Raw genomic sequence first — 72089 nt, 5'->3', positions numbered from 1 at the left:
CAGAAAAGCAGCATCACCATTCCTGGAAGATCCCTTGAAACTTTCAACTTTAGACCCTCCTACTGTACTACATGGACAGTGGGAGGGGCTAAAATCCTTCAATAGCATTTTTTCATAGACATTTTTCAGTTTGCAGCCTATGTTTAAATTCTGTTGTTATATTAAGTTTTATTTTCTCTTACACTAATAAACAGCAGAAAGTTTGTAGCTGACAGAATAAAAGCTGAAACTGTCTTTCAAACATTAATTAAATAAAATACTTGATTAATGATCCATCAGATTCTCCTGTGTAATGATAGGCCGTGATGTCAGTCAGGATTTTTGCTGTCTTTCTTGCTTGTCTTCAAATGGGCTAGACTTTATTGATATAGATTTCATCCAGTCTTATTGAACAAAGCATCTGTAGTGCTTGCACATTCATATAGTGCTTTTACTACTAAGCTACCCTACAGCAATTTTCCACTCACACACACACACACACACACACACACACACACACACATGACACTGATTTTTCTGCAGCAGCTGTTACCTTCAGTCTGTATTATGCATTTAAACCCTTCATATTTTTCTAATATTACAGTTTTATCTTCCTTTTTAAAACCTGCATTGCCAGTATAGTTTATCCACATCCATTAGGATTGAAAGCCCTGGTTAACTTGATAACCAGGGCTTTGAATTGATAAGCAGCTTCCTGTGAGTACTTATCCTGATTCCCACTGTTGGGATTAGATAAAGGAAATATATTATACATTTGTTGAACTCACTTCACAGCACAGAGCTCAGGTCAAGAAGAAACTTTAAGAAAAAAACTTCAAAGTAAGAAACTTTGAGCCACAGGAATATCAAAGTATCATTTGAATCTAAAACTGAAGTTAGCACGACGTGTCAGTATCTGTCAGAACACATGAACCTGAAGCTGAAAAATCCACAACTCGCCTTTTAGGAGGTTCATCACAGTCAGGTAGTTTTTTAGGTTGGACATCAGAGCTGCTAGTAGCTGCAGCAGCATGATGTCATGAACTCTGCCTGTGCTGGTGTCTGTATAGATCTCAGCATCTGCTGTTATCTGCACTTCTTGTTCCGGACCCCCTTGATGCACACTTAGATTTGCAAACATGGTCCTGCATATGCACAGCAAACATAAAACATGATTACTGATGGTCACCATATTCTATTTCTCATCTTGTCTGAATGTATTTTACTTTTTACTGAATAGCAAAAACATGGCTACTAGACATTCCTTGGGTTCACAAGTTTTAGTTGCTGCTCTGAGCTCCTCACCCTCCTGGCTTCAGACAGTGAGCTGCAGTCAGAATCCAGCGGTCGCTGATCAAAGAGCCTCCACACAAGCTGGAAGGTCCATGTGGATAAACTGCTCTGAGCTGTACATGATACTGTCGCTCACATTCATCACCGCCAATGATTCTCTTTTGCAGAGCGACCTCTGTGTTCGCCGTCACACCTGAAAGAGGAATCCCCCACCCCACCAGCTCACTGCCAGTTTATCTTTGTACCTGTAAAATATCTGCTCTCAGAAGTAAGGCAGAACCATGCAGTGAGCACCAGAGCCATTAAATATAGATACTGTAGCTGAACACTCGCTGATACACAGAGAAAAGAGAAGAGGCACCACACATAGTGTTGCTGCCATTCACCCTCTAATGACTGCATTTCAGTTTGAATATTGGACACTGCATAGTCACATAGTGTCATTATGAAGCTTTATCAACTGCAAAGCTGCAAAGCTCCACACATTTATGCAAAGTTACTTATCGTCTCTTTTTGCTTTTGGCTTTCATAAAGTGACAGAAGGGAAATGAAGGTAAAATGTTTCTACAGAGAAAGTGCTTCACAATAATAATCAACAAAAAGTAAATACAAACATTAAAAGACAATAACAATATCCACTACCTAAAATCAAGCCTGTACAAATAAGTAGAGCTGCTCTTTCAAATGTTCAGACCGCAGAGATCAAATGTAATATTAGTGCATTCCATAGATTATCAGCCAACAGCCTTGAAGACACACTTAGTCTCTTTTAGTTTTCAGCCTAGAACGAGGAACCACCAGCAGGTTTCTGTCAGAAGACCTCAGTGACCTGCACCTTATAGATGGAAGCAAATGAAGTTTGATCTCAGCTTCATGCTCTTGTTCTGCTCGTGCACTCACTGATTTGAATTACATGTTCTACACGCTTCACTGTATCTCACTGTCAGTTTGTCAATTTGTGACATTAATTCAGAGGAATATGGTGTAAACCAATGATTTATAAACCTAAAACAGGCCATGATCACTAACCAATGCTAACTTTGAGAAGCAATGCAGAACATATTGTGCCCTCTGTGTGGCTAATGGAGCTCTTAAGAGTTGAAGAGCAAAACAAAAGAAAAAAAAAACTTCACTCATGAGTCTCCGACTGAGTGCTGACAGAGAGCGAGTGGGTTACCTCTGTGTGACTTCAAGCTGCAGAGGGTAAGGCTCTGACTGTGGTCGGCGTATATGTGCCGAGCAGCAATTCAGAATACCCACCGTGCACAGTTTCTGTGAGGTTTGGCATAACTCGATGCATTGAATCATTTTTATATTATACAGACAGAATTATGCAGTAAGAACCAGCAGTTAAATATAGAAACTGTTGTTGAATACTCACTGATACACAGAGGCAAGAGAAGAGGCACCAGACACAGTGTTCCTGCCATTCACCCTCTAACAACTGCCTTTCTGTCTGAATGGTGACCATTGTATAGTCACCAGTGTCATTATGAAGCCTTATCATGCTGCATGAAAAGCTGCAATACTCCACACATTTATGCAAAGTTACTCATCAGCAGTTTTTGCTTTTGCCTTTCATAAAGTGCTGGGAGGGAAATTAAGCTGAGAAATGAAACTTTGAGTATTGTGTAAACTGTCGATTTATTATAGAAGATATACAGTATGAACTGACCATAAATGTACTTTGGTCAAGACCTGAATTAAGTTTCATCCAAAGGCTTGTGGCTCAAATTTGAGCAGAGCCTGACAGCTTCAGTAGAAAGACGCTGAGGGTCCTGTCACTGTTGTTGATGTCTCTGTCCTGAAAGATCACAGACTGCCCTGTGATTTGTGGTGTTTCTTGTGGACTCGTAAAAGGATTTATTTATATGATATAGTCTTCACAGATGTCAGATCTCAGGCCAGCGTGAAAGAATTGTGTTTCATCATATAATTACAGTTCCTGATAGTTGGACCAATCACAGCCAAATGAACTGAAGCTGTCCTGGTGATGGCCCAACACCATCATCTGTACTTCAGCAAACTGTCTCTGTTCTCTGCACATAAACTAAAAATATGACTATATTGTCATGAAAATGTACTAAAGGAATTAATAGTGCCCTATGTCTCCATGTGACTATTATGTTATTATACTATATTATTATATTATTTCAATTTCATTTTTATTTATACAGAAAACAAATCACAACAACAGTCGTCTCAAGGCGCTTTGTATTGTAAGGTAGACCCTGCAATAATACATACAGAGAAAAACCCAATAACCATATGACCCCCTATGAGCAAGCACTTTGGTGACAGTGGGAAGGAAAAACTCCCTTTAAACAGGAAGAAACCTCCAGCAGAACCAGGCTCAGGGAGGGGCGGGGCCATCTGCTGCGACCTGTTGGGGTGAGAGAAGGAAGACAGGATAAAAGACATGCTGTGGAAGAGAGACAGAGATTAATAACAAGTATGATTCAGTGCAGAGAGGTCTATTAACACATAGTGAGTGAGAAAGGTGACTGAAGAAGAAATACTCAGTGCATCATGGGAATCTCCCAGCAGCCCACCCCATTGAAGCATAACTAAGGGAGGATTCAGGGTCACCTGATCCAGCCCTAATTATATGCTAAGGAAAGTTTTAAGCCTAATCTTAAAAGTAGAGATAGTGTCTGTCCCCGAATCCAAACTGGAAGCTGGTTCCACAGAAGAGGGGCCTGAAAATTGAAGGCCGTCCCTCGTATTCTACTTCTAAATACTATAGGAACAACAAGTAAGCCTGCAGTGTGAGAGCAAAGTGCTCTAATAGGGTGATATGGTACTACAAGGTCATTAAGATAAGATGGGGCCTGATTGTTCAAGACCTTATATGTGAGGAGCAGGATTTTGAATTTGATTCTAAGCCAATGAAGGGAAGCCAAAACAGGAGAAATATGCTCTCTCATTCTTGTCCCTGTCAGGACTCTTGCTGCAGCATTTTGGATTAATTAAAGGCTTTTCAGGGAGTTTTTAGGACATCCTGATAATAATGAATTACAGTAGTCCAGCCTGGAAGTAATAAATGCAGCGTCACTCTGAGATGTGATATTTCTAATTTTAGAGATGTTGCTCAAATGGAAGAAAGCAGTCTTACATAGTTGTTTAATATGTGCATTGAAGGACATGTCCTGGTCAAAAATGACTCCAAGGTTCCTCACAGTGTTACTGGAGGCCAAGGTAATGCCATCCACTGTAAGAATCTGGTTAGATACCATATTTCTAAGATTTTCAGGGCCGAGTACAATAACCTCAGTTTTATCTGACTTTAAAAGCAGAAATTAGAGGTCATCCAGGTCTTTATGGCTTTAAGACATTCATGTAGTTTAACTACTTGGTGTGTGTTATTTGGCTTAGCTAAGCTAAGGTAGCGAATTTCTAAAAATACAGTGAGTGAATACAAAGAGAGTGTGCTTCGGATGAAGCAAGTGAAGATTAAAACTATGAAATAAGAAGTTATCTATAAGTTTTTAATTATTTTGGCTATCCAGATAAGCTACACAAAAACACAAGCATGTGTTGGAACAGGAAGTGATAGGAGGTGAGAAAAAAGACCTTAGGACAGGTAAGATTGGTCAATGGTAGAGCTATTTTTCTGAAATGACGCACGTTACGGTTGCCAACGTGCATGTGCGTGCACGTGATAGATCTATATGAATGGAGGCCAGTGCAGCTTAATTTACAGTTAATTTGTGGTCATTTATAGTTACTGCCTTTGTCAGGTATATGTTAGCAATGACAACTTTTAGCAAATGTTTTTTAAAGGCTATCCGTGCTAATTAACCTTAGGATTGGTTGAGGTCTTGTTTCCAGCTCTAGTGGTCATAAGTGAGCTTAGGTCTGTGCAAGCCTTTGGCACAAAAATCAGTTTGTAAAGTTCACTATTTTCCAGGTGAGCCTATAACACATTTGTTAACTGTCAGTCCTGACTGTACAGCTTCTAATCAGAAATAATTAAAGTTTGTTTGTTTTTTTGCTTGTTAATCTTTTTCTGTAACCAGGATACCTGGAAAGGTTTTAAATCCTGTTAAAATGTTGTAGGGCTGTAGAGTGGGGTGATGTTAACAATCCATTAAAACTTGTGGTCTTCAAGGTCAACTTTATGATTTATTGGTTGAAAATTGACAAAAAGCTTTAGAACCTAGAAATTATCATTTCCACAACTGTGCTGTGTATATGTCATAACATATAGCAGGAACCTATAAAGGTAATTGAACTTTGACCTCTCCTTCAAGAAAGTACATGTAATGTCTACAGTGATTAGACATACTTAATAAAACAGTGTGGGGCAGAGTATTGTTGTGCATCAGTGTGGAACATGTCAGTAACACTGAGGGTTACACACACTTTGCCAGGTACACCTGTTCACCTGCTCGTTAAACACAAATATCTAGTGAACCAATCAGACCTCAGGTGATCCAGGTGATTGATATATGTATTTTTTGTTGGTTTGTTTTACTGGTTTTTGTTTTTTGCCCTTCATCACCGTTCCTCTTCCCCGCTGTTTTTCTTTCTCTCTTTCTTTCTCCCCTTTCTTTTCCCCTGTCAAGTCTGTCCTGTATTTAGCAAGTGAAAATAAAATAAAATAAACAATAAAAGGTGAATCAAATAGACCAATACGGCAAGGCTGGGATGATCAATTTGGTAAAGTAAATCCGTTGGGCATCTTTCTTCGCCTTTAGACAATCATTCTGATGGCAAAAGAACCAAATTGTTAGGATGCCTGGGTCGTTGACCCAGGGTTTTTGAGTTTATTATATTATTTATAATTTCTAGTCTTTGGTTTCTTTGAGTTCTGTTTTATGGTTTATGTCTCTGTCTTCTCTAGTTGCTCTGTCTCCCCTGTCAGCTGTATTCCCTTGTCTAGTTCGCGTCTTTGTGTATCCTTAGTTGCTATATCCCCGTGTCCAGTCAGTGTCTGTGTCTGCCCTGGTCCCACGTCTCTGTTCCCTCTGTTGCAGTGCGTGCGAGTCTGTGTCTTTAGTTCAGTCTGTGTCATGTTTCCTGTTTTACTTTGAAAGTCCATGTCTGATGTTAATGTGTCTGGTTTTGCTTCCCCTTGTCTCGTTAGGCCTGATTTGCCCCAGCTGTGTTTCCCTCCTGTTACCCATTCCCTGATTGCTCCCTCTGTGTATTTAAGCCCTGTGTTTCTCTGTGTCTGTGTTGCGATCTACAGTTTACCTAGCTGTGTGTTCTGTCAGTCCTCCGGTGTAAGTTTATTTTGATTTTTTTCCAGTTATGTTATATTTGAGTTTAACATTAAAGCTGTTTTGAGTTCACATCTGTCTCCGGAGTCTGCACCTTGGGTCCTATTCCTGTCTGCACACAGCCGCTCATAACACAAATGGGACAGGCAAAAAAATAATAATAATAATTTACAATCAACAATAATTATTTGTTACTTTCTTTTGTTTTGTTTAAACATCATAAACTCCAGTTTACTTGTGCTGCAGATCAAGTACCATAAGTACACATCTCTAATCCTCACTACATAAATAAAGCCACAGGTCAGAAAAATTACATGACGAATAACACCATACTCATGACAAAACACAAAAACCTCACAGCTGGAAACATAAACAGAGCTGAAGTTTAATCTGACAAATCAGGTGTGTACAGCCTAAATATCAGAAAACCGCTTCTCACCTGTGACGCTTTACAGATGGAGCCATTCTGATTTTCTGTCACCTAAAAAATTAAATTACATCATTAAAAGCAGTGGTGGATAAATATTTGAAAACTTTATTGGTTCACTAAGACCACAGTGGAATAATATAACAAGCTTTTCTGCCTATTTATATCACTGAAAAACTTTCAGCCAATCAAATAGAGTTACCTTTCTGTTGTTTGCATCTATGTGGCTTTGCGTCTCCAATAGAAACACAATCACATACAAAAACAAACACACAAACAAACAAAAATAACAAGCAAACACTAAAATGTAAACTATCAAGACAACTGAGCTTAAAGTTGGGAACTGCAAATGGTCAACAGAACAACAAAGTAAAATAAATCCCAAATCAAGTCCCAAAATAATAATTACATAGGCTGCAACAACGGAACCCATATTCCCATAAAACGTCCCTCCACCCCAGATGTTGAGGAACAGGAAATAGCAAGAACTGGTTTTCCAGTAATTTCCAAGATCTATACATGGTCCTGGATTTTTTTAAACTCATCACTGTCTGCTCAGTTTGAGAGAGGAAATCATAATAGATTATTGCTTGGTGACAGTGGGTATCCTGTAAGGATTTTTTTGTTTACACCATACTTCCACCTAATTACACCTGTGTGCACTTTGGGTCTGGTGGAGCGCATGTTTGCGGCAGAGATAAAACTGGACGCACCCGCAAGTGCCAGCAGCCGGTGCGGAAACCTGTGGCGAGGGGAAGTCGCAGGCTGACTGACGATGTGGACGCTTCTTACTATGAAGACAGAAATAACAGAGGGTGCACTAAACTAAACGGTCATGTTTTACTAGCTTTACATGGGTTTTCTTTCATATTAGAGCCAGTTTTTATTAAATCTTTTCTGCACAGTATTTTAAAAATATGCATGTATATATCACAAGTAAGTCTATATAAAATATATTTTAAAACATTTTAGTAAAATCTAAATTTAATAAATCTGAATCTTTTTTTACATTTTTTGTTTGCCACCTGTACACATGATTTCTGTTGTGCATATTGTGAAATGTCAAATGAACAATAAGACCCAAAGTGTAGCTTCTGTTTTCTTGTTCAATCTCGCATGCGACCACGCTGAGTGTTTACAAAAGTAAAGAAAAAAACTCTAGCTCTGGATATTCATAGAAGACATGTATCCAACAGTTTTTACATGAGCAGCCAACACGAATTTGAAATAAAGGCATAATTAAATAAAACCCTTGCTCACTACTGTTTAACAAACAAGTAAAAGTTGCTGGTTACCACAGCCGAAGAATCATAGCTTTTGCTGCTTTGACCGATATAACGATATATTTTGCACAGTTATGCTCGAGAATGTGACGCAGAAGCTTTTTAGCTGGCTGCCATGAGCTTATTTTACATTTATTTTGGTTTGCCAGAAGGAAATCCAAAAGGGGGAAACAATATGAAGATATTGGACAAAATTACCAATTGTTTTTTTTAACATACCATAAAGAATCACAACCAAAGTCCCGCGTGTGCACTGCTCAGAAAAGACAACTTTAGTTCAGGTAAGTCCTGCTCTGTTTCATCAACATCATCAACAAGAGGGCTCAGCTCTCACCATGTGTCTCCCACTTTTCTTACAAATGTTAACATTTGTAAAAGTTAAAAATATGCATTTGACCTCAATTGATATTCGCCACAAAGTGTTTGCAAAGTTATAGAGGACACGAGCATCATTATTGTTGTTACAAATAGGTAATAGAAATCTGAAAGCAAAAATTTTGTGATCAAAATAATTATTTACTCAAGTTTATTAAATAAATAAAAGACAATAGTTACCACAACAGTAGAACTGTGGGCTTGGCAGTCATCTTGGAAAATGATACCTAAGCCTGCTGTACAGCTTTTATTCACTGCAGCCACTCCCAGTTAGACAACCTTCGTCAATATTTGTATATACAGAGCCAGTATAATAAATAAATATGTAGCACAATCAGTATAAAATCCTGAAAGCTACAAAACATGGGATGGTTCATTTACAAACACAAGTTTCACTCTTTTTTGTTGAAAAAATGAAATTGTTACACACTTAAATTTACAAAAAACCCCCAAAATGTTAGAAATCTGTACTGTCATGAACAAAAATGTAAACCTGATTGAGGTCCAAAATATAACTGACTGTTTTGGACTACTTTTTGATTTTACATTTGTATTTCACCTTCAAATAGTTTTATTTTAATATTTTCAGCTTGCCTTGCTTGGTATCATTCTTTTCAGCTCAACCTCATTACATAAAAACATAAAATCCTAGTAGTAGGGAAAATTTGTTACTGTAAAAACCACAGACATGTTTAGTAAATTATACTCAAAATGTAAATTGTAAATTCTGAAAACGTATGCACAAATTTTGTAAACAGATTTATATACAACTATTTATCTAAAAATGCAGCCAATGTATCTGCCTTTGTTTGTTTGTTTGTTTGTTTGTACACCCATTTAAAAATACTATGATAACTAAAATGAGAGAACAATCTGCTGTCAAAAGGGAGAAAGGTTGGGTGAGCCCAGGCCTCAGGAGGGTAGGCAAGCTAGTGTTCAAGAAAGTGAGAAGGACAACCCAACCATCGGAGTGATCTGGAGGTGAGTGACGGGCAGGAGGACAGGTAGATGTGGGCTCCGTGAATGTTTCCAGAGAAGATAGCCATCGTAGCCTTTTCAGGTGAGCAGTCTGGAAAAACCATGGTTGAAGTGACGGCAGGTGAAATGAGTAATGGTCCTGAATTAGGTAGTGGAGAGCACTAGAGAAAAATTCAAGTGTGCACCAAGTTTGGACTGGGCCTCAAATCAATGATTTAATGTATGTATAAAAGAAAATACCGAATGTCTCATTGTTATTGTTGGATTCTGTTGGATTCTGGATTGTTAAGACCAGTGTAAGCTATTCACCCAACTTAAACATACTTAAGTAAATGTTGGCCTATTCTTTGATTTAAAAAAAAGACAGAAAGAACAGACTGCTGGGTGAGTTAAACTTGCTCACATCAGCAGAGAGAGAACAGCCTTGCACCGTAAAAACATCTTGATAAAAAAAAATAAAACAGCTCTAACTCCTGTCTCTTCTCTTTATTTTTACTATTTTCAACAGAAAACGTAATTTGCTGTATTAAGCGACTCCACTTTTACTCTAACCTGTGATTTTGTGCTGGTATTTTGTCCTTCCAGAAACTGATAAGAAACCTTGCAGAGCCAGAATAAAAATTCAAGAAAACCTGCATCCATTAATTACAGGTGACATATTTGCTAACAATTCTCACAGCAAATTAGAGTAGATGGAGATGGTTGTTGGATTCTCTCCAAAACCTTGATGCAATTCCAGCACAAATGCTTCAAATGTTTAAGAGTTTTGCGTAGCCTTGTTTTGGCCATCACAACCTTCAGGGAACTTTGAAGGAATGTCCTTTCATGGTTCCCTGAAGGTTACAGATTGTTGGGTTATGTGAATAAAACAGAGAACTTAGATGTATTAGGAGCAGCTGGTTGTTAGGGAGCCTCTGCTCATGTTAGGCAGACAGAGTGCTGAAGTGTTGCTGCCCTCTGCTGGACTGTGTGTTGTATTCAAAAGTCTAAAATTAAGATACCCATGTAATCCCTACGTGCTATTAAAGTGCGTCAAGATTAAAAAATGCTTGTCATGATGCTGAAACAGTTTCCTCCTGTGAAAAGAACAACTCAGTCTCCAGATGAGAATACGTTTGACTCTCTCTGATCATGCCCACTCTCACTTTTCATCAGGGTCTCCATCAGTCACCTCGATCACTAACCCACAACCACCAAGTATCCACCTGGTTATAAAAAAAACCTATTTTGATTGTGGAGGGAAAGTTTATTATTCATGGCTTTCATGGATGAAAGGTTTTCTGTTTCCTTTGTTTCCCACATATTTCTTGCACAATTCCTCAGTGGTTATGACCGATGTATATTCTGTTCTTTCCTCAAGAGCGACTCTTTTTGCCAACTGATCTTCATCCGCACTGCCATGAACAAAAACATGCAAACATTGGAAGCCAAACAAAAACCACCTTTATGAATAAACTGACCAAAACTATTTATCAAAATGAGGTCTGACATGAATGTAACTTCCTTTATTGTTGTCATTACTGTTGCTGAGTCACTGCATGTGTCCAAGTAGTCATGCTTATTGTTCTCCACCTAACACATCTCTGCTGTAAATACTGATATATTGTCAGAAATTCAGCATGCCTTTTTAATTCATAAATAATTACCCCAAATTCCACGTTTCCATAAATCTATCAGTGCTTCTCATTGTGATTGATTTCCATCTGTTAAAATAATTCAAAATGTGTATCGCTACTGGCTTCTGGATCTGAGGGTAGCTGTTCAACAGACAGGAAGAGATTACAGTGCATTACAGTGAATAACAGTCATTTCATTTAGTTCGTTTAGTTTGGTTGTTGTGGTTCTCAAGTGTTTCCAGCACTGATCTTGCACAAAGTTAGCTCGAAATATTTTACTTTGACCTTTTTATTTCATGCACCATTTCAAACCAAGCTTATAACATTAAAGAATCAAAAACAGAGTAACAAAGTAAAACTAAGCCCCTCTACTCTTGAACAATATCGTTTTTCCCCTCCCAAGTAGTGAGTGAGTTGCTGATCTGTATAAAGCCATACATCCACTGTTGGTAATATTTTAGGTCTTTGCTTGTTATATCATCATGATTCACTCGGTTTACCCTGAATGCAACATCTGCCTCACACCAAACAACACTTTTTCTTCTAGTTTGCACTTCTTGATGTTCTTTTTTCTAAACATATTCTGACATTTTCAAGATTTCTGTAAGGGAACATATGAAACGGTTAAAAACTATGCTGGTCTTTCAACTACAAGGTTTCTTACAACAACATCAGTCAAGACAGGAGTGTTGCAAGGATCTTAAAACATTGAGGGTTTAGCCCAGCCCCGAATTCTTTTGGATTTTCACTTTATTATTTTTACAGAGAAAATAATCTAAAATGTCATACATTATGCCTTACCTCAAGGTTGAAGTCAGAAAATGATACTAAAAGAAACAATCAGTGCAATTTGATTAGCTCTTGTTGGTTCCTATTTTTTATTTTAAACAGAAGGAGTCAAATGAAGACTTCCCTTTGTGCAAGTGAGCTTTGACATTTGTAACTTTGAATCTAAACACTATATAGTACTGATAGACTACTACTCAAAATTTATTTACATGGATGAACTGCATGTAAATACCACCGCAGTCGTAGTGTCATTGAACGACTGAAAGCCCAGTTTAGTAGACATGGCATCCCGTGGGCAGATGGTCCACAGTACACTGCAGAAGAGTTCAAAAGCTTTTGTGAGAAATATGGTATCTCACATCAAACTTCATCACCTCGCACGACTCACGCTAATGGAGAAGCTCAGACGGTGAAGAAACTGTGGAACAAAACAGTAGACAATCATTTAGCGTTGCTGGATTACCGTACCACCCCCCCTCAAATCAGTTGCTTTGTCACCTGCTCATCCACTGATGGGTAGGATACCAAGAAACAAGTTGCCTGCAGCTAAAAAGCTTCTTGTTCCAAAAGCATACTGACAAGGTCAACCAGCTGCTACTACTAAAAGTTAGCATACTGTGGGTGCATGAATCAAAGCTCTGTTTCTGCTAGGGCTACACCTCCCTTTATTTAGCTACATTTGCACCAATCCAGAGTCCAGTGGCTGACACTACAACAGATACATGTATACTTTGGAAGCGTCTCTCAATCTGTGCGATCACAGCATATTTAATAGCCCAACATCCAGACTGTAACTGGCAGAGAAAAACACAACATGTTTGTAGTTCCAATGTTGATAAAACCTAAACGTGTCAAACTTAAAATGTGCAATCCTGCTTAGTGGGTTTAAAATGTACTTGTATGGTTTGGAGGTGATTTACTACAGGGATGTTCAGCCTGCAGCTGACCAGCCGTGATCGTATAAATACAGCAGACAAAGTGGAACAAGTATCCATGAGGGTGAAATGGTGGTTTTCCTGTCTGAAATCTAAAAAAGTATGACCATAACATTTTCAAAAGGAAGGTACTATCATCAGAATAATGATGAGAGTTTAAATCATTATTCAATTACACACGTTTCATAAGGAGTTGGAGCAGGTGGACAATCAGTCAATCAGTGCCACCTAAAGGCATGAACTGACAAGTAATTCACCACAGTATTTACATGATCATATCTTACCACAAGAGGTCAGTAAAGGGATTTTAAAAAAAACAACAGTCAAATTAGTTCCCAGAACTTAAAAATGTTTTTGGAAACTTGTTGCCTCAAAAAACAAACAAACAAAAAAACAATACTGAGTACTCACTCCTTTGGCTATGTTATGTCTTTGTTGGAAATCTTCTGTTTAATCACATTTGTTTAAATTCAGTCTCTTTTACTGTTACATGTCATCCATACTCTAATGGATTTTGCACCCTTTCAACAACTTTGTGGATAAAAATGTACAGGCATAAAGTCTGGTCAAAGTGTTCGTGCTTAACACGGTGCTGATCTCAGCTACCAGAAAGTCTTATCTGAAGCTGCTGTTTCGTCATTACGAAATCTCAGGGTCACCCTGTGTTTTTCCCCAAGCTGTTAAATAAAGAATCAAAGAAATCCTGACTGTGTGTCCTTTCCTTTGTGTTTGCTCATACTCATATTCAGATTCAGTTTTTGTCAAAAAGCTAAATGCTTGTGCTCCTGCAGTATAACAATATATTTACTGGAGCACTTTTTGATCCAGTAAATATATTGTTATACTGCAGGAGCATCACAACCATTTAACAATGAAACATTCCCAGCTTGGTTTGTAGTGCCACCTTTTGTGTAGGAACACATGATGTAAAAATGTCCTTGTTCCAGCGTTGATGAATCATATCAAGAAGTCAAAGCCTTTATGCCTTAGACTTTATGGAAGCAGCTTTTTTTTTATCGTAATTTCTGAACTCTTGTGCTGCTTTTCCCTAACTCAGTAAGCCGTTGTGGAAATAACAAAATAAAGTAAATAGTGCACAGCGTGCGGTGCCTTTTTGTTACCCACCGGTTACAAGTTGACTTCTTAAATTAACCTGTTTTTATTAATATAAAAGGTATTTCAAACGTCATGTATCTGCTTTTGTCTCATCTCTCGTGCAGATTTCAGACAGGAGAATCACCATTTCACCCTCATTCTTGCTCCACTTCATCTGCTTTAAAAGCTTCGCCTCAATGCCGTGACCCGGATTCAAACCGGGGTTGCTGCGGCCATAACGCAGAGTACTAACCACTATACGATCACGGCCGGTCAGCTACAGGCTGAACGTCCATGTAGTCGATCACCTCCAATCCACAGGAGTCAATTTTAAACCCACGAAACAGGACTGTACATTTTAAGATTCACACGTTTAGGTTGTATCAAAAATGGAACTACAAACATGTTGTGCTTTTCACTGCCAGTTACAGTCTGGATGTTGCGTTTTTTTCTTATTCCACCATAAAAGCCTGGAATCTGCGTGTAACAGCTGACCTGTACGATGTGCAGAAGAACACCAAAATGTATTTACGGTCAGACCACGAGACGTCCTAGTGTTAATGCAGATACTGTTACTGTGCCACGTGAGTAAATGAGTGCATCATTGACACAGATTTGAGGATCTATATGAAGAAGAAAAAGCACAATACAGACTGTAAGTGCAACGAAAAGTCCAGGTCCCTGTGTTCTGCAGTGCAGTTTCTGCTCTCTGTTCAGCAGCTTCTTCTTTGTGCAGATACTCCGGTCTGGAAAGTTGAGGAGATCTTTTGGAGAGAATCCTGCTGACAGAAGGGATTAGTGTACTCACCAGTGTCACCTGATCTCTGACATCACCACAAGGAGACCCCTGCATTGAGCATTTACATTGATGTATGATAAATAAAGATGTGGACTTTTACACCAGAGTTGTGTCTTTCAGTCCACCTGCTCCCACTGCTTATGAAACATATGTGTAATTTAAAAATGATTGAAACTGTAATCATTATTCTGATAGTACAAAGACAACAGACAGGGCTGGACTGGCCATCGGGTATCATTTGCCTGGTGGGCCGCTCGTGATTTCTCGTTTTTATGGGCTGATGGGGGTTTGTTTCTTTTCTTTTTTTGACGGTATAAATGAACGGTGGTGGATTGGCCAGTTGGTCATGAATGACTCTGGGCTGGACCAATTACAGCCGAGGAGGTTGGACTTTAAAGTTGAGGTGAAAAGGAACGTGATTTGTCCCGTACTACTTCACGTACTACTGCTAGAAAGTTGCTAATTCAATCATGAAACTGATCAATGATCAGCTGATCGGCTTTTCTCTCTGCGCCAGAAAGAGGAAACCGGCGGATGTCGCGCTAAACAACAGCAGCATGTTTAAGGTGGATCAGCTGTTGTTAGGATTTATTTAATATTACTTTCTAGGATCAGCTGATGTTTGCTGGAGCCACAGCTGTAAAAGCTGCTGGTCATGATATCGGTTTGGATATGTGGTGAGAGGGAAACATGAAGATGAAACCAGGAGATGTCCTTACTGAATCATCAGATCTGAGCAGGTGATGGAGAAACAGGTTTACCTTTTAGGTGACATGAATGAGTTGAAGGGGAGTTATGAACTGTTTCTGAGAGACAAATAACACTAGCATCCTTTTCTATGTAGCTGACAGCTGGTAACTGTGCAGGGGCGGGTCTAGCAAAGTTTTGCCAGGGGGGCAGGTAGGGCATTAACAGGGAAAGGGGGGCACAAAGAAATACTTTTATTTCTTATTCTCATTTAAAAATGTCTAGCTTTTAATAAATAATTATCTGAATCTTACAACCAAAGTTTTCATCTGATGTAAAATGTATAGAAATCCATTATTGTATTCAGTAAATATTAAGTCTAGTATATACCCTAGTAAGTTATAGTACTCTTTCCTTTGGGAAGGTACCATCTGTGCAGTCTGCAATTCTGTTGAAGAAAGATGTTGAATCTATTTAATTACTTGAGAAAAATAATTGATTTCTGTGCATTTGTTTTATACGTGCATTAAATTAAAATCGGTTTTGTCAGTTAAGCATCTTGAGGTAGAGGGTACGGGAGTGGTTCCCTATTTTTCTTCTTTTCTTTTTTTGCTGGGAGTTGGCAACCCTATTAGTTAGGTATATGTAAGTATAAATTAGGTTGTTTTATATTTTTGCTAAGTACTGTTTAGAATACCAGAATAGGGAGGATGGTGTAGGTTTAAGTTTATTATAAAGGCTTTATGGCTTTTCCTTTAATACCATGGTGGGCCAGTCACTAGTCAAAATGCCCGGGCTGATTTTTTGTCCCACTCCAGCCCTGGTTGGTAGTTATATACAGTCTGTATAAGTGTGGTTAATATAATAAACATTTGTAAGGAGATGGCAGTTACTGTGAATTTACAGCAGTTACACAGTGATTAGTAATAAACAGAGCCAGTGAGAGTGAGTGCATTTAAGAAAGTGAGTGATTCAGGTGTGTCAGTTGGTTTGTCATCTGTTTTTGAGTGTGGGGGAGAGTTAGAATTTCTTGGTTTTAAAGCTAAGTTAGGAATATTTATAATGTAATTTCCAAAACTTGCATATGATCTGCAATTTGTAGCAGATCTACTGACTGTCACATAGCAGCTGGAGCAGTCTCAAATGGAGGTCAGTCCACTACTGCCACCTGTGGCCAAGTGCCATAGCCTACTACTAGATTAACTTGTGACACATCTGCAGTAGAGGCTGAGTGGCTGCACTTACATCTGGATCATTCAAATCGACCCACAAACATGTTGAAAGATACGATGCCAGCAAAGTGGATTGTCAGGACTAAAACCAATCATTAAGCAAAGACAACAGGGATCATTTGTTTCTGTTTATTTAGCATGCACAACATTTGTAGTCGCCTTCCGTACAGGGGAAGTCCACGCACACTGTGTGGTACCACCTTCCGCAGAATGTGCATTCAATCTGTAAGAAAAATTAGATTGTCACAGTCATGCATCTAAAGTCAGGCTGTTGAGTGAAGCAACTAAACATGTTTAAATGTGCAGATACTGCAGATTTTTGTGCAAAAGTCTATGGATCACTCAATGTTTCCATGCGTCCCTTAGTTGCTTCAGTTTCTTTAAAGTGCAGAGGCACACAGGTTACCTCAACTATAATTTTTCTGTTGGTGCATCACACTGACATGTCACCCAGCAATATTGAAGTAACCCATTCAGAGTGCTTCAGGCTCTGGTATTGATTTGGTTATTTTACACACTCATCGGTTTCTGCACCTGAACTTCTCTCACCACAGGCATGGCATAGCTGGGAAAGGTCTTTGAAAACATATGCCAGAATGAGGATATACATATAAATGCTGACTATGCTGACAGAATGTGTTGTGAGAACACTGATCAAATATTAATGTATCATATATTTGTGAAATAGGTATTTATTTTCTTTTTGCTGTGAAATGATATACACAAAAGGAGTGGGGATTTGTAAAACTTCAAGTGTATGATAAGGTGAAAATACACAATTGCATGTCATGTAGTTGAAGGTTGTTTTGTTTTTTTTGAAAGAACGGAAAACACTGAAAGTTCCAGATGTATTGTGCATGAAATGAATTCAAACGTGGCAATAGAGCCAGGTGCAGATGTGTGTCAAAAGTTAATCTGGCTGTAGGCTAGGCGGAGGGGGTCCAGGATGGAGGGACAGAAACTAAAAAAAAGCAAGGAGCAAGAGAGTCCAGATATACATGAATAATCAAAACAAAACTACACAGGGTCAACCATGAGTCCACAAATCAAAAGGATCAGGGAGCCGACTACTCAACAATCCAAAGACCCAGTTCTGGGCCGGTTGCCTGAAGGCAGCAGCGGCGCGGACACAGTTCAGGTGGCCGACCGTGCAGACAGCAACGGGGGTGGCGACGCAGGTGAGGTGAATCAGGAGGCCGGCCACGCGGAAGGCAGTGGCGACGACAGAGCAGGTCCGGAGGTCAGCCACAAAGCCAGCGGCGGTGGGGAATCCTTTCAGGAGGCCGCCCCCAACGGCCATGATGCCAAACCAGAGGCCTGGAAAGCAACTGGTGAGGGCGAGGTGGAACAGGTCAAGCTGGAACTGCCAGCAGTATAGCAAACGCAGGACCAGACGAGGCAGGACCAGACGAGGATGAATACACAGAGGCTGGACCAGACGAAGATGAAGACACGGAGGCTGGACCAGACGAGGATGAAGACACGGAGGCTGGACCAGACGAGGATGAAGACACGGAGGCTGGACCAGACGAGGATGAAGACACGGAGGCTGGACCAGGCGTGGATGAAGACACAGAGGCTGGACCTGATGGCAGCGGGACCTGATGGCAGCGGGACGGCTGCGGAACCTGATGGCAGCGGGACGGCTGCGGAACCTGACGGCAGCGGGACGGCTGCGATGCTGCAGGCGGTGATGCTGCAGGCGGTGATGCTGCAGGCGGTGTGGAAGCCGTAGCTGGTGGAGCAGATGGTGGCTGGACGGACTTCCCCGGAGCGTCAGCAGACATGAGAATGTGCTGGCTGGGTCCTCCAGGACCCCCAGCAGACAAGACTTGAGGCTGGACGGGCTCCTCGGGCCCTCCAGCTGACGAGACATGAGGCTGGACGGGCTTCTCGGGCCCTCCAGCTAACGTAGCAAGATGCTGGCTGGGTTCTCCTGAACCCCCAGCTAACTGGACACAATGCTGGCTGGGTTCTCCTGAACCCCCAGCTAACTGGACACAATGTTGGCTGGGTTCTCCTGAATGGAACAGAAGTTGTAGTGGTGGTTGTAATGATGGTTGTTGAACTCATGACTGAGCAGACAACCGACTTTCAGCAGCTCTCCTCCGGGGAACAGGAACAGGTGCGGGTACTAGGCCCGGCCGAGCGCCAGCCATCCCCACCTGAAGAACAGATACAGGTGCGGGGACAACCTGTGTTCTGGCCGCCTTTACCCTGGGAGCCGGTGTGGGTGAAGGAGCTAGCTGGACCTCCGCCGCTCCCACCCGAGGAACTGGAACAAGCACAGGCAACGACTGGGCGCCCGCCATCCCCACCCGAGAAATGGGTACGGAAGCAGGGATGAACGGAGCCTCAGTTTGCCTGGGAACTGAAGCAGGGTCCAGCTGGACCTCAGCCACCCCCACCCAAGGGACTGGTATGGGTGCAAGGGAAAGCTGGGCCCGAGCTGTCCTGGGAACTAGAACTGGAGACGGAGAACTGAGTAGTGGAGCAGTAACCATCACAGGGAAAAACAGGTTTATGGTACCAGACATGGTCCTAGAAAACACAGACTTGTGGCAGGCTGAACTTGGTAGAACTGCTACTCTTAAATCGTCCACGTTGACGTTAACAGCCTTAGAAAAAGTGAGTTCAGGAGCAGTCACAGGTGCTGGAGCCTTCATGCAAGCAGTGTTTGAATAAACTGGGTGTGAAGCAACATTAAACACAGCCTTACAAAACGCAGCCTGGGAAGTTGCACACAAAGCTTCCAGGACTACCGACTGAAAAGCGTGGTGCACAGAGTTATGCAAACAAGATCGGGGAACTAAGACTTTAGAGCAACCAACTCTGCAGTATTTAAACCAAGTTCTTTTTGCCAGCTTGTTTATAGCAGACGACACCTTGGTGCTCTTAGCCTGGACAGTCACAGAATGCACAGTGTCAAAGGGTTCACAGTGAGTTACACAAACAGACTCTGAATTGGCATTCTCTGGGCTAGTGATTTTTAACTCAGGAGAGGTTATAGGAACATGAAGTTTGTCACAGGTAGTCACAGAATGAACTGGCTGGGAAGTCAAAGGCTGGGAATGAACTGGCTGGGAAGTTGCTTCACCCAGCACGTGGGTGAAGCAACATCAACAACAGTTTCAAGAGGTGTAGCCTGAACAGTGTTGAAAGGATTTAGCTGGAAAATTAAGAGGTCCATGTTTAGTTCAGTGGTTGGAAAGATTGTCTTTTGTGTGGAGCAGCAGACAGTCTTCTGGACAAGACTTTTAATATCCTGAGTGAGATTATTATTGTCAAGGTCACAAATTTCCATAACCGATCCACACATGACATCTGAAAGCTCAGTATTAACTAGGGCTCCCGAAGCCATCCTTGTACTATTAACTGATCCAAAAACAGGTGGCTCAGGATCAACATAACTTGGCTGAGAAGTAAAAACAGAAACTCCAGTCTTTTCAGAATGAAACACAGACACACCATTCTCAGTTACTGAATACAAAGCTTCGTTCGACTCTAGAGAAATAAGGTCATCTGACACCTGAACTTTCTCAAACTTGGAAGAAACAAAAGGAAAATCATTAGAATGTTCAGAGTCCTGAAAGGCGTCCTCAGAGTCAGCCATCTTAGGACCATCAGTTTCTAATTCTACAGACTCAGAGTAAACAGCCACGGAGTTAACAAACTCATGTTTTACTGGCTCTGGGCATAAAATTCCCAGCGTGGAAGAAGCTGGGTGAAAATTGTTCTGTTCACTCACCACATCCAGCTGTTCAAAGCAGGAACTGGACTCCGGTCGCGGTGAGGGATGGCGACGACGAGAACGCCGCTTTCTCTTGGAAACGGGAGAGACAGAAAAAACGGAGGGTGTCGGAGCAACAGTGACTGGCCCCTCATCCTCCGACCACATTCCTGCCAGGCATGAGGCAGGTGAGGGGTGGTCGGAACCAGACGTGAGGGAGGAAGGAGTCCGATGCTGCGACTGTAGCTGCTGCAGCAGGGCTGTAGACAGCTCCGTCCGCTGCGGCGGCATGAGAGGGCTTGCTCGCTGTGACTGAGGCAGTGTGGATGAGGAGATGAGGGTGAATTGGGCCAGCTCCCGGGCTTTGACTGCCTCCTTAGCCTGGGTCAGCGAACGGCTGAACTCCGAGGCAATAGAAAGCTGGCGCAGTTGAGGATTTCTGTCGAATATGGCTTGTATGGCATTCAACCCGACTGAGAATGTCTGCAAATCCGAGGCGTGGCTTATGCGAGTCATCAGTCCGAGGATGCGAGCAAGGTCTACCTCTCTCTCGAGGTGAGCAGAGTCCGCTGGATCCATGTTATGGTCGTGTCGTTCTGTCAGGGCTCTGTGTGCGGCAGGCGGAGGTGAGGATCCAAACACAGGACTCGTAAAACCAAATTTCAACAGAAAACCACAGCTTTATTGCTGGAAAAGCACAAAATATGAACAATTCAATTCAATTCAATTCAATTTTATTTATATAGCGCCAAATCACAACAAAAGTCGCCTCAAGGCGCTTCATAGATAGAGAGAAAAACCCAACAATCATATGACCCCCTATGAGCAAGCACTTTGGCGACAGTGGGAAGGAAAAACTCCCTTTTAACAGGAAGAAACCTCCGGCAGAACCAGGCTCAGGGAGGGGCGGCCATCTGCTGCGACCGGTTGGGGTGAGAGAAGGAAGACAGGATAAAAGACATGCTGTGGAAGAGAGACAGAGGTTAATAACAGATATGATTCAATGCAGAGAGGTCTATTAATACATAGTGAGTGAGAAAGGTGACTGGAAAGGAAAAACTCAATGCATCATGGGAATCCCCCGGCAGCCTACGTCTATTGCAGCATAACTAAGGGAGGATTCAGGGTCACCTGGTCCAGCCCTAACTATATGCTTTAGCAAAAAGGAAAGTTTGAAGCCTAATCTTAAAAGTAGAGATAGTTTCTGTCTCCCGAATCCAAACTGGAAGCTGGTTCCACAGAAGAGGGGCCTGAAAACTGAAGGCTCTCCCTCCCATTCTACTTTTAAATACTCTAGGAACAACAAGTAGGCCTGCAGAGCGAGAGCGAAGTGCTCTAATAGGGTGATATGGTACTACAAGGTCATTAAGATAAGATGGGGCCTGATTATTTAAGACCTTGTATGTGAGGAGCAGGATTTTGAATTCAATTCTGGATTTAACAGGAAGCCAATGAAGGGAAGCCAAAACAGGAGAAATATGCTCTCTCCTTCTAGTCCCTGTCAGTACTCTTGCTGCAGCATTTTGGATTAGCTGAAGGCTTTTCAGTGAGTTTTTTGGACATCCTAATAATAATGAATTACAGTAGCCCAGCCTGGAAGTAATAAATGCATGAACTAGTTTTTCAGCGTCACTCTGAGACAGGATATTTCTAATTTTAGAGATGTTGCGCAAATGGAAGAAAGCAGTCTTACATATTTGTTTAATATGTGCGTTGAAGGACATGTCCTGGTCAAAAATGACTCCAACGTTCCTCACAGCGTTACTGGAGGCCAAGGTAATGCCATCCAGAGTATGAATCTGGTTAGATACCATATTTCTAAGATTTTCAGGGCCGAGTACAATAACCTCAGTTTTATCTGAATTAAGAAGCAGAAAGTTAGCGGCCATCCAGGTCTTTATGTCTTTAAGACATTCCTGCAGTTTAACTAATTGGTGTGTGTTATCTGGCTTCATGGACAGATAGAGCTGGGTGTCATCTGCATAGCAGTGAAAATGTATGCTATGTCTTCTAATGATGCTGCCTAAGGGAAGCATGTATAATGTAAACAGAATTGGTCCTAGCACTGAACCCTGTGGAACTCCATAATTAACCTCAGTGGGTGAAGAGGACTCTCCATTTACATGCACAAATTGGAGTCTATTAGATAGATATGATACAAACCACTGCAGTGCAGTACCTGTAATACCTACAGCATGTTCTAATCGCTCTAATAGGATATTATGGTCGACAGTATCGAACGCTGCACTGAGGTCTAGCAGGACAAGCACAGAGATGAGTCCACTGTCAGAGGCCATAAGAAGATCATTTGTAACCTTCACTAAAGCTGTTTCTGTGCTGTGATGAGCTCTGAAACCTGACTGAAACTCTTCAAATAAACCATTCCTCTGCAGATGATCTGTTAGCTGTTTGACAACTACTCTTTCAAGGATTTTTGATATGAAAGGAAGGTTGGAGATTGGCCTATAATTAGCTAAGACTGCTGGGTCTAGAGATGGCTTTTTGAGTAAAGGTTTAACCACAGCCAGCTTGAAGGCCTGTGGTACATAGCCGACCATTAGAGATAGGTTGATCATATTTAAGATCGAAGAATTAATCAATGGCAGGACTTCTTTGAGCAGTTTTGTAGGAATGGGGTCTAAAAGACACGTTGATGGTTTGGAGGAAGTAATTATTGAAGTTAACTCAGAAAGATCAATTGGAGAAAAAGAGTCTAACTTAACATCAATGGTACTAAGAGTAGCTGTAGATAATATTACATCTGTGGGATGATTACTGGTAATTTTTTCTCTAATGATAAAAATTTTATTTGTGAAGAAGTTCATGAAGTCATTACTAGTTAACGTTAAAGGGATGGTTGGCTCAACAGAGCTCTGACTCTTTGTCAGCCTGGCTACAGTGCTGAAGAGAAACCTGGGGTTGTTCTTATTTTCTTCAATCAGTGATGAATAGTAAGATGTTCTGGCTTTGCGGAGGGCTTTCTTATAAAGCAGCAAACTATTTCTCCAGGCTAAATGATGATCCTCTAAATTTGTGACACGCCATTTCCTCTCCAGATTACGAGTCATCTGCTTTAGGGTACGTGTTTGAGAATTATACCACGGAGTCAGGTACTTCTGATTAGAGACCTTAGTTTTCACTGGAGCTACAGTATCCAGAGTCGTACGTAGTGAGGAGGTGAAATTATTAACAAGATAATCGACCTCTGTTGGGGTAGCGTTCAGATAGCTGCTCTGCTCTGTGTTGGTACAGGGCATTGAAGATGATAACAGTGGGTGGATTATATTCTTAAACTTAGTTACAGCGCTTTCAGAAAGACATCTACTGTGATAAAATCTACTCTCCACCGCTGTGTAATCAATTATTGTAAATGTAAATGTTATCAGGAAATGATCAGACAGGAGAGGGTTTTCAGGAAACACTGTTAAATGTTCAGTTTCTATGCCATATGTTAAAACAAGATCTAGAGTGTGATTAAAGTGGTGGGTGGGTTCTTTTACATTTTGAGAGAAGCCAATTGAGTCTAATAACAGACTAAATGCCATGTTGAGGCTGTCATTTTTAGCATCTACATGGATGTTAAAATCACCCACAATAATTATTTTATTTGAGCTCAGAACTAAATTAGATATAAAGTCTGAGAAATCAGACAGAAACTCTGTGTAACGCCCAGGTGGACGATAGATGATAACAAGTAAGACTGGTTTCTGAGTTTCACAGCTGGGGTGGACAATGTTAAGCATCAGGCTTTCAAATGAATTAAAAGTCTGTCTTGGTCTTTCATTAATTAATAGGCTGGTGTGAAAAATTGCTGCCACACCGCCCCCTCGGCCTGTGCTTCGAGGTTTCTGGTAGTTAGAATGACTCGGGGGTGTTGATTCATTTAAACTAACATAATCATCCTGCTGCAACCAGGTTTCTGTAAGGCAGAGTAAATCAATTTGTTGATCAATTATTAAGTCATGTACTAACAGAGACTTGGAGGAGAGAGACCTAATATTTAATAACCCACATTTCACTGTTTTACTCTTTGGTTCAGATGTGGATACTGTACTGTTCTTTCTTTGTAATTGTTTATGTTTAAGTTGTTTGTTGCTGGTTTTTAGTTTGTTTTTTTTCTTTTTGGAAGCTGACACAGTCTCTATGGAGATGGGTTTTTGGGGGGGTAGCAGGAGGAGAGAAGCTGCAGAGAGGCGTGTAAGACTGCAACTCTGCTTCCTGGTCCCAACTCTGGATAGTCATATTTTGGGGGGTTTAATAAATTTGTCCATATTTCTAGAAATGAGAGCTGCTCCATCCAAAGTGGGATGGATGCCGTCTCTCCTAACAAGACCAGGTTTCCTCCAGAAGGTTTGCCAATTATCTATGAAGCCCACATCGTTTCTGGGACACCACTCAGACAGCCAGCAATTTAAGGAGAACATGCGGCTAAACATGTCACTCCTGGTCTGATTGGGGAGGGGACCAGAGAAAACTACAGAGTCCGACATTGTTTTAGCAAAGTTGCACATCGATTCAATATTGATTTTAGTGACCTCCGATTGGCGTAACCGGGTGTCATTACTGCCGACGTGAATTATGATTTTACTGAATTTACGTTTACCCTTAGCCAGCAGTTTTAAATTTCCTTCAATGTCGCCTGCTCTGGCCCCTGGAAGACAATTGACTATGGTTGCCGGTGTCTCTAGCTTCACATGTCTGAGAACAGAATCACCAATTACCAGAGTTTGACCCCCGGCGGGTGTGTCACCGAGTGGGGAAAAACGGTTAGACACATGAACGGGTTGGTGGTGTACCTGGGGCTTCTGTTTAGGACTATGCTTCCTCCTCACCGTGACCCAGCCGCCCTCTTTCCCCAGCTGCTTGGGGTCTGCCGGGGAACAGCTAGCGGGGCCTACGCTATCTTCGGCTGCACCAGCTACAGGGGCCTGGCTAGCTACGGGTGAATGAAGGGTGCGAAGCCGAGTCTCCAATTCAGTAATCCTGGCCTCCAGAGCTGCAAATACGCTACATTTGTTACAGATATCATTACTGCTAAAGGAGGCCGAGGAGTAACTAAACATCTGACACAATGAGCAAGAAAGTGCAGGAGGGACAGGTGAAGTAGCCATGGTGCTAACGAGTCGGCTACGAGCTAAGCTAAGCTAGCGAAACAGTACAGAGACAGTGAGTGAATACTTTGGCTATAAATTAAGTAGTGAGTACACAGAAAGTGTGCTTCGGATGAAGCATGTGAAGATTATACTATGAAAGAAGAATGTATTTAAAAGTTGTTAATTACATTGCTAAGCAAATAAGCTACTCAGAAACACCACTGTGTTTGAGCAGGAACAGGAAGTGATACTCTACCGCAGAGTGAGCGAACACCAAGTGACAGCGCCACCAAGAGGCGAGAGGTACTTGCCTCGGCAAAGACAGAAATTTAAAAGAGCAGATATAAGGAATGGATAAGAAGGAAGAGCAAAACAAAGGAATGATCAAGAGATGAAGAGACTAAGTCATCAGAATAGCTTTGTTAGATCCAGTATTGTTACTGATCTGGGCCTGACAGTTTCCCTTTTTAGCCTTAACATTGTTCAGAATGTATTTAGATTTTTTGTAGCACAGTGTTTATCTCTAGGTGAAAACCTTAAATTAACTTTAGTGCAATGGCAAATTTATTTTAAAAATATTAAAGAGCTGTAATTAAACCATTTTAATTTTGCCAATCTTTATGAGTATTAATATAATTTCTACTAGTTTATTTTGCCTACTGCATTTTTAGGTACATATAGCTGCTATGTGGGTTATGGTTTCTGTTGCTGTTTCTCACTGCTGATGTTCCTCAGGGAAAGATTCTGGTTATAGCAATGTATTAAGTTATAGTTAAGATATAGTAAAGCATAAACAACTAAACCTTTAGACTAAGCTTAGGAAAATACCGGATTTATGATTTGAACATGTTTTTAAGATCTTAATGTAACATAGCACACTTTAGCAATCTTAAAATCACAAAACCCACGCTGTTTGAAACAACATAGCAGGGGTGAGTCAATTCAACAATCCAAACTGACCAACAATCCAAGCTCAGGAGCTCACTCTGAACAAAATAAAGTTTACTACCGTGTACGTGAAAAGTGTTTTTTCCTAACATAATATATAAAGTTGGTAATAGTACATTTTTAGAGACTTATGGAGGTGATGTTGGTTTGCATTTTTCACAAAAATATGGGAAATGTATAAGTATGTGTTAGCTAACATTAGATGTGCCATGTGGGAATGGGGAATAGCAACTTAATAGTTGAATTCAGACTCCAAAAGTGGTGCTTTCATCAGTTCAGAGTTGTATAAGTTTCACCATTACTGTGTGTCATAAACACAGTGACATGTACATACAAAAAACATGAATTTTACAGTGTTTATTTATCGGACAAAATATGTTAAATGTCACTGTTATTAATGTCCGGCCTAAAGCCAGGTAGGCAGCCTGGCTTTAGGCTGTGAAATTGGACGGACAGACTTATGTCACAAGCCCTCGGTGGAGTTAAACTCATCTGCTCCTTGCTATCTAAAATAGCAAGGAGCAGGCATAAATTCTCGACCATCGCACACTTCTATTTAATCAGTTTTCTGTTTAGCGTTTTTTAATCTGTGTGAAAACCCCAGAGGAACCCTCCCGAGGGATTAATAAAGTTTTATTTAATCTGAGCTAATCTAATAACTTTAATCTCAGCCAAACCGATTTACTCAGGAACAAATAAAACACTGAAGAAAAAAAACAAACAGTAACATTTTTAAGTTATCTAAGTGACATATATATCATGTTTAACCTGAGTAGCGAAAGACTGCGGGGATTTGAAAACGATGTGCCGTTAGTCTGCTGATGTTGCCGGCTCTAGTGAGCCGGCTAGCTATCGAGCTGGTGGGTAACAGACGTCTCCGAAAACCTCGGAGCACTTTTGCAAATATGTGATGTCTTGATAAATTGAGCAGATATTTGAAGTTTACACAGCTACATTCTCATTAAAGGTTATTGTCAGGGTCCTGGGTCTCCTGACCCAGCATGTTTAGTTCTTTGTGATTTTTGTATTATTGTACTTGTGTGAATTATTCTATGGTTTCTAGTTTCGATCCCTTGCCCTTCATGTTTCTCTGTGTCCCGTCTGTTCTGTGTAAGTCTGTGTCTGCATGTTTGAGTTTCCCTCTGTGTCTTTCGGTTCTTAGAGTCCTCTGCCTTATGGTTTATGTCTCTGTGTTTCTTAGTTGCTGTCTCCACCGTGTCAAGTTCGCGTCTCTGTGTGATACTTCCTGTTTTACTTTGAAGGTCCGTGTCTTATGTGAATGCGTCCTGCTTTCCAGTTTAGTTTAGTTTAGTTTGCTTTTGTATGACTTTCTCCTGCCAGCAAATAAAGCTGAGTTCTTTGTGTTTAAACCTCGTGCCTGAGTGCCTGCATTTTGGGTCCAACTCCTTCCTGCCGCACAGTGACTCATGACAGTTATTTTGTGACCCAGAAATAGTAATAAGAGTAATATTTAAACTAAGTAGCTGCCGCCATTGTTGGGAACTGGAATTGGCTGGGCCACGGTATGAATTCTGGGATATGCTTTAGCAATTTTGTTATCTGGGTAGAAATCGGGAGAAATTCAGGAGAATGGTGGCTTCGGGAGATTTTCGGGAGGGGGACTGAAATTCTGGATTCTCCCAGAAAAATCGGGGCGGTTGGCACGTATGTTTAACCATTCTACACACAAACTTAAAAGATACTACTTTAAAAAATGGTGTAAATTAAATGGCCAATCTGCATTACAACTTAAACAGTAACCAATAATATTTATAACCAGATTTTCCCACACTTAACCATATGCAAGCATTGACAGTCTTCCATACACAGACCAATAGTAAACAATGGTGCCGCTTGTAAACAGGCACAATACTAAAAATGCTAAGCTAGCGGCAGCTGCAATTCTGTAGCAACTTGTTTTAACCAGTCTTTCAGCTTAGACAGCAACCATTTCCCTACCGGCTGCCTCCCTGGATTTTATAGACACATCAGTTCCATACAATGTCCCTGCTGGTGACCACTTATTGAAGGAATTATACTGGGTTTTTCCCGTAAGTGACAACTTCCTGTTGTTCCCCATTTTCCTTCTTTCATTTTTCCGGACAGAAAGCAGTCACAAGATTAGTTCTGCCCGCCTTGCCCTTCAGTCTGACAGTCCACCTGATAAACTCGGTTTGACTTGACAATGTATATACAGTTTGGGATATTGCACAGTGGTGGTTTATAGAGGGAAATTTTTGGAATTGGGGGGGTGAAACTGTGTTTATCACTGCAAGTATGAGTTCGGGGTGATTATGGATTTTGGGAAGAAACTGTTCTTGAGTCTGTGGGTCTTTGTGCTGATGCACCTGTAGCACTTCCCTGAGGGAAGCAAGTTGAACAAGTTAAAACCAGGGTGGGAGCTGTCCTTGATGATATTTGTTGCTCTGTTGAGGCAGCAGGAGGAATAAATGTCCATCAGGGAGGGGAGAGGGCAGCAAATGATCTTCTGTGCTGCCTTTACTACACTCTGAAACCTTGCTCTATCCGCCTCAGCGCAGCTGTTGTACCATACTGTGATGCAGTATGTCAGCAGGCTCTCAATGGACGAGTGGTAGAAGGTCAACAGCAGGTTTGAGTTCAGTTTGTAGCTGCTGTTGGACCTTCTTGCCAACCGCTGTAATGTTGTCTGTCCAGGAGATGTGTGGACCCTCTTCACACATTCCCTGTTGATGTATGGGGGGGCTAAGTCAGTGCTGTGCTTCCTGAAGTCGACAATGACCTCTGTGGTTTTCTTGATGTTCAGTGCCAGGTTGTTCCCTTAACACTATGCTGCCAACTTCAGGACTTCCTCTCTGTAATCTGCCTCGTCTCCCTTTGAGAAGAGTCCGACTGCCGTGGTACCATCATCACCGCCGGACTAGTCGCTCGAAGTCTCTCGAAGCATTTCATGATTAGCAGCGTTAAGGCCACAGGGCGGTAATTATTCAGGCTAGTGATGGGAGACTTCTTCAGCATTGGGATAACTGTGGCTGATTTTTGTGGCAGCCACAATGGGATGTGGCAGGATGGGATGGCTGCCTGATCTAGTAAGAGGTTGAAGATTCTAGTGAAGATGAGGGTGAGCTGGTGGGCACATGCTCTTAGCACCTTGCCAGGTACTCCATCTGGACTGGCAGCCTTTCTGGGGTTCAGTGCTAACACGTGTCTGACATCGTGTTCCATTACAGTGAGGATGAGGATGGGAGCAGTTTATTTCCTCTGCCAGCTGCACACTGAGGTTTTCTGTTTTCACAGTGCAGCCTCTGTGGTTCATGGTGTTTTGTATGCCCTGCCACACTTCCCGTGTGTTGTTGCTGGACAGGTGGGACTCGATCCTTCTTTCGTGGTCTGTCTTGACTTTTTTGATTCCCCTTTTCAGATCAGCTCAAGCAGCCCTTTACAGAGCTCTGTCACCTGACCTGAAGACGGGCTTTGAGGAATGTGCCCCAGTCTGTCTGTGTGAAGCAGTCGTGCAGTTTGGAGAGTGCATTTTCAGGCCAGGTTGTAACAGTCTTTGTGGTGGACCTTGCACTGCGTCTGAGGGGGGTATAGGCTGGGGAGAGCAGGAGGGAGAGGTGGTTGGACTGGCCGAGGTGGGGAAAGGGTATGGCTCAATATGCATGCTTAATGTTGTAGTAAACATGATCTGGAGTGTTCTCTCCCCTGGTCAAGGTCAAGGTCCAATTTATTTATATAGCACATTTCCAGACAGACGATGCTGCACAAAGTACAGTAAAGAAACAATGTAAAACAATAATAAACAATAATAACAATATAATACGATGATAGGACAATAAAATAATTAAAACAATAACTAAGACTATTAAATGAGACCAAAATGCTTGGCTCATAATGTGATAAAAGCCAGGGCATAAAAATGTGTTTTTAGTAGTGATTTGAATTGATCGAGTGTTTGTGCAGATCTAATATTTAGGGGAAGACTATTCCAAGGTCTGGGACCTGCCACAGAGAAGGCTCTTTCACCACAAGATTTGAGATTAGTCCGTGTGGATAGCATTAATTTTGAGCTAGACCTCATGGTTTTTCCTGGAGCATAAACTGAAAGGAGCTCAGACAGGTAAGAAGGGGCGTTAAGTGACTTAAAAACAAAAAGTAAAAGTTTAAATTGGATCCTGTAGGAGACAGTGTAGAGAAGCTAAAACTGGGGTTACATGCTCTCTCCGCTTGGTACCAGTTAGCAGGCGAGCAGCTGCATTTTGGACCATCTGAAGACGATGAATGGAGGCCTGGTCGAGACCAAAATACAATGAATTGCAGTAGTCCAGTCTGCAAGTAAGGAAAAGGTGAATGACGTGTTCGAAGACATTAGCCAGGAGGTATGGCTTTACATTGGCTAGCTGTCTTAACTGAAAGAAGCAGGACTGGACTACTGCACTCCCCTGCTTATTCAATTTAAAAGAACCATCAAGGTAGGTATTTTACATGTGTTTTACAATAGGAGGAAAGGCGGCCCAGAGTGCTGTCGACATGATTATTGACAAAATTGCAGAAAATGACAACTTCAGTTTTATTTTCATTTAGCTTTAGAAAATTTAAGGACATCCACTGTTTGATGTCGTCAAGGCAGCTTAATAAGAGCTGGGCATGGTCTGACCCTGCTTTTAAAGGCAAATAAATCTGCAAATCATAAGCAAAACAGTGGAATGAAATGTTGTACTGCGAAAAGATGGAACCCAATGGCAACAAATACAGTGAGAACTGGGCAGGACCCAAAATAGAGCCTTGACGTACACCGTATTTAAGAGGGGCTATTTTGGAGCTATGGGGGCCCATATTAACGTAAAAAGACCTTCCTGACAAGTAGGACCGAAACCAGATCCTTTTAGGCCAGCATGAAATTCTAGCTGTGATAACAGGATGTCATGGTTGACCGTGTCAAAACCTGCTGACAGGTCCAACAGTAAAAGAGCAGCAGGGCTGCCAGAGTCCAGAGTTAAAAGAATATCATTAAAAATCCTTAAAAGTGCCATCTCAGTGCTATGCAGTGATTTAAAACCAGAGATCTTGTTAAAATCAAGGTGGGCCTGCCACTGGAAGTAGACCACTTTCTCCAGAACTTTAGGCAGAAAAGGAAGCTTTGAGATTGGCCGATAATTGTACAGAACAGTTGGGTCCAGGTTGTCTTTTTTAAGACAAGGCTGAACTATAGCTTGTTTAAAACATGATGGGTCACAGCTTGTAGCAAGGGACGTATTAATTAATCTCAGGATAAAAGGCCCAACAGTATTGTACTGCCTCTGCTATGGTTGGGCAGTCAGCTAAACTCCTTCCCCACATCAAGACTCTGATGACACGATTCCCGGTTCACAGGTTTATTGACACAGGGAAAGGTGAAACTGTAACAAACAGTACAAGGCATAATCACTGTACTTATTCACCATGTACATATATAACGATGAAAATATATTAACCCAGTTTTTTAATATGTCAACATGCAATGTTCATATGAATTACTTCCCTTTTTAAGTCAAATACAAACATCAAATTATGATTTTAACAAGTCTTGCTATAATGAATGCCTCCAATTTGTTTGTCGTTCCCCTTTAACTAGCTCCATAAGCGATTGCTAGCGTAAACTGCATAAGATTGGTTTTATCATTAAACTTACAGAAAAATGAACTTACTTGAAAGAAAGTGGTCTATACATGCACATAAAATGTGCATGTTGGGGAAGCATATGCCATTCTCTATTTATGATAAAGTATGAGGTTAATTAGTTACATTTTACACAACATTCAAACAATATGCAAACATGAGAGCTTCAAAGAGACTTTACTTACACACAAACATGTAGTTAGTTCACAATAGTGATCAGTAATGCAATTACATTCATTCAAAAAAGACAAAACATATATATAAATGGTAAATGGCCTGTATTTGTATAGCGCTTTACTAGTCCCTAAGGACCCCAAAGCGCTTTACACAACCAGAATGAATGTGTAAATGAGTCAATGTATGACATTAAGATAATGCTCACCAACTCTTGCTGTCTGCTGCTCCAATTTGCTTAAAGAAAAGGATTGTTGGTATTTATACAACCTGAAGAGAACATCACTCAACAGGATTTAACCAATCACTGCCACTGTAAGGAAGGGAGTGTAAAACTAAAGAGGAGGGGTCAGGAGGGGGAAAGGTTAGGGGTTCTACTTTTCTACAACACTGGTTGTTTGTTGTTGGTTTTAAACAAAATAACCAATAATTATTACAAAAATTAAGCAGCATTACTCAATTTCTTCCTATTATATAAAAATTAAGCCAATATCTGGAGGAGCTCTATTTACATGAATTAGCCGTGATATATGCCATTTGTCATGTCAAATTTACAATACAGTACAATACAAATTTATTTATATAGCACAAAGGTACACCAAAGTGCTTCACAACAAGGTTCAAACATAACAGACATAACAGCATAACAGAGTACAAACTAACAAAATAGAAATGATAATTAAACAAACAATACAGATAAAATGAGAAATAAATTATGTCAGCATAATTTAAAAAAACACAATCAATGACTATTTGTAAATATAAGGTGGCCATATTTATACATTGGTACATCAATAGAAGATAAATAACATGGGAATAAAATAAAGGGAATGAACAACAACTCACTGAAAATGCTTAGTCAAACAGTTAAGTTTTTAACCCTGATTTAAATGAATGGATGGAATAAAAGACGCAAATAGCAGAAGGAAGATTGTTCCAGAGTCTCGGGCATGCCAGGGCAAAAGCATGGTTACCTCTTTGCTTTAGCTGAGATCTAGGCTGCACTAAAAGTCATTGTCCTGATGGTCTTACGGCTCTCCTAAGGGTATATGGACTAAGGAGTTCAATGAGGTTACATGCAGAAGTACTGTTTATGATTTTAAAGGTAAGCAACAGAATTTTAAACTCAATGCTCATATTAACTTATATTTGATATGAAGCAAATGCAGGTCAGGAAGGACCAGGGTAATAGAGGCAAACCTTCCAATTCCTGTGAAAAAACGTGCTGCAGCATTCTGCAAAAGCTCCAATCTATAAAGAAGGGTGGAGTGGAGACCAAAGTAAAGGGAATTATAATAGTCTAATCTAGAGGTCACAAAAGCATGAATAACTTTCTTAAGGTCCTCGCGTGGTATGCAGTACTTGGCCTTGGGGATTTGACGCATTTAGTAGAAACTACATTTAACTACAGAGGATACTTGTTTGTCAAACTTAAAGAAGCTGTCAAAATGGACAGCAAAGTTGTTTTCATGTTTTAATTAAAAACAGTCTGGAAACACAACAAAGAGTAGTCAAGACCTTTTTTCCCCTTTAGTAGTTAAAAGCTTTAATCAGCAGGGTACTAATTTCCACATCTGTAGTCCATATCTTGACCTTCTCAATAGACACAGTTTTATCTATCATCTCAGTTTGAACATCTTCTCCCTCGCCTTACACCTTACTCTTTTCAACAGTGTCACCTAAATGCATCTGCATTTATGTCAATGACAAACAAAGTAGAGTAGTTCATTCTGGTGAAGAACCAGCGCGAGTTATCTACACAAATCCTCCATAACTCTGTGGCTTACCGGCAAGTCTTGTTCCTTACTGTTTATATTGAGGTTCTGTTTAATACATTGGCAGTGTAATAGTATAGTGTTAAAGTTTATATCATCAAAATACAGTAGAACAATTCTACAGCTTAAAATGAGAGAATAACAACAATACATAAATATGAAAAAAAAATATTTCAGCTACTCCTCTGTTGTGTTGCAACAAGGCCATTCACCATGGAAAAGGGAAGTTTTGAGAAAGGAAAAGCTCACAAACACTGAAAATGAAGTAGTGTACAGCTTTCAAGTGTAATTTATACATTTTAATATTAATGTCTTTAAAACTATCAGTGACATTGAATGCAGTTATTAGTTATTATCAAAACATCAAATTGTTCATAAAACACAAGTTCGATTGTTTTTATTTTAAAGCCAAAATGACACCAGTGACATAACTAGTGTTTTATAAATCTTGATTCATAAACATCTATGTTAGAAACGTATTTCTTATTCACAATACTTGTTATTATTATACATGTCATGTGAAAAAGTTTCATCCTCCTCTTAGTCTTCCTACATCTCTTTTTTGAGAATTTAAACTAATGACACATATACCATAAGGATGAATAAACAGTCAAAGAAAACCATAATTTAAAACAAGAACATTTATTATAAAATATTCACACATCTGTCACAACTCTTCCTCTGTCTGAGTGGTGGCCTGAGTCACATCTGAACAAAACAAAGAAAAACAATATTTTTCACATTTGTTATGTATAGAGCAATCAAAAAATTGCATGGATAAAAATGATATTTGCATACATCTAAACCTTATTAAAAAAAACAAATAAACAAATGGAGACAACAACACATGATAATAATCATAGGTTCACACTTTTCTCCAAATGGTTCATCACAAACTCTTCCAAATAAACACTTTGTGTTTGTTTGCATGTAGCCAGAATTTCCATAGTAGTTCATAGAATATTTTTTCTATGTCCCATATCTTAAAATGGGACACTGAACTGAACCTTCACTGTTTATTTATATATGCCATTTGTCATGTCAAATTTAATTTTAATGGAAACACAGTGAACAGTACTCAACACTTTCTTTCTCCCTTTAGTAGATAGACCTTTATTCAGCAGGGGACTACTTTCCATAACGGTTGTCCACACCCTTGGCTTTCTCAAAAGACAAAGTTTTATCTTTTGTCTCAGTCTCACCTTAGACCCTATTCTTTCAACAGTGTCAACTCAAGGTCCCCCCCGCCTTCCCTAACGATCCTCACACATGAAAACAAAAGACATCAGTTGAATGTCTCTGCCAAAATTTGGCAGTACATTTTACAGTGTGGTCTCTGTGTTTATCTGCCAGTTTATCAGGCTAAATCTGCTGAACTAAAATCCAGCAATGACAGGCTGTGGGAGACACAAAAACAAAACCAAAAAATGGACAAACACATGCACACACACAAAAGTAGTCATCTACCAAATAATTCTTGTGTGACCTTTCTGTAATGTCTTGTGAGGTTCTATAAAAGAATGAACAAGGTTAGATCAATTTCGTGGCAAAGCTTGTGTTATTAAGCATCTGCATTTATTTAAATGGTAAATGGCAAATGGCCTGTATTTGTATAGTGCTTTACTAGTCCCTAAGGACCCCAAAACGCTTTACACATCCAGTCATCCACCCATTCAAACACACATTCATACAGTGGTGATGGCAAGCTACATTGTAGCCACAGCCGCTCTGAGGCACACTGACAGAGGGCAACAAAGTAAAATAGTTCATTCTGGTGAAGAACCAGCATGAACAAACTACACAAGTCCTCCATAACTCTGAGGATTACCACAAATTCTTGGTCCTTGCTGTATATATTTAGATTCTTTTGAATACATTGGCAGTATAATCAAGTATTTAAGTTTGTAACTTTTTTTTTTTTTTACCTTAGTAGTTAAAGTCTTTATTTAGCAGGGCACTAATTTTCACAGCTGTTGTCCACATCCTTGACCTTCTCAAAAGAGACAGTTTGATCTTTTGTCTCAGTTTGTCTGTTTGTCTCAGTTTCACATTCCTTTCTCAGCCGTACACCTTATTCTTTTCAACATTGTCACCTAAAGTCCCCCCCCCACACACACACATGAAAACAAAAGACATCAGTTGAATGTCTCTGCCAAAGTTCCTTCCTGTATATATTTAGATTATGTTTAATACATTGGCAGTGTAACTGTATAGTGGTAAGTTAATATCAACAAAATAAAAGAATCTTAACAGAAAGATTCAACAACTTAAAAACACACACTGAGAAGAACACATAATTATACAAAAATATATTTCAGCTACTACGTTACGTTATTTTCTGGCAAGCCCATTCACCTTGAAAGGGGAAGTAGCTTTAGAGGGAAGGAAAGCATGAAAAACACTGACAAACAGCTTTCAAATGTAATTTTTGTATTTTAATAGCAATGTGTTTAACATTATCAGTGACATTAAATGGAGTTATTAGTTATTATCAAAAAATCAATTTGTTCATAAAAGATCGACTTTTTATTTTAAAACTCCACTACAGCTTTATAAATCTTAAATTAATAAACAATAATGTTAGAAACCTATTTCTTACTAACACTTACCATCACGAGCAATTATAATAGATGCTTGCAAAACATCCAGCTCCTGGGCAGTGTTATTTAGGAATTATTTTATTGCATCCAGCTGTTCTTTTAAAACATAAACCCTCTTTTAAGCTGCTCACCTCAGCCGCACATGCCGAACCAACAGTTCAATTGCTATTGCATGAACTTGAAGGCACCTTGCACACTCTGCTCACCCCTGACTTCAAGCAGGCATACTGAAATTACAAAATATTTGGGATAATAACAAAGTCAGAAAGCAAATTTATTCAGTTCAATTGATGCTGCTACTATAATTTAAATTTTTTGATGCAAGATCACAACAACAGCTGGATACAAGCCCACATTTTCAATTCAACATGTAATTTCAGGTACACCTTTCCCTATTTAAGGTCTCCACCAAGGGATTTCATCACATTGACATGATCTTTGGTGTGTGGAATACAAAAAACTTTGTGGTGTTATATTGCAAAGCTTTTTACTTTTAATAAACAGGGTGATGATGGCGGCAACTGGACTATCAATCAATAGCCAAAAAGCAGTAATCTGCTGTCACTCAAAAACACGTGGCTCGACGCGCCAGGGTGTGAAGGCCCTTGCAGCTTTAATTAGGGCCCGAGCACTGAGAGTGCGAAGGCCCTATTGTATCTGCTCCGTTTCTTATTATTATTATTTCGGCAAATGAATTGGCTTTTTGAGGGCCTAAACATGCTCAAAAACTCATGAAATTTTGCACACATGCCAGGTCTGGTGAAAAATTTTGTATTTTCATGGTTTTACATATGAGCACTGGGAAATGGCTCTGGACCTATGCATTGTTAAATGCAGCCCTACGACCACATCGTTTGAGCTACATGTATGAAATCTGGCACACATGTGTATCATGCCGAGACAAACAAAAAAGTCAGTGGGGCCCATATGACGCAAACCCAACAGGAAGTCCGCAATTTAGAAGCGAAGGTGACATTTGATAAAAAAACAACAAAACATATTAATAGAAATGACCAGAAAATTCAAAATTAGGGCGAAAAATAAACATTTTTTGAGAAACTTTCCCACATTTCAAGTATCGGTTCATGGTATTGGTTTAAGCCTTGGAACGAGGCTGCTTTTAGACGATCTAGCCAAAGAACACACTTGGCCAATGAACAAGGCCAGAACAATTTTTCATTTCTTTAGTGTCAACCTAAATATGGCTTGGTAGAGATCATCTCCAAAACCGTCAGGGCGAAGTGAGTCCAGAAAGAGCATCTGTCTCTCAGCTACCAATATAGCCTGATATAAACATGTTATCATTATCCATGAAAAGACGACATGTCAACCTTCGTTATTTTCTATCAGATGAAAAAACAGAGCGAGAAAGACCAAAGGCACTCACACAGAGCAGATAATGGTCAGCTTCACCTGCCTGCCTGCTCCAAGCTGGAAAAAGCAGGATGTCCTTGGACCTAAAGTTTTCCTACAGGTATTGGTACAAATTGGTAAACATGCACACGCAGGAGTAAAACCAACGAAAAACATACTGGCAAGCAACGCAGCAGGTTGACTTGTGGATCCTTCCAGGTGGCCATGACGTAGAGGTCAGCAATGTGAAAATCTTTTCCCTAAAGGAAACACGCACAAAAAACCAAAATCAATACACAACAACCATTCATGGCTATAACCAAAGAAAAAAATGTACCAGCATGACAGATTACGTCTTTGTGCAGCTTCCCCCACAATCTTCAGAAAAGCATTCCCAATCTGAAAAAAATAGCAAAAAGCAATAGAATATGGTTTCAGTTACTATTCTTAAAATCTTGCATTACATGATATTTTCTTTGCGGTACATTAGACAAAGTAACCACATATACTTACAGTAGATTCCATGGATTGTTCCAAACCCAGGCTCCAAAAGTCTTCAGGCAGTGATTGTCTTCCTACACTAGGAGCTTTCCTGGAGGTCGGTTTTGGTCCAAAACATATTCCACCTAAATGAAAAGAGCAATTCGTGTGATTTTGCTTCAGTATAATATAGAAAATAATAAAGAAACAGATTAAGAGGGAAACTACAAAACAAGGCTGGCATTATTTCTCATGCTTCAGCAGTTATAAAACCATTAATGACTTTGACTTATTAAGGTTTAACGTGACTGCACAGAAATGCGCCTTACCAGACTGGACCGAAGAGGGTCCAAGTATTTCTGCCACTTTGCTCCTGGACTGGCATACTGATGATCAATCTGCCATTGAGGAGTCCCATATGAGTGGTTTAGGAGAAACTTCCTCTCAGTTGGTGGATCTAATAATAATGCAAATATGTGTCATGACATACAAACTTTAATACATTTTTAACATTAAATCAAAATGTAATTTTGAGTACTTATTACATCTCATACTCTTACTTTTTGATCTGTGGTATTTCCTCAGCCTGGACATGTTTACCTTCTGGCAAGTTTCTCCCTTCACAATACTGGCCACCCCACTTGGTGTGACGCTGGCCACAGTGTACGGTCCTTGGTGCTGGCTGAATAATTTATCTCCAGTTTGTCTCCTTTTTGGATCACCTGACAAAAGAACATAATCACCTGCTTGACCAACACACTGTATTACATTTTCCCTTTTTGCCTCAACAGATCTCCTTTCCCTGTCACTCACCCTTCTTTAATTGTACAGACCGTTTTAATCAGAACTGTCATCTCCTCAACTCTTGTGCTGATGTCCTCTTCTGGGTTTGCAACCTCAAAGTCCTCATCCATGGGACAGGTGTTCATCACAGCAGGAAGATGTGGATGTCGGTGGAAGAGCAGGAAATAGGGACTGTGATGGGTGGAGTGCTGATCACACAAAATCTCTCCATTATTTCATTTTCTCTTGCACTTGTCAATAACTTTTTTTTTTAAATTAAGTTTAAAAACACATTCTTAAAATGATGCAACACTGTAAAGTATCTTAAAAGTAATACAAAATGTCAAAACAGGAATGCAGTGTTGATAGCATACACCACAGCAGCAAGGTGAACGTCCCAGTCATCGTGGTTCTGGTTGACGTACTTTCTGAGAGCACGCTTAATGTTCTGGTTGGTCCTCTCATCCTTTGAGTTGTATTGTAGAATAGATAAATAAGCATGACTAATTTCATATGAGTTACTCGAGGTTAGATATCCAAATGCTTACCTGCCCGTTGGTCTGGGGGTGGTGAGCACTGGAGACAGCATGTTTAATATTCAGCATGCTGAAAATGCTGTTGTTGAGCTGCAGTGACATGAGCAGACTTAGCCTAAATACATCATATCATATGTCAAGGTACGAATAACACTTTCACAAGTTCACAAACTCCTTTCCTTGGTCAGTGATGATTTTTCTGACCATCCCAAACATGTATAACTTGGAGTTCATGATTGCAGAGACCTCCGCTGCAGTCCTGGACGTGTGTCTAGACGTGTTTCTGGGAGTGGTCCAATTAAATCCATACCCAGCACCTCCCAAATTAAAATTTAAAGCTACCCTGAAGCACACAAGCTTATTAGTAGTAGTGTGCGATACTGCATATTTTGGTATCAATCTGATATCAAGTAAACACGGGCCACTACCACTGATACTGATACTTTTCAATAAATAAATGGTAAAAAAAAAGGCCTGTATTTGTATAGCGCTTTACTAGTCCCTAAGGACCCTAAAGCGCTTTACACATCCAGTCATCCACCCATTCACACACTGGTGATGGCAGCTACATTGTAGCCACAGCCACCCTGGGGCACACTGACAGAGGCGAGGCTGCCGGACACTGGCGCCACCGGGCCCTCTGACCACCACCAATAGGCAACAGGTGAAGTGTGTTGCCCAAGGACACAACGACCGAGACTGTCCAAGCCGGGGCTCGAACCGGCAACCTTCCGATTACAAGGCGAACTCCCAACTCTTGAGCCACGATCGCCCCAAAATAAGGTGGATGCGTCATTGAATTGATAAATCTCAATTAATTTTCATGACCTTAAGTGTTTTTTTTTTGTGATGTGTGTTTCCTTTATTATTAAATAGTTAAAACCCAGGACATAATCAGGAGAAAATTTAGAATTACATAGAAAATGCTTTATTATGAATATTTTTTAGAAAGACCTTTACAAAAAAGTGCACCCAAACCAGTTAACAAATTTAAACAAACAAGTACAGTTGAGAAACTATAATACAAAAAATAACAATTAAAATTCTGAACAACAAAAACAACAACTGGTGAAAATATAAATACTAAGTAAACAACTTAACAACCCCCAAAGCCTTCAGTTAGTCTGTGCAGAACAAAGGTTTTGGTTACAGGTTTTCGTTCAAGAACAGTATCATATTAACCTTTTTTCCCTTTCATGCATTTCTTCTGTTAATCACTAACAGCCCTGCTTTTGAAAAAATCCTCTCAGCTGGCACTGATGTTGCAACCACTGTCAGGTATTTTTTTGGTAAGGTTGCTCAGAGAGGGGAATGTTTGTTCATTGTTTTTCCACCAAAGTAGTGGATCCTGATCCCTCTCTCTGGTTCCTTCCTCAAATGGTCTCAGTGCATTGATGGAGAGATGAATGACAGACCATTCTTCCTCATTTAAACAAAGTGAGCTCTTCCCAAGGAAACAGAGGACCTGTGGTAACTGCCTCTTTTTGCTCAAGCAATCTCTCCCACATGTAGAATGTGGAGTTCCACCTTGTCTCAACTGCTTGAATAAGTTTTTGTTCAGGGAACTTCTGCTGCTTCTGGATGTCTTTGAGCTTGTCTGCAGCTTTAGTGATGTGGTGAAAGAAAGCAACAATGGCACTGCTTTTCTGCTGAAGCTCAAGCAAGTCAGGCAGGGCTTTAATGGAGTCTTTCACCACCAAATTTAAAGTGTCTGCAAAACATGGATAGTGTTTCCATCCTGCTTTGCGCACAGCAGCAACCATGTTAGCAGCATTGTCTGTTACAACAACCAGAATCTTCTCCATTATGCCCCATTCTTCTGTAATTCTGGTTAATTGTGCAAAAATATTGTCTGCAGTGTGTTGTCCAGGAACACAGCATGTTTATAGCACGTATGCCATCATTTGCCAGTTTTCATCAATCATGTGGCATGAGACTGTTAAATATGCTTCTGTGGCTCTTGATGTCCACATGTCAGTGGTGAGCACAACATTGCCCACACCATTCAGTGCCTTTCTAATCTTAGCACAACAGTCTTCATAAAGAGCTGGTAGTTTCCCCTCCGTTAAAGATTTTCTGCCTGGAATTTTGTACCTGGGGTCAAGGGTCTAAACAAAATTCCCGAAGCCATCATCCTCCACTATGGAAAGAGGTTGTAGGTCTCTCACAATCATCTCTGTCAGGCTCTTTGTGATCGCCTCTGCTCTTGAAATAGTGAAAGAAATAAGCTGTGTAGTTTAAATACAGTAATCATACAGTATCCCTTTGACAGTTAACACAAAAGGGCAACATTGTTGGGAAGACTAGTTTTAAAATGTATTCCACTACAGATTAGAGATTACATGGCCCAAAATTTATTTTGTAACATATTCTGTTATGTCACTCAATGAGAGCAACGTATTCTGAATACTTTCTCTTTGTTCACAGCCATTGACATGTCGAAGAGGTTAACACATGAGGAGCGGATTGAAATTGTGTTGATATCTGGTGAACGCAGTAACCGGGTCATTGCAGCAGATTTCAATGCAAGACACCCTACAAGACCACCCATCTCCCATGTTACAGTTAGCAAACTGCTTGCTAAGTTTCATGAAACTGGTTCAGTGTTGGATTTGCCAAAATGTGGACGCAAGAAAACTGTCACTAATGAAGAAACATCAGTGGCTGTCCTAGCTTCATTCAGCAAGAGCCCACAGTGTAGCACTCGCTGCATATCACTGGAGAGTGGCATTAGTCGAACATCCCTTCGGCGGATATTAGCTACTCACAAATGGCACCCATACAAACTCCAGCTACTGGAGAGAGAGAAGTATGAAAGACACCTGTGTTGAACGTGCAATTGGCAAGTGCAAGAAAATAGTAAGTGCCTTTTCTTACAATTGGAAAAGGTCTTGACAACAGATGATTCAATGGGTGCTTGAACAGGAGAAGGACTAATCACAGGTCCTGAAAGCAGACAGAAAAACCAGGCACCTGGTACCAACTTGGCAGGGCACTAACATGACAGAATCTGTGAAAAAGACACTTATCACACAATCTGTGATAAAGTTCACAGATGCTCTGTCTGGAGAACAGTATGTGAGTGTGTCGTATGTCAAACCTGTGCTCCACCTACTAAATAACACAGTTCTTCCTCTAGCTGATGAAGACACAGACCTGACGAAGGACATGCAGAAAGCCATCCTCAAGCATTTAAATGAGAAGTACTCAGACCCTGCAACTGATGGCCTCCTGGATATGGCCTCCTTTGTTGAACCACACTTTAGATCATCATATATAGCTGATGACTGAAGAAAGTTCATAAAAGCAACAGCAGAAATTCAGTCACTGCTAGAGACGCAAGCTGTGTCTGCCACAGAGTTACCACCATCACACTCAAGCACAGGAGCTGCTGGAGATGCCCGGAAAGAACCCAAGAGGAGTAAACGAAGTCTCGGCAGCTTTTTCAAAAAGTCATCCGTTCAGCTTGGCCCAGCTGCCCTCAATGACATAGAAGTGATTGAAATTGAGCTTAAGAGTTACCTGCTGGCACTGAATGTTGAAGGAGAAGCTGACCCACTGGATTGGTGAAGGCTGCACCAGGCTAATTTCCCCAGGGTGGCAAGCATAGCCAGGAAATACCTTTGCATTCCTGCCACAAGCGCTCCTTAACAAAGGGCATTCAGCACCAGTGGCAACATAGTAACATGCCACTGATCTGCACTCAAGCCCGAGACTGCTGACAAACTTGTGTTCTTGGTGAACAACCTCTGATGTGCAAGAAAGTTTCATCACTGCACGCAAGGACCATAAACACTGATGTTGTGTTTGTATTTGCACTACATATCGCAAGTTTGAAATTTGTTGTGCTATACTTAACAGAAAAGGAACCTGTTAAACTTGAAGGGTTTTCAATTCAAATATGTGCAGCTTTATGTGCAATTTAAATAAGTAATCAGGACAGCAGGGAGAATTGTAATGTTTATTTATTTACATTTTGCACTTTATTTTAAACAATTTAGAATTTTGTGTTTTACTGATATTTTACTTGCATTTTATTCAGAAATGTTCGTGCATTTATCTTCATTTGTATTTGTTATTTAAGAATTTTGTGTTACATTGTTTGGAAAAAGTTGAAAAGTTTTGTCATTTAAATTTGTTTTAAGTTTTGCACAATGTTCTTAAAATGGCATTCTGTACTTTTTTGAAGTGTGTTTATTCATCTGCAATATATCTGGCATGTGTATGTTCAGTCATTTTGAGATCATATACATATATATGACACACAAGAAAAGAATATATCACGATACATATATTGTTACCACACATGCTTCAAATTATACCGCAATATAAATTTTAGATACGTTAAATTCCACAGTTGATTCATCAGAAACATTTTTTGGTGGTCTGTGTTAAATATCAACACTGCCACATGCTTTATCTGGTCATTGTGCCTTTTAGAAACTGAATATATTGAAAGGTAGCTTTTAACAAGTTTTACTGTTTGTTTGTTGGGACTTTGTGTTTCTTGGAGTATATTAATATTTAATTCATTTTGTTTTAGTTTATTCTTGCCTCCTCTTTACAACTTTGTATGTTCTTGTAAAATTGCTGTCTCCATGTTTAGGATTATAATCCACTGTCTCTTGTGCCTTGCTGTTGGTCCTGCTTCCTTTGTCATAATTAGTTTCAGCTGTGACTTGTTACCTTATGTTTCCACTCTCCCTGATTATCTCCTGCATGTATTTAAAGCCTCCGTTTATCTTGCTTCTTTGTCTTGTCACACTGTGTACACTGTCTGGTCGTGTTGCTTTAGTTTATATCAGTTTAATGGCTAAGATTCTGTTCTTCCTTGGCCCCTGCTAAGTTTATGCTTTCTGCCGTCTTTTTGGCCTCTCTGCATCCTTGCATTTCGGTCCCAACTACACTTCACATTGTATGATACATGAAAGAGACTGTGTGCATATGTGGCAAATAAGCACATAACTTAATTCAGACAGAGCATACAAAGAACAAATTGCGATATTAAAAAAAGGTTGCCGTAAATCATGAAATGTAGCTGAAACAAAAGAACTTCAACAAAACTCAAACAACTACAAACTAAGTTTTTTTTTTTTCTCATTTACAGATGGGCATGATAGGTGACATTTAGGTAATATTCTTCTATATATCAAAGCAGAAGAATAGAAATTTGTATTTTATAATATAATCAAATACTACATTAAACCACCATTCTGATCTGGGATCCCTTAACAACAGCAGACAAATCTTTTGTGTCCTCCTTCTCCTCAAGTCACATAGTATTATACTCACTCTTGCATCTCATTCGCAAGCACTTTGCTCAGATTTTCAACTTTGGCACATTTGCTGTAGTGATGACGATATTCCTGAACAGTCATGTGCACATGGGCACAAGAATTCCAAGGAAACATTTGTACACAATCAGTGAGGCTAAATGTTTCACAACCGACACCCTCGACTAGTTTAATGGTTCCATCAGTTTTTTTTAATAATTATTATTATTTATTTATTTTTGTAGTCTGGAAGATAAGTCATCACTGCGCCAGCTACATATTCGTGCCAGCCACTAAGGCAGGAGGCAGCAATCATGATTCTTTTAGATGTATTATCAGAACTGGACATGGACATGGAGTGCATGAGTGAATTTTCACCAGTCAGAGATACAGATGTGGAGGACAATAAAGGTGTCTTGTTTGTTTGTTTTTTGCTACATATCTTGAGCTGTCTCAGTCCACCTTGGATGTCCATTTCATGATGTCCAATCAGGGAAGCAATCTGCTGAGAGTGACATAAATTATGCTGTTGTAATCCACAAATCCAAATACTCAATGACATTTTAAGTGTGTTTAGGGAACGTAACAAGTCTATACAATCTTACGAGGAAAAATAATCTTTAACAAGCTAAAGTCTTACCTCGTCTAGCACGCATGGAATGGGTTTTTTCTTTTAATGTTTAAAAGGTTGAGGGTATTTTTAACGGATACAATCTGTCCTCTTATCCAAAATTATTTCTGGGGTACAAAGCAGATTTTGCATTATTCCCAAAAGAAGATGCTGTTTACACACAAGAAGCATTAATTGTTTTTAGGCACACTGACTGTAGCATGCATACAATACCTGATTAACCATCAGTGGAGTTTTGTTAGAATTAAAATTGATTGTCTGATTGGTTTGTGTATTTATATTTTTGCCAACATACATCAACTCCGAAATGCCAGACGGGGATTCATAAGATGGGTTATTCTAAAGATCACTGCAACTACTACAGTTTTATGTTAACTTTAAATGTCAATGTCTAAATTGTCAATGTTTTTGTGATACTATATTTACATTGTGTTTACAAGTATGCAGAGACTACTTTACCTTGTAATGTCCTGGCAGTGTTTGATGTGCTTTTTGCTTTCACCCAGTGGGTCTAGAAAAATGCTTCTCTTCTCGCCAGATATGATCACCTAAATGTTGAAGTACTAGAGTTTAGAGTTACAAATAAGCTTTTGATGTACTTGTGTCTAGCAAAGCAGACTGAATGCACTACTTTATTTATGCTTGACCATGAGATCGACATGGGTAACAAACTATTTTAAACAATACCTACAATGTCTTAGTTAGATGTTTTTCAACATTCTCTTTTCTTCATTGCAACTAATTCTCCAAGTCTATAATTTAGAGAATTTAATTTGTCACCTATTACGTATATACGGCAATGACCATGAAGTACGAAAAAATTATTACCACCAGCATCCAGTGATGACCTTCATTGGCAACTCCCAAAATGTACTTGTACAACCCTGGGTCAATCTGTCAGACAGTGAAACAACAAGTTAACTAGACCCACCTCAATGATGATGATACATAGTAGAAAGCTTTTAAAGACAACTTAATGACAGAACATTGTTTAATACGTACATTTTTGGTTTATTCTGCTTCCATAGGAGTGTCATTTCAAATGTGTTGACCATAAATGCTCTGTCAGCACTTTCTTTGTTGAATTTGCTCACCAAGAGCGTCAGATAAGCATTAATAACCTGAAGTTTAAAAAAAACATATTTACAATACTATTACGTTCAGTAAGCTACAACCAATTTTCCTAGGAAAATTTTAGCATGTAAACCATAAAAGAAGCCACTTTAACTCACTTCCAAGTTCCCTTTGTGGATCTGTATTGTAAATATCAGTGAGGATTAACTTGCATGATCCAATTTTTGAAAGGACATACGTGTTTAGAAATCTCCCCTCCCCCCAAATCAGAACGTTCAATCAGTACAGAATTCAGCTGACTATTTTAAAACATGATGGTAAATGGACTGATTCTTATATAGCGCTTTTCTACTCTCCCGGAGTACTCAAAGCGCTGTATACAACATGCCTCATTCACACCCACTTATGCAAGCACTTCTAAACACAAGTGCAAACTAATCTACATTCACACACAGTCACACTCCGATGAACGCATCGGAGGGAAATTTGGGGTTAGTATCTTGCCCAAGGACACTTGACATGCAGACTGGGGAAGCCTAGGATCGCACCACCAACCTTCCGATCAGTAGCTGATCTGCTCTACCACCTGAGTCACAGCCACCCCATGATGAGAAGATAACATTAACCCTGGCATAGATGTGGACGTAGAGGTGGCGGTGGATGTCCCAGACGTGGATGTAGCGGTAGATGGCTCAGAGGTAGACGTGTTGGTGGATGGCCCAGGGTAGAATGTCAGTGGATGTCCCGGCTGTGGACATGGAGGTGGATGGCTCAGGGGTGGAAGTGTCGGTGGATGGCCCAGCTGTGGACGTAGTGTTAGTGGATGCTTTCCTGCAATAGCAGCAATCATATAGGGGCCAAAGTAATTTGGATCTAACTTGCCCCATTTCCTCTGCTAGCTCCTCATGTTCAGCCTCCACACTTTCATGCCCACTTGAAAATTTGGAATAGGTCTGCCCTTTTGTTTTTTTATGATACTTTGATTGTGTTTTTTTGCTATTTGAGATAGCAGTCTGAAGCATTTCATCAAGCTTCAGAATTTCCTCTGTTGCCTCTTCAACAGACAAAATGTCCTCCAAACTGCTGTCCACCTGTAAAATGTAGAAAAGGATGTGTTATTATATGAAAATCTAAAAAAAAAAAAAAGGTTTTCAAGGTAAGAAATTTAAAAATCTTTTGTATTTACACAATTTTCTGTAAGGCAGAGGACCTTCTTGTGGACGGCTAGGCATGTAATAATTAGAGATAAAATTTCTCATTTAACAGACAACAGAAACATAGAAATTAATGTGCGCAATTTATAATAAAAAGAGAAAATGCATAAAAGTAGTTACTGTGCATTTACAATGGTAAGAAAAGAAAATTATTGTCCCGAGATGGTTTCTTTATGAACGTTCACATTATGAAAAATTTGTTAAAATTCTACAGTTTGTGTTAATCCATAAGCAGAATGGCAGGTGTTGTCACTGACAAGCTGCTGTAGCACTACTGAGCTCAGGGGTGAATATAAGGGGATGTTGATGAGTCTGTAACTTTGCACGGGGTGGCAGGGCATACATACATGTTAGGTTCTTGTAAATTTTTGTGACAGGATCACATGTATGCCAATACGAGTGATGCCAACAAACAGCAAAAAAGGAAATAGAAAAAGGTTAAAAATGTATGTTTATGACTTAAATAATTATTAAACTAATAGTTAAAGTTGAGATAAAAAGTCAATACTTGACTTATGTCGATTTCAACTGGGTTCATGTTTTAAAACAAAGTTAAAAAACAAACAAACCCCCCCAGTAATATTTTTGTATTTATTACATCTCTAATTGCTGATTGCATGTTTTAAGGCATTACTTAAAGATACCACTAGGTGGCACATAGCACTCAGGAGGAACTCAGTGGGGTTTCCCTTTGAGGCAAACCTGCAGAATAAATCCTGTAGTTGAAGCTGTAAACGAGCTCATGATCTGTGCCTCTGTCTTTTAATACACAGGTGGGTTACTAGTCCTCAAAATTACTCATAGGTAACACAGTAGAAACAAGACTGTTGTGAACATGTAAAAGGGAATTATAATCTTGTAAGCCAAATAATGTTGAAGTATTGTGCTTAGAATGAGGATAACGTCAACGGGATCGTGCTAGGCTAACAGACTTGTTGCTAGTGGGTTAAGTGAGCTTCAAGTACAGTAGCAAAGCTAATGAAGCACAAATGGTATTCGTGACATTAAAGTTAATCAGGCTCATGAATGTTTTCAGTTGTAGTATGTTTTCTATATGTCTTGTTAAAGTAATAAGAGATGCAAATGCTGTAACCAGTGTATACATAGCCCATTAATGTGCTCTACATTAATGGTTATTTTCTTGTCAATTGCTTTGAGTATACTGTATTTAGTGATGCAAGTGGTGTGTGTGTGTGTGTGTGTGTGTGTGTCTGCTCTGCTATACTTGTGAGGACCAGCGTGGGTTTTAGACCTTCGAAGTGAGGACCTTTTGTCAAAGTGAGGACATTTAGGCTGGTCCTCACTTTTTTTCTTTTTTTTTTCTTTTTTTTTTCTTTTTTTTCACTGTAATGGCTTCTAGAGGCCATTTCTATGCTTCTCTCAAAGTTTGAGCTAGGTCATCAGAAAGATAGCAAAACAATAAAAAAAAATACACACTTCTATACACACTGCTATTCTTTTCATACACACACTTTTGCTCTCTACTGGCTACTAGTGGTTGTGAAAAATCACTGCTCCTGAGCCTTTTTGCTTTCTACTGCCTTTCTGCTCCTACTGCTTGTGGATGGTCACTGCACCCAAGTACTTTTTGCTCTCTACTGCCCCTACTGCTTTTGGTCAGTCACTGCACTCAAGTGCTCCTTTGCACTCTACTGCCAACTACTGTCTTTGCTTATCAGAATCAGAATACTTTATTAATCCCGAAGGAAATTATATGAAGTCACTGCTCCCAACCTACTACAACAACAAATGAAGATACAGAGTTTATGTAAAGAAGGAGAAATAAATAGTGCACCATCTCCTTCAAGTTTAATTCAATTCAACTCAATTTTATTTATATAGCACCAAATCACAACAACAGTCGTCTCAGAGTGCTTAATATTTCAGGGTACAGACCCTACAAGATTAGTTAAATGTATAATATGTCTTACTTTTAATATCTGATCTCGGTCTACCCAAATGGGAAAGCACACAAACTCAGTTGTCAAAGTTAAAATTAAATGTGGAAATACAAATATTAAATATCTACTGGTCTAAACTGCTTCAGTTCCTGAAAAATTAAGACTGGAGTGTCAATTCAAACTAAAAAGTGTGCTAGTTCAAATGGGTTTCATCACTTAATATGAGACAGATTTTGACATTATGAACGTAGTTCATCATTTCTGCCTTCTGCTTCTCATTTTAGGCTTTTTTTTATTTATTTATTTTTTTTAAACAAGCTCTCTTCTATAGAAATGGCATGGTAACTTTTGTAGACCGTTCAGTTCAAAACACCATTTAAGGTCTTGAGGGTCTGCTTTCCATGTAGTGTTACCAGCGTATTTTCCAAAAATATCTTCACAAATAGGAGACTGAATCTGAAAAACCATCTGGACCGGGCTTTAGTAGGGAGCTACAAAGTGTGTCTCTGTAAGACTGTATAGACAATTTGTAAGCAACTATAGTTTTGTTTCAAGTATTTTTTTTTAAAGAACTATTATTAATCACACTGGTAAATTTTGTTGGAGTACTCTATATGAAAGCATGGGCTTTTCTGCAAAGGATACATATATTGCCATGTTCTCTTTTATATTAAAAACTGGTTCCTCTACAGTAAGCTTCTATTGGTGGAAATATATCATTAATATATAATCTGTAATGTAATATAATATTCAATTGTGTGTTATTTAATACTTTTTAAAAAGTAAACATGTCCTAGCCATCAGAAGTGCCCATCTCATAATGGCTGCTTCCAGGAGGATAATACACCATGTGACAAAGCTCAAATAATCTCAAATTGCATTCTTAAACACAACAATGAGTTCACTGTACTCAAATGGCGTCTACATTCAGGATAGATGGATGGATGGATGGATAATTTGAGCCAGGTTATTTTAATTGGAGCTCAGTGACTTCTTATCCTCTACTATAAAGCTGTCTAGCCTAACCTATTAAGCCCCACACCCCCGGTACCAGGGGAAAAAGGGAATTAGATCACGTTTAATCGGTTATAACACTGGGTTAGAAATATAATATATAAATATAAAAGTCCCGACATGTGTGGTATCCTCAGAAACCTCAGAATCTCAGCTAAAATCTCATATAACCCATTTCTGCAACCACAAAACACAACAAAAACAAGCCGTGATTAAATACACAAAAGTCAGCTAAACAAACAACAAACAACCGGTGTTCTGACAAACCATCCTACTTTGGCAAAACGTCCTACCAGTAGGATAATTTTACGCTGGCTTATGACAAACTGCCCTACTTTGGCAAAATGTCCTACTGTACGTAATTTATGCACATTTCTGCTGCCACACAATAATTCCAGCATAAATTTAAATCGGTAGGACGGTGTTAGGAAAAAACATCCTACTTTCTCAAAAATTTCCTCCCTAAGTAGTTTATACAAATTTCTGATGTCACATAGTAATTCCAGCACAAATTTAAGTCGGAATGACGGTATGCCACTTAACTTTGCCCATCAGAGTATGCTTGTAGCTCATAGTCATAAAGCCAGAACGGTTTGCCACTTCTTTTTACCCGTTAAAGTGTGCTTGTAGGTCACATTCACAAAGGTAGCATGGTTTGGCACGTAATTCTTCCTGTCAGAGTATGCTTCTAGCTCGTAATAACAAAGGTAGCATGGTTTGGCACTTGTTTGTAGAAGCAGTCTGCATGCCAAGGTGCTTAAGTTATACACCTGTCACCATTGAAGTGATCGGAACACCTAACTATATAAACTTTGACAATGAACTCACTCCATTAGAGTTACAGTATAGATTTACTGAATATATTTACAGATACATATATTTTACATTTACAGATCCAACAGAACACAGGGAGAAAGAACTGAAAAAGAAACAGTATTCATAACAAATTATGCACATTTTTTACACAAGTACTTGACCAGGCTGCTCTTTGTACTTTACTGTGACTGACAGCATATATTTACAGCTATATATACTTGATATTTACAGATCCAACAGAACACGGGGAGAAAGAAGTGGAAAAGAAACAGTATTCATAACAAATTATGCACATTTTTCACACAAGTACTTGACCAGGCTGCTCTCATATTGAGCACATCCAAAATGTGCCCATCTGAGACAAAACTCACACTGCACCTGAAGAGGGAGAAGGGGGGGTGTAAGTGTGTTAACCAACATTACGAATTTGATGAGAAAATAATTACTACAGTGGCTTGCAATAGTATTCGGCCCCCTTGAACTTTTCCACATTTTGTCACAGTACAGCCACAAACATGGATCAATTTTATTGTAATTCCACGTGAAAGACCAACAAAAAGTGGTGTACACGTGAGAAGTGGAATGAAAATCAAACATGATTCCAAACAGTTTTTACAAATAAATAACTAAAAAGTGGGGTGTGCGTAATTATTCAGCCCCCTGACTCAATACTCAGCTGCCAGTCTTTTAGGGTAAAGCTGGTAGAGACATACAAAGTATGTGAAAGTATTCACTTTGTGAACATAACGTATCACATTTATATACAAATGAAAGATAAAAGTCACACAGAAAAAGAACATTCTGTACTTTTTATAAATCACATAGACACATATAATACATATCACTGTGTTTTTAATGGCGTGTCAGAAATCCCTGTGCTCTAGATTATGTTACATGAAGTATCAAAATTAATAACATGTTTTTTTTTTTTAAATCTACAAATGTCTCACTGCTTAAACACTGTCAGGGTTTTTTTTATTATTTAAAATTACATATGTGTGTAATTTTGAAGTATTTTTTTTTTTAATTCTTTAAAGAACTGATAACCACGGATTTTATTAAACTTTCATCTACGACCATATGTTTACCTTTAGAAAAAGACCTAAGTCCTCCTGTCACTTTTCTAATATTTTGTTATTATATAGATGTAATAACGCATAATTACCGGAATCTTTTGGCTGCACGGTCAGACTCTTCCTGCTCCAAAGAGTTTCTTGACGGATCGACCAAATACAGACAGCTGTCATCTGCATTTATGTACTGCGATAGATATATAAATTTTAAAAGTACATAAATTATGAAGAATGTGTTATTGAAACAAACTTTTTTTCACAGAAATGCTGCTTGTACTAACCAGAAACTTCCAGTGTACATTTCCAATGTTCACAAAGGATAAAATGGCTCTGTAGTTGTCAAAGTTCACCTGTGAGATATTAGAAATTAATTACAAATTTGCAACAATACTTTTTCCATTTATCTCGAGACATTAATACAATTTTAAAAAATTAATTCTAGAATATATTAATTAATTTTTTTACCTTGGACAAGCTTTGTCTCCTGATTAGTTCTCTCTCTATAGAGGATCACACCGCTCGTGTAGTGGTTCATAATGTAGATATTATTCCCCAGATTTATTTACCATATTATTCCCCAGATTTAGCCGAATGGCCCAGTGGTGCAGGAGACTTTCAATGACCTGAGGAGTATAATAAATAAGCTTTTATTACTTTGTAAACATGATAAAGTTTTGGAATACAAAGGTTAATAAAGATTTTTTTACTTACGTATATTCAGTCATGAGGATATGCCTGGAATGTAGATCTAAAGCAGTACTTACTGAATGTGTAGGGAAAAACTAATGTTCTGCCCCAGCTTTAACGTTAACCTTATGCAGTACTTTTTTTTTTTTTTTTTTTTTAATTAACTGGATTACATACCTCTCCAACAAGCCAGCTGTGTGGTCTAAGGGTCAGGAACTCACTGTGACGTATGACAAAGTTGTTACCTCTAATCTGAGATGGGACCACAGAAACAACAACTTCCGTTTCCTGTTGTTTCCACAAATATGCGACCTGTGTTTCAACAAGACAATAGTAACTAAATTCAAATAATTCTTCTTATGAGAACATTCATTGTAATCGATTACAACGGTTTTAAATCTAATTTTTAAAAGTATTTTTGTACCTGACGCAACAACACGAAAACATCTCCAAATTTGACATAGATTTTAATGTAATTTATTTGAGATGTTAAACTACATTAAGAAATTAAAAATTGAGTCAGTTACTGTTGTTTTTGCAATATTAAGGCCAGTAATTTATTGTTGGACTGACATTTGTCATTTTTCTGTGGTCTGTACTTTTCATTCATCAAGACATACATATAATAAAATCTAAAATATAATTACAAAAATATGTACAAACAAACTTGGTTTTTCAAACAGATGACATAGTTATTGAATTGATTGTGAATGAGTTTGTTTGTGAAACATCACCTGTGATGCAGTGAAAATCTTGAAATCAAACCACTCTATTTAGGTCTGTAAATGACAGGGGAATAATAGACTTGTCACACTCAAAATGGAGATATGTAATGATAAACACTGGTCCCCATCTTTTAGGTCCTTTCATTGAAATAGTCAATAATTCAGAAAAGTAGAGATATAACCGACAGGGGCATGTGCTGAGAGGTGGTGCTGCACAAGAACAAGAGAAAAATAAACAAGGAAAAATTGTGTTTAGCTTTGATAAATTCAAATTAAAATGTACCATTACACTCAGAGGTTTAATATGAAATCAAATATATGCTAATTTTGTATGTGAGTACATGACTGGTGACTGTTCCGTCCTGAGCTTTTGTTTTTACAGCACCCACTTGACCACACCAACAGTTTCTCGCCACCAAAAGGGGGTACTTGCAAAGAATAGGGAGGAATATCATCAAAACTGGGAAAGGTAAGCCCCAAAAGGGGGTGATAACACCATAACTTTCACTTATGGTCAAATTCTCAAAATTTGACCCCCGGCTTGAAAAATTCTTCAAAACATTTAGAGACGGAGTGGAGTTTTAGATAAATATAATGTGCCAAACCACATGCGGATGGAGAGTTGGAATCGATAACATGGTGAAATAACACGCAGGAAAATATTGACCATGTTGATTATGTTTATTCAAGTGTGCAGAGATTGGCTAATCTGACAAGGAAATGTTATAAAATGAATTGTCGGAACAGTCAGCGTTAAAGTCACCTTTGACAGTCCAGAGCAAGGTTATTATCGTTAATAATTCGGTCTAAACTGCTGCAAGTGAATTGGAAACAAAATTTGAATGAATTTAGGACACTTCATACTTATAACACAAGTGATGGTAAACCATAACTTTATTAGGTAAAGCTATTAAGATAATTATGAGCTGCCTTGACACAAAGAAAGTGGAGTCCTTCACGCTGAAAGGATGGAATGATGCTCTGCCTCTGTAGTCAAGTTCAGACATAGGCCTTAAGCAATCATGAGCCACTAATAAGCGTGACAGAATTAATAAGCTTAAATAAACCACATTGGGTGAGCGACCCTGACAAAAGAAAATCTATGAGCACGCAATAAAGTGGATTTGTTAGAGCCCGTTTAACATTTGCCTTTCAGAAAAATAAATAAATAAATAAATTGATTTGCATTTACAGACACACACTAAAAAAAATCCCATTTGACACTGATAAATCCCTGTTCAAATAGAGTACATGTAAACGAAATAACGAAAACTAGAAGTGAAAGAAAAAAAACATTTTCGTTAACGGAAGTAAAAATAAAAACAAAAAAAGGAAAATTAACTAAAACTGTAATGAGTGTTCACAAAACTAACTAAAATTAACTGAATTTATAGCAAAAATGTGTTTAGTTTTCATTGAGGTGTGCGTGTCCTACAATAGTCATGGGTGAAAATGAAGTTTAGTTTCCAGATTTTTTCTTGCTGTGTCTCATTATGCCAGCAGGTGGCAGTACGTTAGGCGAGTCATCTGTGTTGCTGCTCCGTCCACGCGCAGAATCATGTCAGGAAAAGTCGGGAGAAAGCGCCAGAGTCCAATTTGGAATTACTTTAAATATGACTGTGTTTAGTATAAATCAAGTGTCTTGTAGTGAAAAGAGACAAATTATGAGGGACATTTCTAAAGGGGAAAAAAATCCCAGAGACCTTAAAATGCACTTGAGAAGCTCACACAAGAAGGCTAACCTAGCTTACCTTGAAAAGGTAAGAGGGAGCACACTCCCCCTCCTCAGAGAGCTCCCCCCACTCAACCCTCATCCCCAGAAAACAGAAGCTAACCCCATGCAAGGCAGTGTGATGCATCCCGAGACAGCAGGACTGGGATATCTACATAACTGTGTGAGTCAGTTGCCTTCAAAAAGTTTATCAATTGACTTGAACCAAAATTGCAAACACCCGGTGCTGCAAGAGTTAATAGTTTCAATACCCAAGGATAAGCAGAAGAGCATGACTGATATGATGAAACTGGGATTTTGTTACACTTAATTATTGCAAACACAACTAAAACTAAAACTATAACTGAAACTGATCAAAACTAAACTGAAACGAAGGATTTTCAAAAAAAATAAAAACTAGACTGAACTAGCAAACAATTGGTAAAAACTAATTACAACTGATATAAAATTGAAAATCTGAAGTCAAAACTAAATCATAGTCAAAACTAATGAAAATTGCAAATCTATTAGAACCCTGATCCAGACTAAGATGGCATTGGACATCTTCAGGGCGGAAGAGGGTTGGTGTGACCAAGGTGTGGTTTGGCTTGTTGTATGTATATTTCGAGATGATATGGCTCTGGATGGACCAGTTACCAGGGCATGGAAGGAGGACTGACTTATTAAATGAGGAGAAGGAATTTTCTGGGATTGAAGATCCTGTGGGTGAATGGTTGACACCAGACGAGGTAACAAATATACGAGGATCCTTCGCAGCAGAGGCAGACACAGTGACTGCCGAGACACCAACTGGGTCCAAGTGTCATGGCATTTTGGGCTCTGATAAGTCACCTCAAAAGGATGGATCCCATAAACACAGCAATAACCATGAATGGGTTGGCGGAGATCCAGGAACACCAGACCAACGAGGTTCGAGAGGCTCTTGGGCAAAAGGGGGACACGTTCCGGTTCCTTTTTCTGGGGAATACACGGGATACACAGGACCCGAGGATACACAGATTGTTGTTTGACATCGGGGCAGAATAATCCCCTGATCTGTGCAACGACTGAAGGGTTGTCTAACCCCTGAGGTTAAAGAAAGAAGAGCAGTGGATCACCCAACTGGAAGACACTGGTGGCTGCAGCAATAAAATAAAGGCTAAAAGCTCCTCGGACAGAGGTTCTAGTCTGAGTACGTCTGAAGGGTATAAGGTAGCACCAAAATAAAGCTGTGGGAGAACTGGGGAGTGTCATCTGTACCTGCTACTGTTGGAATAATAGTTCTTCTTGCACCTGGACTGCGCAAACACAGAGGTCATCTCACATATGGTTCGCCCAACAGGGGGACAAAGGGCCTCAGGCGTAAGAAGAAATGAACCCGGCCGCATTGGACTACAGGGTGTAGGTGTGCTCTTTAGAATAAAGAGCACAAAAGGGGGAGTGTCAGATTATAATATTATTTTATGCCATGTTAGACCCTTAATTAAAGATGGTGAATTATTATGTAGTTTTAGTTTGCATTATTCTCCTGAATTAGAAGAAGGTGATAACTATTGCATTTGTTAAACTGAGTTGCATTACATTAGACTGCTGGTTTATTGTGAATGAATGATATTGTTTTATGATGCATTATACTGCTGAGTTATGAGAAATACTGTTTGCAGAAAGTCATCGCCTTATTTGTCTGATTAGAAGAGAACAGAACATACTGGAGTTTTCTGCCCCATCTCAGCAGGAGCAGATAAACAGGGAGCCAAGGTTGTAGCTTAGGCACTGTGTGAGAGAAAGAATGTGAATGTTTAGGCTTTTATGATTAGGTGGGGGCCACTAGAGGCTATAAGAGTTTGATCAATGCTCCACCATTTTGAGATCTGATGCTGTCTGCGTACGGTGTCCATCTCCCACGCGTGTGATCATTAAAATCATCGTTTGACTCAACCCGGCCGGACCAGTGTTGTTATTTTGGTTTTTCCTCTTGTATCCATCCCCAATATTTGAATCCGTAACAGTGCTCTGTCCTTTCCAGTGTAGATGGAGAATCCTCTGGCCCCTTGATTTGTGGGTTGAATTTAAATGAAAATATTTGTTACTGCTGTGATCATTTTAAGAAATTTTTTTATTAAGGAAAAAATTGCATTACCTTTTGCATGAATTACACGTTTTTAATGCTGATATATTTCACATAATACTCACTAAGTGCGGTGATTACAAAATCATAACAAATGAAGAAGAACAACATAGCCTGAATGTATTTAATGACTGCTACTTTTTGTGGCCTAATTTTTATTGCACAATTTGAAAAGGGTTATTCTATGCATCAAAGATGCTCTAATTCTTAAGTTTCACTTATTATTTAATAATAATTATTTATTCATGCTTATTGTTACAACTTTTTTTTTCTAACACTAAAGATGACAATTATACTTTAAAAATGGGTGTACTCGCTGTCCTCCTGACATCAGAGAGCGGCTCCAAAAGGATGTCTTTGAAGGCCCTTTCCATTTCCTTCACGGTTGGATCATCGTTTTTTACCAGGTGTATTTCAAATGGAGGACTTGTGCGGTTCTTATGTTCAAAGTACTTTTTGATTGTGGTGACCACAACATCAGCACAAATTGAGACTGGAAAGTTGAATATTCCAGAGCTCACTGCTGGAATGGCAACAGAGGAAAATTTGTGCTCTTCTGCACATGTCATGATGTTCAAAATACCTTTAGTCAAAAGTTTCTTTGCATGGGATATCATGTGCACTGTTGGGTCATTCTGCAGACACGGGCCTACCAAATGAATCCGCTTCATGCAAGGTAGTTTGCCTGCTGTGGTAACTGCAACTTGTCCAGCCTTTTAATTTGCCATTTTTGGCAATGAAGAGATCACTCTCTGCTTGGATAGTATGTCCTCCAGTAGCAGACAGTGCCTTTGCAAGTCCACCCATGTGAGAGAGACTTTCATTAGCTGCATTAACAATTGCATCCACTTTGAAGGCACATAAATCTCCTTTCCGTACTGTGACCGATGCTTTATTAGCCATGTATGTTGCTATTTTTTGGCAAACGGCTCTTTGTTCCTGGCTCTCATCCTACAAAGATAGACACATGTCAGTTTTCAGAGTCATTTATGACAATAACACACAAAACATAAATGTAGACTTTAAAAACATTTCTAAAAATACCTGGTTTTGACAAGCATCATATTGTTTGTGCTGTTCCTCTTTAAAGGTTTGAACAGTGGTCTTCCCTTTTACCTGTTAACAGATAACATTTTTGAATGACTATATATATAATAGAATATATTATACAAAAGAATATGGTCATGAATGAGACATTGTGTTCTGATTTGAGATGTATGTAACGAGTGAGCATCTGTCCTGCTGTTGGTGTACCATACAGTAACTGATATGACTGTGTATGAGTGCCTAGTCCCCTTAAAGGACTCTGTCCAACATTACATCCCAAGTAAACAGAGGAACTATGAGATAAAAACATCGTCAGTATGTGATGCCCGGTCCAGCTGTACAGAGAACATGCTAGTGTACGATTGCTTAATACAGTAGGTCTCCAAAAGACAATGATCACCCTTGAAAGCTTGTTTAATTCATATGCCCTTGGCCTACAACTGCTGAAAACAAAGCTGTACATGGTGTGACCAGCAAAAAGCAAAAAACCTGAGCTTCCTCCTGCACTTATGTCACCTATGGACATGCATTTTTTGGCATTAAAGTGGGGGTTCACTAAGGCCCATGCCTAGGTGTAATACAATGTCAAAACACATAAAGATTTCAGATAATCAGTTGGAATACAGTTTGATAAAACATTGAAACATGGAGACGGATGATAATTTATAATTCCATCCATCCATTCGCTACCGCTTATCCTTTTCAGGGTCGCGGGGGGTGCTGGAGCCAATCCCAGCTGTCATAGGGCGAGAGGCAGGGTACACCCTGGACAGGTCGCCAGTCTGTCGCAGGGCTAACACACAAAGACAGACAACCATTCATACTCACATTCATTCGCACATTCACACCTAGTGGCAATTTGGATTATCCAATTAACCTATCCCCACAAACTGCTTGTCTTTGGACGGTGGGAGGAAGCCGGAGTACCCGGAGGGAACCCACGCAGACACGGGGAGAACATGCAAACTCCACACAGAAAGACCCCGGCCTGATGGTGGAATTGAACTCAGGACCTTCTTGCTGTGCGGCAAATTTATAATTCATGCTTTATAAATAGTCAAAGCAGACGCTTTACCCCAGAGGACCAAAGGAGTATGGCAATCGGGAGGACATCACAAGGTTTAATTATTGAAAATAATGGGAACATGATGACTTACCTCAGTTTTCTTTTTCTTCAGTGGCAGTTCTGTCACTAACGGTGACACGTACACACCTTTTCGTTTAATGCGTTTGTCTTTCCATTTCTCCATTTCCACGCGAAAAGACTGTTGATTACACATACATACTTTTAATGCTTACTTATTTTATCATTTCTTAATTCTATAGTCATAGGCAAATGTTTTCACTTTTTCTTAGTTTCTTGTTCTAGTTGTATAAAGCATAATTTTCATTATTAGGAAGTTATTCATACCTTTTGTCTTGATTTTTTTTCATGTCTGCATATTCAAGTAGGAGGGCATCGTGCATTTTTTGACAAATTTCCACAAAGTCATCAAGCCTTGTCAGTCTCCTTCTCTGGATACGGATTTTTTTCAAATCCCACTGGCTTTTCTCCATTATTCCTTGGGTTCTGTTGTCTTGTGTAAAATTCTTAAATGCAATAGTACATTGTTTAAGTCAGTATCTATGTATTGTAAATTTATATACAATTTATGTTTCTTTTTCACTTATTCTTCTCGCTATGATACCTGGTTCTTGGATTGCTGAATGTCACCATAGAGTTTACTGAGCTGCTGGTAAGCAGGACCAGTACCATGACGTCCAAGATCCCCTAAGGAGAATACAAGTAATTCAAAAACATAATTAAAATGGATAATTCAACATCAATGAATAACTGACAATTTAAGATAGTAATACAACAATAAAAAACGTACCGAGCATCATTGATGACCACAAAGTTGCATGTGGTAGAAGGTGATTTACCAGACCGGCAATAAATTTGGGTGCATGAAAGATGTTTCTTTCGCCCTCACAGTCCAGTGTTGCATTGTCAACAATTGCCTGGAAATGGGTGCCTTTGATCTTGAAGAGAGTTTTTTCACACTATGTCTCCGAAATCCAAAACTGCAGTACAGATTAAGGGTTCTGATTCCACTGGCAATTATATTTGTCCACTGCAGTCCTTTAAATAGTCTTCCTGACTGATGTTGCCGTAACTCCTTCCATTTATTCTCATTTATGAAGAAGAAACTTTTCTGCTGTGGCAAACCAGATGTTCTTCTGAACTGCTACTGTCTGTGTTGACCTTAGCTGATTCATGTGATTCATTCCTCTGCAACATTCAGATATACATTTAAAAAAATATATATAAACACTTTCAATGTTTGTCACTACAGTGTCTCTATGAAAATCCAACAGCATCATTATGTTACAATTTCACTAACGAACCCATAGGACAAGTTTCACATTATCTTAGGAAATTTGTCTTAGTAAGTGAATATGACTAAGAAATATTTATTTTACCTCGAAAGATCATCACAAAAAGATTTTAACTTTAAATTTAAACTTTGGATTACAGTTCAAAACACTTGAAATGTTTAATATAATAATTACATGCTGATAGTGTTTAACAAACATATAAACTGTGTTTTCTTTCTCTGTTGTGTATTAAAAACAGCGAAAGTTATGAAATTACCTTAGCATTTGCATTTGAAGACGAAGATTTACAGTCACTCTCGAGGGATTGTGTGTCTGGGGTATGGATGCCGCACTCTGCAGTTTTTTGAAGTGCATCCTGGGAAGCGAAAGCGTTTTTGTTTCTTTACAAATTAATGTTTTTCCAAAGCATCACAATGTAATACTGAATAAAATACAAATAATTACCTATTTTCTTGAAGGTAAAGGTACATTTCCTACAGATTGTGGAGACTTTGGCGCAACAACGTCTTCCTCAGTCTAACGAATCACAAATTAATTAAAACATAACAATTAGACTGAAATTTCTGTATATCTTTGTTAACACACATTATTACAAAATATTTTGAAAAAAATCACTATGTAATGACGGTTTTATAAGGGAAAAAATATTCAGCAAAGGAATATAGTACTATAATTATTGTAAATGAAAAAGTAATATCCTGATTCAGATTTTGGAACTTGATTGGGCAATAACAAGATCAAATGGAGAAATTAGAAGAGTGGAAGACATGGAGTGAAAAGTTAGTCAGCAGCAGGAGGATGAGTTGGTTACTCATTTAAATTGGGGGTCAGATGTGACACTCAGGTCTTTGTGTGGCTCTCCTGTGGGTGCTTAAGGCTCTACACCTCATGGTTTGGTGGCTTGCTTTCATATGTGTTTACCTGCTGTGAAGTCTATTGTAATCTACTTTCTTGGTCTCCATATGACTCAAGATTTAAATTATTTTCAAGATGACATTTTAGAGTGAATTTGTTTCTAAAAAGCAGGATAACTACAATGGCTGGATAAGGTTGTCATGATGGCTTCAAAATTTTAAATCTGACAGTAACTGTATGACACATTTCTTACAATGGAAGGAACATCATCTCTGCAGTAGGAAAATCTGTCTCTAGCAAGGGACCCTCTACCCCTGATGTGGTCTGTAAAAATATTTGATTTTTGCATAATAATTTTTATTACAGGAAGTTCTACCAAAGAAAGATCTGTTCTTTTTTTAAATGGACTAAATACTAAAAAACATTGCTTAACTTTTCATACTGCAGGACTGCCTTGAGAATTTTTTTCCTATTAAGACATGTATTACGCACTCCCAAATCTCTTGAGACATTTTCCCAAAAGCCATGCACTTTGTGAACACTGTAGGTCTTTAGACTGGTCCCGGGTTCAGCATACTTGTGAATGACCTCTAATATATTTGGCAGGGATTTTGAAATTGTCCGTGCCTTTTAATGTAAAAGAGAATAGTGACATTAACACATCATACCTTTATTGTGCTGTAAGTGATACAGATTGAACAATGTATATTATTATCACATTATTGTTTGTTACATTACTTGCCTTTCCAAAAACTGAGAAAGTGCAGGTCCTGAAATTTTGAGACAAATTAAAATTAATACAAAGAAAAACAAACCATATGAACATATCTGTTATCCTGAGATCAACCTTGCAATACTGATCAATAATAACATATGAAACAGCATAAATGTGAACTCTTCATTTAAGTTTAATAGACTTCAGAAAACATTTTGGGGCACTCAGAGTACCCACACTCTAGTGATGTCCAAAACGCATGATGCGAAAAAATCTTTTTGGTGACTTTTTCTATGCCAACAACATAACAGGTAGCATTTAGATTTTTGGACATACAAGCGCTAACTAACTAACTATCTCTAAGTTCTAAATTTTAAAATTCACAGTGCAAATTACTGTAATTAACACTATAGTTAAAAAACACAAGCACTAATTCACTGTGTGTAATACACATTCCCTAATTGATTTATTAATATTAATAATGTTATACTATGTTACATATACATTTTGAGTGGCTCCTAAACCACAAAAACAAGCTGTTAAAGACCGTTGCTCCGAATGGACTTTACAATCATTATCACAATCACCATGACTTGAAAGAGTCATTGTGTCAAGCCAATGAAAGATTAAATTCTGGTAATACCCAGTGCAAATCGTTGCTTAAAAGAGAATTTATGGCCTTATGTGACAAAAACACTTTTGTAAGATGAGTTATTTACCATGGTGAACAGTGTTACTTATTACACATTCCACCAGTGTATGAATGTGAGAGTGAATGAATAGTGGCATTGTAAAGCGCTTTGGGTGCCTTGAAAAGCGCTATATAAATCCAATCCATTATTATTATTATTATTATTATTATGGTTGTTTTACAAGTAATGCAACCAAACATTGATTTTGTTTTAACGTATTTGTTCGTACTAGAAAATGTTATGTATTTTGCAATTATCTCAATGTGTTATCACTTCTTTTTCTTAATGAATATATATATTTAAGAAAAGATACAACATCAAAAGTCAAACGACTGAACAGTTTTCACTACGCTTAAATGGAGGGTGTTACTTTTAAATGTACGCCTAAGAGTACAAAATCTAATCTTAGGTATATGTTATACTTCTATATATATGCTCTCCATTGGTTAGTATATCAATATTATTGAAGTTTTCAAATTCTAAAAAATATGATTTTAGACACATTTCTGGACGAAGACTATATACAAAGCGCAAACAATCTAAAACAATTTTCTCTAATTAGACTGAGGAAAATAACTGGCATTAAAAGGCTGGAATGTTCTCGTTTCTTGTTAATAGTCCCATTTTTAGTGTTAATTACTCACCTTTCCATTTTATTGTTGGTGGGTAAACCGAAAATTTTTGTCCACGTAGGCCTCGAAGAAAAGTTCAGTGTACTAATAATAATTATATGTAATGACAGCGTAACCACATATAACCGTTTCCTGTCGCAATGAAAGCTACGTTATCTGTCTGTGCGACGCAACGACTCAATAAATACCGAAAGATCAAAAGTGGGTTGGCTATATGTCATGTGACTCTTGTCCCACACATCAGTTTGCATTGAATTAACAAATAATACTAATTTAATTCTAATAATGAAGCAAAAACTAAAAAATGTTAAGGCAATGTGCAACCTTGTTATTTCATGTATAAAATATAATCAAAATAGTATTGGCAGATATGAGTTACAGTATGAAAAAAAAAAATATGAAACCTGTAATCAAAAGGCAAGATATTGTATAGGTAATTCAGAATATTAATGTTAAAGACAATGCGTGTCAGAGAAAAAGACAAAAGCATATTGCTTAAAATATATTGTAAAAGATGTGATTAAAGACTTTCATATAAATTCTGAGAATTTAAAATTGTTTTTATACTTCTAAGGCTACCATTACTTATAGTAACTTGAAAATTAATGAACAAAAAGGAAAATATTATTTTCTATTGAACAAGTGAGTTCAATTAGATTTTCAATGTTTTTGCAGTTAACATATTTACTGAGACAATCAAAAATGAGCATGGAACAACATCTGTTACATGCCATGTTATCCAGCTCTGTGTTTTCTCTTACTTTTGTCTTTCAGGTGTCAAGCCTCATTCTATTGTCCAATACAAAGGTAATTGGCACATCTCTATTGGCTGATCTGGGGAACAGTAGACCAACCGCTTGCCTGGGATAATTTCAAAAGACCAGCTCTCAGGCCAGGTTGGCTTCTGACTGTCTTTGAACTTTTGTTATTAGGTGTCTGTGTGTGTGAATAGAGTGTTTGGGTGTGAGGCTGGACAGATAAGATCGGGGTACCCCAAACACATTCAACTGAGCTTTAAGTGTTAAAAACACTAGGTTACGCAGATGATGACACTTTTGTATCCTGTGACTGACCTTATGTGTCAAGCAGGTACACAGGCCTTTTGTTTTGCATATTATTTTATTTCCACTTTAGGGAAGCTGTTGGCATCTTTTTGTTTTAGTAATGTCTTTGATTTGGCTCAGCCGCCCGGTTCTTGTCCGCAACATTTTTCTTTTGTTATGCTTACTGTTATCAAGGCATGGTAAATGAACAGTAAACCTTGCCTGATGACTAATCTTCCCGTTTCCCTCTCATTGATTTATTTGGGTTGTCATCGAAGAAGTGTTAAACAATGCCTTTTATTGGAACATAAGCATTTAAATGCAGTAATCGTATTTGAATTAGTTAAATATGAGTGGGCAACTCTGGCCATAACAAGACTGCATTTGCTCTAAGAAATTAATAAAAAATTTAGGCATATTGTTGTCATTATTTTTACTCTTCAATTTTATGTGTTTTTTCTTTAAGATAGTATCAGAAGTTGCTCCTCCACCATGAAAAAAAACATCTGCATGTATTCTTTTATTACATCCATGATTCTCCTCTGTGGTCTTCCTCGTTTATCCTGTTTGGAGCTTAATGTTCAACATCCTTTATCTATTAAAATTACAGAATTAGAAGAAAGTAATCATCAGAGCAGGAATCATGATAAAAGATAAATAGATTACCAGTACATAAAAACATAACACTTGCATAATTTCTCTGATAACCCTGCATTGGATGGGTTTATTAACGGTGGGCTGAAATTGTACTACAGTCTGCTGATGAGGAACTTCTTTGAGTGTTGAATTAAATGTCCTCCACAATCTGTATATGAATTGTCATTAAAACCATAGAGATTCTTACTTATAAAGGAAAGAAAAGTGGGACAATCCCCATCAACATATAGTGTATATTTTTTGAAACATTACAAAGATACAGGTAATTCTGGGTTCACCTGAATTACAGATTAGACTGGTGGACAAACAGAGATGTTGTGTACAACTGGTGACAGCATCAGTGACAGGGATTCCAAAAGGAAGAACAAATTAATCAGCAAGGCTGGAAGCAGAATTAGGAGGCGTCAGAGTCAGCGAGGGTCAGAGATCAATGAACAAATTGCCCACCTTCATGGATAATGCATAACCCTCAAAAGGATTCAAAATTTGGGCCATGAAGAACAGTTCAGGAAACCTATTTTATTGTTTTGTCTGTGAAACTGTATAAATGAAATGTAAATTATGTTAAAGACAAACACATTTGTAAGCCATAAGAAACAAACATGCTTTGCATTATGCCTTTAAACATCTGTATAGACTTGATACAATATTTATTAACTGAATTTGCTAACATGTCTTACATAGTGAGAGTATTTCTTTTACTGATGATATTTCAATGATATGTATTTTCTATGACTAAATAATGCTCTATCGAGCACATGGCAATAACAGCAGATGTGGCAATTTTGTAATTTGTTGTTTAAACTTGATATTATTTTAGGCAGTATATTTTCTTAGCCTTTGTCATACTCTGTTAACGCAGCAATCTCAGAAACCGTACAGTAAATTTGGCTGTGGAGGACAGGGTGAAGAGTGGCGATAGCCTAGATTCAGAATCCAGTGAAATATCTGTGTCACCTCTTACAGTTTTCCTGTAATCTGAGTCATACAGTAATTCGGGCTGTGGATCATGGGGTGAAAAGTGGAGATGAACCAAAACTGGGAGTGGACTGTGAAGTAAAATAGTGTCAGGACACAAAAGACTGCGTTTCTAAGCCGGTCTTCATCCATACCGTAATATGCGTAAGAGTAGTGCAACTACATTTTAGGTGCGGCTAGCTTGACTGTGACTTTGTATGTGAGGGCTCACTTGACCGCGGTCTACTAGGTGATTGGACAGAGGCCACATGCAGTAAATTTGGACCCACGTGGGGTTTGGCCTTGCAACTTCTTACTGGTTGAAGTGATGTGAACGTGGCATCATTACTGTGATCCTATTTGCTCAAACGATTAAAAAGATGTGTCAATCATGCAAATTGCCCAAAAGAAACCAAAGTTACAGCCCCTCAGAGTTTAAAGGGCCAGAGGCCAATTAAATGCTCCATGCGCACGGCAGAAAAGTTAAAAGAAAAGTCCGCCACCGGCAGGGGAAGTGGTGGGGGGAGATAGGCCTCCAAACCTTGGAGGGCCTGAGATGTCCCCAGAGAGGTGGCGTCTGATACCCAACCTGACATATAGACACAGACATACAGGCACACACAGATACAAACATCCATTCCCACCCTCATGCTCTCATATGCACTTACTCCACACTCAACCAACGTGGAGACAGACATAAAGAGACGCTGTACACACAATCACACTCCCCAAGCGTACTCTACGAACCGGGTCTAGGTACCCTTGCCCCTGGAGGGGGGAACTGCACCCAGACCCAGGTGGTGTTACCCTTTTCCCTGCGGTGGGGAGAAGCAGACCGCCCCGACTCCGCAGCAGCAGGGAGGCCCCACATTCCAGACCCCAGTCGGACGGCCAACTCCTCCTCCTAGCCCCCCTGCTCCAGCAGGCCGCAGAGAACGGGGGTGAGAGAAGACTCCAAACCTCCCTCCACCCGCTCATTGTAGTGTTGATGCATGTGTGTTCTTAGATGCATTTGAAACCCAGGAGGGCATGGAGCTACCTGCCAGAGAGCAGCAGGTAAGCGCATAGCCCCTCCTGCTAGCCCTCAATGTCTACGTGTATTTAAAATTGAGAGGTGGGCAACGACGCCAGGGGTGAGGTGTACACCCTGATGGTAATTTGGATTCCGTGTAGCGTGCCCATCCCCAAGATCCTATATGTATGTGTAATGAGAGTGTGAGTAATGTGAATGTCTAAGTTGTGGGATAAAATTGAGGCAGAGGCAGCCAGAAGCGGACAGAGGGGGGAGGTTGCCTCCTCTGCACCCTGGTGACACACCCCTACTCCAAGGCCCTGCATGTGTGGGTGGTTGTGGTGGAGCGGGAAGAGGGAGGCAGCTGGAGATGGGGAGGGAAGGAAGGGAGGGGCAAGTGACCCCTCCCTGGGGCCAGCTCCCCCGCTGACCCCAGTAGGCACCCCCATACTCCGCGACCCGCCCATCCGGACCAGGGCCCAGTGCAGCAGCGCCGCCCGGCCCCACAGAGCCCGGGACAGTCCACCCAACCCCACCACAGAGAAAACTGCACCCACCCCATCATCCACTCATCTTCCAGACTACATAAGACAATAGACGCCCAGGCTGAGATCTTCCTCCACCTCTCCTGTATCTCCCCCTCCTGCAGAGAGAGTTCCTGAAGAGAGGAAAGCTCCTGCAAGATGTGACAACCTCCCCCACCAGTTGAAGAGCCCCCCAGGTGGCTCGACGCACCGGCGGCACCCTGCGCCAGGGCCGGGCCCCCATACACCCACCCGCCCACAACCCCGGCAACACACCAACCAGGACCCAAGCCCCCGAGGCCCGGCCAGGGCCCCAGCCCAGAGCCGGAGTGCCCCCAGAACCTCACGCCCATCCCGGACCCACCCAGGGGCAGACAGGCTACCAGGTCAGTAACCCACGTCCGTCAGCACAGACTTCCCCTAGCCCCGCTGCACGCAGCCACGAGGAAACCGTCACCTAAGAGCCAACCGAGCCCCTAATTGGCCATGACCGCTACCCCGGGTTGAGCCCCCCAAGGAAGATGCCTCTGGGGAACCCCCCGACGCCCTAAGCCTGTCCCTACCCCCACACCAATCACAACAGTGAAGGCGGGACCAAACTATGACCCCCCACCCCCACTAGGTGATGGAGCTGATCAAAGGAGCCCAGAGCAATTGATCTGATGTGGTGGCAGAGGCTGTATCAAGACTAATGTAATCTAATAGATAATTTCTATATTGGTTACAATTAAGATTATTTTTATTTTTCCAGTTCATGAGGACTGTTTTCTTGGCTATGCATAGGGCAGTGAAAACCATATGGGCTATATTCTTATCTGTAGTGACATTATCTAAGCTGCCCAACAAACACACTAGAGGGGAAGTTGGAATGTTACATTTCAGACACTTTGATAAGTCTTCACATATCTCGCGCCAAAACTTCTGAACTGGTGGACAGAACCAAAGAGCGTGGATATAATTGTCCGGTGAATTGGTTTGGCAGTGTGAGCAGTTGTTGGTAGACGTAAAGCCCATCTTGAACATCCGATGACCTGTATAGTGCACTCTATGTAATATTTTGTATTGAATTAATTGAAGACTGGGATTTCTGATTAGATGAAAGGTTTTTAAGCAAATCTGAGACCAGAAGTTTTGGTCTAAGTTAACTGATAAATCCGCTTCCCATTTTGCAATAGGAAGTGATATTGATTCATCTGTTTTAGAAAGCATTCTGTATATTTTGGATAGTAATTTGGGGGTTTTAAGAGTAAGAAATTGAACCACACTTGGTGGTGTTTGTAGTTCAACTTGACCCGGTTTAAATTTCTTTTTTATTATGGATTTAATTTGTTGATATTCTAAAAATCTTTTCTTGTTGATCCCATATTGTGTAACTAGTCTGTCAAATGAAATAAATCCTGTTCCTTCTAGTATATGTTCTACATATTTGATTCCTTTACCACTCCAATCAGAAAAGTTTATCATTTTTTTGTAATATGTCAGGGTTGTTCCAGATAGGTGTACGTTTGCATGGGATTAATGAAGACTCTGTCAATTTCAGAAACTCCCACCATGCTGTCAGAGAAGAGTTGATGTTGACGCTTTTGAAGCATTCATGTCGTTGGATGTTTGAGCTGATAAATGGTAGATCTGAAATCTCTAGATTATTGCAAAGTGCTTGTTCTACATCTAGCCAAGGTTCATCTAAGAGGGCATGTTTTAGCCATCCTGAGATAAACTGAAGCCTGTTGGCTAAGAAGTAGTGCTGAAAGTTAGATAGTTCTAATCCTCCTTTATCCTTGGTCTTTTGTAGTGTTTTTAAGCTTATACGTGAGGGCTTATTTTTCCAAAGGAATTTGGACATATATGAATCTAGAGATCTGAACCAATCTTGCGGCGGTTTAGTTGGGATCATTGAGAATAAATAATTTATTTTTGGTAATACCATCATTTTTATAGCGGCAACCCTTCCCATGAGTGATATGGGTAGACATTTCCATCTTGCTAGATCACCTTCTACTTTCTTTAAAAGTGGGATATGGTTTAATTTAGTTAGATCTGCAAGCTTGGGAGAAACATTAATACCTAAATATTTTATATTTCCCGATTGCAGTGGAGTAGAAGAGGAATTATGGAAGGAGCAATTAATCGGAAGGACTGTAGATTTTGACCAGTTAATTGAGTAATCTGATATTCTTGCAAAAGAGTTTATCAATTCAATCACCCCAGAGATATTGGTTTGTGAATTTTGGAGAAAGAGTAACACATCATCCGCATAAAGGCTGATTTTATGTTCCACGTTCTTGCATTTTATGTCCTTAATTGCTGAATTCTGTCTAATTGCTGCTGCTAGTGGTTCGATAAAAATTGCAAACAGTGAAGGGGAGAGTGGGCATCCCTGCCTGGTGCCCCTCAGGAGACAGAAGCTGGAGGATGTCTGGTCATTTGTTCTGACACAAGCTGTTGGGGAATTATATAATATTTTTAACCAGTTGATGAAAGAAGATCCAAAACCAAATTTGTGTAAAGTTGCAAATAGAAATTTCCAGTTAACTCTGTCAAAGGCTTTTTCTGCATCTAAAGAAAATATTGTAGTTTCAAGGTTTTTACTGTATGAGTAGTCTATTAAATTAAGTAATCTGCGTGTATTTGTTGATGAGTGCCTACCTTTTATGAAACCAGTTTGGTCAGGATGAATTAAGAGGGGGGTTATTTTCTCTAATCTCTTCGAGAGAGCTTTGCAGATTATTTTGAGGTCTACATTTATAAGGGATATTGGACGATAGCTTGAGGGATATACAGGGTCTTTGCCTGGTTTTAGCAGGAGATTAATGTTTGCAAAATTCATATTTGATGGAAGTCTGCCCTTTTCTTTGATTTCTAACAACGTTCTGTAAAAAACTGGTGCTAGAATCGTCCAGAATTCTTTGTAGAATTCTGCAGGAAAGCCGTCTGGACCTGGAGCCTTATTATTGGGCATACTTATCAGGGCTTCCTGGAGTTCACCTGGTGTCAGTGGCGAATCCAGTGCCATTGCTTGAGAGTCTAATAATTTTGGGAGAGTTATGTTGTCTAAAAACTGATCAATTTCCTTTTCAGATGGGTTTATTTGTGGTGAATACAATGTTTTATAGAAATCCCTGAAAATGTTGTTTATTTGTTTCGGTTCATATATTGTGTTCCCAGATGAATCTCGAACAGCACATATAGTTGTTTTTTCTTTATTTATTTTTAGCTGGTTTGCTAGAAATTGACCGGATTTATTACTATGTTCATAATTTTGTAAGCGTAGTCTTTGTACTAAGAATTTTGTTTTTTTTTATCAATTATCTCATTTAATTCTAGTTTTGTTTTGCGTATTTTGTTCAATGTTTCCTGATCTTGGTGGGACGCGTAGGCTTCTTCTAGTGATTTGATGGTTTTTTTCTAATTCCTGAATATTTTTGTTTTCTTTTTTCTTTTTATGTGATGAGAAAGAAATTATTTTACCTCTCATCACAGCTTTCCCTGCTTCCCATAAAACAGAAG

At 39.4% G+C, this 72089-nt stretch overlaps 1 protein-coding gene, 1 non-coding gene and 3 pseudogenes across 2 annotated transcripts; all 5 read right to left on the bottom strand.

Moving 5' to 3' along the window:
• Positions 1-1505, bottom strand: part of LOC146362436 (kallikrein-8-like) — a 3127-nt pseudogene extending 1622 nt beyond the window's left edge.
• Positions 1506-14193: 12688 nt separating this feature from the next.
• On the bottom strand, positions 14194-14265 carry trnah-aug (transfer RNA histidin (anticodon AUG)). The gene has a single exon. It is a non-coding gene; the product is annotated as a tRNA-His (tRNA).
• Positions 14266-37846: 23581 nt separating this feature from the next.
• LOC146362434 (uncharacterized) lies at positions 37847-41627 on the bottom strand (annotated as a pseudogene).
• An 11279-nt stretch (positions 41628-52906) lies between these two features.
• LOC146362432 (uncharacterized) lies at positions 52907-60997 on the bottom strand (annotated as a pseudogene).
• LOC146362433 (protein mono-ADP-ribosyltransferase PARP9-like) lies at positions 58360-58972 on the bottom strand. Its single transcript, XM_084920097.1, has 2 exons — positions 58723-58972; positions 58360-58625 (listed from the first exon to the last, which is right to left on the bottom strand). Exons 1-2 carry the CDS (start codon positions 58970-58972, stop codon positions 58360-58362), a joined length of 516 nt encoding a protein of 171 aa, XP_084776223.1.
• Positions 60998-72089: the final 11092 nt, after the last annotated feature.

Source organism: Perissodus microlepis, chromosome 22 (assembly GCF_051167445.1).
Source record: "Perissodus microlepis isolate ML-2025 ecotype Zambia chromosome 22, ASM5116744v1, whole genome shotgun sequence".
NCBI classification, from domain to species: domain Eukaryota; kingdom Metazoa; phylum Chordata; class Actinopteri; order Cichliformes; family Cichlidae; genus Perissodus; species Perissodus microlepis.
The sequence above is the reverse complement of the archived record's forward strand: the minus strand, read 5'-3'. Positions and strand labels throughout refer to the sequence as shown.

Coding starts and splice junctions, on each gene's coding strand:
- LOC146362433 (XM_084920097.1), bottom strand. CDS start 58,972: ATGGCTAATAAAGCATCGGTCACAGTACGGAAAGGAGATTTATGTGCC. Junction 58,626..58,722: donor GCATGAAGCGGATTCATTTG/GTAGGCCCGTGT, acceptor TGACATGTGCAG/AAGAGCACAAATTTTCCTCT.